Genomic DNA, 72,089 nt, shown 5'->3' on the forward strand with positions numbered 1-72,089 from the left:
CGTCAAGCGGATCGCAAGAGTAAACCGTATAGTGAGCCAATAATTTTGTCAGCGTGTTTCGAGGCCAAAGATGATGCAACACCAGCTGAATACTACAGACACATTTAACGTACTCTCTGAAGTCGTCTGGTACGAAACAGCTGAGTATCAGACAGTTACCACTGACAGTCACTAATTATTGCCGCGCGGGATTAGCCGAGCGGTCTAAGGCGCTGCAGTCATGGACTGTGCGGCTGATCCCGGCGGAGGTTCGAGTCCTCCATCGGGCATGGATTTGTGTGTTTGTTCTTAGGATATTAGGTTAAGTAGTGTGTAAGCTTATGGACTGACAACATTAGCAGTTAAGTCCCGTAAGATTTCACACACATTTGAACATTTTTTGAACTAATTATTCTGCTGCAAATGCAGAAGGTGTTTGTTCGATTTTCACACTTAAAACATTGAACCATTGTTCATGACTGTTTGCACACTTCTTATTCAGGCGGAATTACAGCTTCCCTCAGGATTCAGTTGAAATTGTAGTGTCAAATTGTCTACAGATACAGACGAAATACGTGTACAAATCTGTGTGAAATAGGGTAAATATGTGTGAAATACGTTGGTGAGTAAAAATTGAGGACGAAAGCAACTTTCGAATGATATGTTACTGCCAAAAAAAATATGTCGATGAAGCTTGGACCATACATAGAAAGGATTGTTACAGTATAGTACAGAAGAAATGAGAAGGTTCTGTGCAGAATCGGAGATGAAAGGAATATGTGGTAAACACTGATAAAGAGAAGGGACAGTATGATAGGACATCTGTTAAGACATGAGGGAATGACTTTCATGGTACTATAGGGTGACTGTAGAAGGCAAAAAATGTAGAGGAAAATAGAGATTGGAATATATCCAGCAAATAATACAGGATGTAGGTTGCAAGTGCTGCTCTGAGATGAAGAGGTTGTAAGATGGCAAGAACTATGCCCCTTACATGAAGTCATTAAAGATCACCGAATTCACATTGAGCGAACAGTAGGGCTGAACGAAAATGACTGACAAGGCACAATGCATCTTGTAGAGGGTATAGTATGGACGTATTGGAATAATTAATGTTGGGTGATGGTTTTAAAGTAATTCACGTGACATGAAAACTTTGTGGAAATGCATAGATTTACTGGGGGCTAGTTTATCCCAGGGAAGTATTCAGAGTTGACCGCAGCCTGTTCGCGGCGCGCGGCTGGGGAGCGGCGAAGGGAAGCGACAATAGGCAGCTTAGGGTGGCTCAAGCTCTGAGAAAGCGGTAACGGGGCACGGCCTCCAGCTGCCTTAGGATGAGTGACAGTGAGTGGATGGTTGACCCCACGCTGGTGTACCGGGAAGCAGACGGAGAACTTGTACGCCTGTTGATAAATGTCTGTCGCCCTGTTTTCAGTGAAACATGCGAGAAAGCCTCGCAAAGATACGGTGGAGTGGTCAACAGAGGCCGAAATATGCGTGTTCGTGACTATAGCAACTTCACGCTGAATTCGCGGTCTGCAGAGTCTGAAGTAAATCAGGTGAAGAGCGACAGAATGAAATACGCCAGCCTCTGATGGGAACGTAGGACCAAGGAATTGGAAGTACTCTCCTGGGAGTCAGAATTTCGGAAAAATTGGTGTTTTATGCAGATGCTAACCTTGATGGGTGGCCTGGGAGGAGCTAAATAGCAGAAGTTGAGAGGAAGGGAAATTTTGTGGGAATTTGTTCACCTCCCAGAGCAGGCATTGGTTGGCACTGGGAAGCGACACGTAATTAACGCGACTTGCGCTGCAATTGGCGTAAGTGATTTTGCTGGAGGGGAAACTGAGGTGATGAGCGGACTGGCAGAAGTCTCCATAGAGGTTTTACATTCCCAGCTTGCTTAGAATGCAGACGTGGTGTTCTTTACTCAGCTTGCCTGAGAGACAGTGAGCATGTCTGCAGTTTAGGACTTAGCAAACAGAACAATTGAGCTTGGAGATAGAAAGTTTTGGTTCAGTTATGTACTGAGCAAGATAGCTAGGAGTGAATAGACGAGCGCAGCCTTGCAGCACCACGAGGCCTGCCGACGTCCTCACAATGACTTTGCCCCGCCACACTGAGTTTGATGATATTGCGCCGAGTCCGGCTTGAGTTAGGCCACTGATTAATTTGTTGGATCACGACAGCAAAGTTTCCATGAGGGTTTCATGGGCCGTGTATTGTAGAATTCTTCTTGCACTTCGCATTATGCCTGGGTCAGTCGATAGGAAATAATTTTCATTTATCGCACTTTACTCCATGTAAATGCAATTTATTCCCACTGCCTGTTAGGAGAGTCACGTAATGTGATGATTGAAGGTCGTGAGTTGAAATAAATTTGTGGTAATCGACTGCATCTGTTTTCAATCAAGTAGTTGAAATCCCAAGTCACTATCTTAATTAATTTTATGTTCAATATTTGCATCTGGTGTTCAATAGCTGAATGTAACAGCAATGTGCACCCCTTTTTAATTAAAAGGGATCAATTCTGAATCAATTAGTGTCAACACTGTTCAATCAGGAGTCACAGGGCCTTATTACTTTCTTTGTGTTATCAGATATCACGACAGTTTTGCACTCTCTGTTGATCTGTTTGTCAATTAGCTGGGGTGAACACGCGCCAAAACCAGATAAATGACGGGTGGGGTGTTACAAGGTTAGCACAGGAGAGGATTTCGGATTTCGTGGCGGGCCGCATAAAAAAAAAAAGTTAAATTTTCCTACGGGTCCTGTAAAAGTTAAGAATTAAAATACTCCGATTTAACTGCTGTCAAGCGTTCAATAATTCTGACATCGGGCAGGGTACTGCCACCTCATTACCCTGCCCTACTGTTGTTAGTTCAACTTATACCATTCACCTATATTAGCTGCAGCTGGGTGCTAAGGTACGTCGTTTCTACATTACTTAAAAAAAGTACAGAAGGTAACTGAAGGATTACGCTAGTAGAGGAACAGAAATGACAATTCTATTCATGGGCATAATTGCAATGAAGTCACCGCGATTTATGTTGGTCCCCTGGACTTTAAGAACGGCGAAACATAGTTCTTAGTACATGATCACCACGTGCGGCAAAGCTCGCTCTACAACGTGCTCCCACGCTGGACACAAAGTCGGTAAGGAGTTCTCGTGGCAGGACGTTCCATTTGTCCACCAGCGCGATCGACAGTTGCTGTCTGTTCGTTGGTGTTTGTGGATGTGCTACAGTACGTGTCCACATTGCATCCCACAGGTGCTCCGTGGGATTTATGTCGGGGGAAATGTCTCCTCATTCCCAGCCTGGGCTGTTCGTTGCCGTCGTGTATCCTCATACATAAAAATGAAGTCATGGTCGAATACACCCCTGAAAAACTCACGTGCTGGAGGCGTGCAGTCACCTGATAACGTTGAGCGGTGAGTGTAACCTGTCAGAGATTTGGAGTTCAGTACGCCCATCGAATGTTATCGCATCCTACACCAAAACACCTGGAGCACCAAAACGATCGTAGTCGACAATGTTACTAGGTGCATAACATGTTAACATATCTCGCCATATGAGGGCACGTCCAGTATCTTTTTTTCTTTTTTTTCGATCCATGGATCCGTGCTGAGGCGATCCTCGTGGATGTGGAACAAGTCAAATTTTTTTTAAGCTGAAATAACAATACTAATAGTACGAATATATACAATACATAATTTGTTTCTATCACAAAATTCGTCAATGGAGTAGAAGAAGTTGGCCACTAGTATGTTTTTCAGGCTCCTTTTAAACTGATCTTTATTTGTAACTAAACTTTTTATGTTTGCTGGCAAATGATTGAAGATGAGTGGTATTCCTGAGTATTGGACCCCTTTTTGAACTAAAGTAAGTGCTTTTAAGTCCTTGTGCAGATCATTTTTGTTCCTGGTATTGTATGTATGAACTGAGCTGTTTGTTGGAAAAAGAGATATATTATTTAGGACAAATTTCATTAAGAAGTAAATATACTGAGAGGCAGTAGTTAGTATACCCAATTCTTTGAAGAGGTTTCTACAGCGCGTCCGTGAATTTACTCCACAAATAGCACGTATTACACGCTTTTGGACTCTGAAAACTTTTGATTGACTTGAAGAGTTACCCCAAAATATTATACCATATGACATTATGGAATGAAAGTAGTCATAGTATGCAAGATTTTTCACTTTTATGTCGCCTAATTCAGCTAACACTCGAATTGCACATACAGATTTGTTAAGGCGTTTCTGCAGTTCTGTGGTGTTCTCCTCCCAACTGAATTTATCATCAAGTTGTAATCCCACGAATTTAAGACTGTCAAATTCTTCTATATGCTCTTCTTCATACTTTATGCATATGCTGGGTGGAAACCTCTTACAGGTTCTGAATTGCTTATAGTGAGTCTTTTCGAAGTTTAATGTCAGTGACTTGGCTTTAAACCATTTATTAATATCCATGAAAATATCATTAACAGATCTTTCTAGAACTACACTCGACATACTATTTATTGCAATACCTGTGTCATCTGCAAAACAAAACGAACTCTGCTTCTGGCAATATAACTGATGAGAGATCATAAATGTACACAAGAAAAAGCAACAGCCCTAAGATGGATCCTTGTGGGACACCACATGTAATTTCTTCCCATTCTGATGATGACTGATGACTTAATTCACTAGTCCCTTGCACTGACACCCTTTGTTTCCTGTTAGCGAGGTATGACTTGAACCATTTTCCAGCACTGCCCGTGAATCCATAGAATCCTAATTTATTTAAAAGGATGTTGTGGTTCACACAATCAAATGCCTTTGACAAATCACAGAAAATACCTGCTGCTTGTAATTTGTTATTTAATGAATTAAGTACATTCTCACAGTAGGTGTAAATAGCCTTCTCGATATCAGAACCATTCAGAAATCCAAACTGTGTTCTTGATAATATGTTATTTGTGGTCAGATGGTTGAGGAGCTACCTGTACATTACTTTTTCTAAAAATTTTGAGAATTCTGGCAAAAGTGAAATCGGTCTGTAGTTTGATGGTATCTCCACCCAATGAAGAACCGTGTTACACTGCAGCAGTTCTTCCTATGTATGGTCCTAGATTCACCGAGGTATGTTACTTGGCAGTAACACATCATTCGAAAGCTGTTTTCGTCATTACGTTTTGCATACCAGTGTTGTGTCTGTTGCATATGCGTCCGCGGTCGAAACGCAAGTACTTTACCAAACACCCCATTTGTCCTTTCCGATTGTTATAGTTGCTACACCCGACTCGAGCAAGCGGAGTACGCGTTGTTTCGCTTCGTTTATCGCGGAGTTATGTCCAGGGCCTTCGTTGTGAAGCTTTACTCCTGCACTGGAAATGAAGCGCGGAAGGCTTATGAGAAATTTTCTGTAATGGGATGGCGGCAGCGGCAGCAGGCTGCGGTTAATTACGAGAAATGTGCCACCGAGGAATGAGCTTTCGGCGCCGGCCGCACCACTTTTCTGCAACTCCTCTCCGTTTCTGTGCCAGTACTTCCGTCGTATTTTGGATCTCATTCGTTTTTCCTTTCGTGGTTCTTTTTGTTCTTCTCTGTCACTTTTCTCATACCGGTAAAAAAAATGTTGTGCAGAGGTAACAGACTACCTTCGTGAACAAATTCACTAAATCTACGTGCCGCTATTGGACTCAAATTTGCTTTCAAACCCCGTAGTGGCATAAACGTTGAGTGCGAAAAGAGGCGGCAGTATGGAACATGTAAATTGTAGTAAGTACCTTGAGTAAGTTGGAAACCTCTGCGCACCGACCGACACGGTCACGTAATCCGCTGGCAAAAGCGTCCGTTTCCGTGAGATCCTTGCTGCTCTGTAGAGGAGTGAACTATTACGTTTTTCCCTCTTATTTCATCTCATTTTCTCCTCCACGTCGTCCAGTTAGGCAAGGGATAGTAGAGCTCCGGATGAAACGTGAGTCTATATGTTTCGAAACTTCCTGGCAGTTTAAAACTGTGTGTCAGACCGAGATTCGAACTCGGAACCTTTGCCTTTCGCGAGAAAGTGGTCTACCATCTGAGCTACCCAAGCACGACTCACGCCCCGTCCTCACAGCTTTACTTCTGCCAGTACCTCGTCTCCTACTTTCCAAACTTTACTGAAGCTCTCCTGCGAACCATGCAGAACTAGCACTCCTGAAAGGCAAAGGTCCCGAGTTCGAGTCTCGGTCCGGCATACAGTTTTAATCTACCAGGAAGTTTCATATCAGCGCACACTCCGCTACAGAGTGAAAATCTCGTTCTGGAAACATCCCCCAGGCTGTGGCTAAGCCATGTCTCCGCAATATCCTTTCTTTCAGGAGTGCTAGTTCTGCATGGTTTGCAGGAGAGCTTCTGTAAAGTTTGGGAAGTAGGAGACATGGTACAGGCAGAAGTAAAGTTGTGAGGACGGGGCGTGAGTCATGCATGGGTATCTCAGATGTTAGATCACTTGACCGCGAAAGGCAAAGGTCCCGGCTTCTAGTCTCGGTCCGGCTCACAATTTTAATCTGCCAGGAAGTTTAATATCAGCGCACACTCCGCTGCAGAGTGAAAATCTCATTCTGGTGGATTAACAGTGCATTTCTTGCAATTAATTACTGCATAGTCTGCCACGGTAGCTGAGTGGTCAGCGTGACTGCTTGCCATCCTACGGGCCCGTGTTCGATTCCCATCGGAAATTTTCTTCTCTCAGGGACTGGGTGTTGTGTTGTCTTCATCGTCATTTCATCCCCATCCGGCTCGCAGGTCGCCCAACGTGGCGTAAAATGTAATAAGACCTGCACCAAGGCGGCCGGAGCTGCCCCGTAAGCGGCTTCCCAGCCAATGATGCCAAACGCTCATTTCCAGTTACTGCATAAAATGGGGAAAACCGTCAAAGTTTCTCCATCTGTATCGTGTACAGAATGAAAGCTATCGGTTGCCTGGTTGCCTGAGAGGTCTTCATCAAAAAACAGAGGTGATAAAAATGAAAGTGGACCCCAAATTGTGCACCAAACACGTCTTAAGACTAGCAATGGCTGGTCAAAGTACTGATGTACAATGGAATTTATTTGGCCAGTTTACATACCTTCCACACTTCATCCGAAGATTATAGAAATTAAAAAAAGCGAAACAAAATTAAAATCAAGAAAAAGGTGACTCTAAATACCACTTCATTCACAAAGCGCCGGTAGAGCTGAACAGATGTTAGTTCTTCTGGAAACCGTGTCTCATTCCCAACAGAAAATTCGAAAGGATAAGGCTGCAGGACCTTTTCGGTTATGTGGTGCTACAGTGATTCGTTAATTTCCACTTGCAGTGGGACGTTTCTGCAGACTACCTTTCACTTGCTCGATTTTCTATGGTTTTCGTACAGTTTTACTGTTTTGATTACGTTGTCATCAAATACAGGGCTAATTTTATTTTTGCTGCTCTGTATGAAGGTGCAACAACTCACCTGAGTTAGTTATGCGTTGTGCAACGCACATATGCAGTTCATGCTTTGTCTGTAAGCTCGGCGGTAGGGTGGGAGCCACCACGAAAGCGTCGGGTCTTCCTTGCTCACTGCATCGTTAACTACTGTACCAGGTCTACGCATTGACCTTATTTCAAATTGCAGGCACCGAATTTATTTCTGTTTCTTGGTATTGTCTTTTTAATATTCATTATGTCAAAACCTGTTTTTATCGATTGGTCCCTTGTGCTCGCTTTCTCCTATATCTACATACTTACTTTGCAAAGCTTTGTGAAGTGCCTGATAGAGGGTACTTAGCATGACGTCACATGATAACGTTTCTTACCGTTCCAATCGCGTGTGAAGTGCTGGGAGAGTGAATGCTTAAATAATTCTGTGCCAGCCAGTAACTGAACACGGCTCGTACACGAGAGATATCGAGGGCGCTGAAAAATATCTCTAGATTCAATGCATAGAATAACGGCCAACCAGTTGCGAAGGAAGACGGTTTTAAAACAGTCGAAAGCATGGCCAAGGTTTAATAAATCAGTATTTTGCAACTGGTCTATTCATTGAAGCTCTTATACGCACAGTTGCTGAAGCACAGTCATGTTCAAAATCTCTAGATTCCCCACTTAATATGGTCGCTTAAAATTTTGTAAGTACGCTTTGGCAGGTTCGTCGAGAATCAGCCGATTCAGATATTCAGCATTTCTGTGACTCTCTCCTGTGAGTCAAACAAACCCGTTCGGCCGATCGTGCTTCGCTTGTTGCATAAGTTCAATATCCAGTCTTAGTCCTCTTTGGTACTGGTACTACATACTTATGCAATATTATGAGTACAAGTAATTTTGAGGATACAACATTTGTCTTTCTACGGAATGCATAATTTTGCAATTTTCCTGTAAATGTAAAGCAAGTTTCCAATCCTTGCATCACTTTGAAATCTTATGAAGATGCTACTGAGCAATTCTTTAGGTTTTTTTCAGATAACATTTCGTTATAGATAACTGCATCATTTACAAAAAATTTCGGAAGTTGCTGTTAGTATTGTTTACCAGGTAATTGATATACAACAAGGGTCTCAGCACACGATGCTTATATCCTTCACTCTTCATCCATAACATGGTGCGCTCTGCCTGCCAAGAAAGTCTCAAATTTATTTTGACACCCATATAATCATACTTTCTGAGTAACGGTGTGGCACATAGGCAAATGCTTTTCGGAAAGCAAGAAATACTCTACATACCTGATTTCCTCGATCCATGGCTGATAGGATGTCACCCAAATTATACTTGCCGAAAAGTTCTAGATTATTTTGGACTTGTCACAACTTGAATTAAAGGTTAGCTCCCATTCTGAAATAGTGTCTGTTAGTTTCGTGAGGTTAAACAGTTACTGTGAGAAGACAGCGCAAAGAATGTAACGTAGGAAAACGTCCGCTTTTGCTTTTGCTTTTCCGAGTTACGGCTGCAATTTGAAGGTAACACTGTTTCAACGCCAGCACCTTCTCTAGTGAAGAAACGTCAACACCTGCTTATTTACATCTGACAGACTGATGTTCTTCCTGAATTCTGACTACAGATATTGTTTTGTGGTGCTTGTTACAGTCTCTCAACCAGTCTCCAATGGTGGCCACATGGTGACCAAGTGCAACGCTTGTGCGTGTAGGAGAACAGTGTCGTAACCCTATGGGAGAGCACGGCAAGCATGCAGAAGTTTCTACTTCTTGGCCATATGGTCATGTCTGTAAACAATTGTTTTCAGCGTGTGTGGTGTATGTGTAGTGAATGAGTGAATGGGTGTTACTTCTGACCTTAACTGCAACGCTTCGTGGTCACTAAGTCCCACGTAGAGGTTACCCATCCTTCAGAAATTAATAAGACCCAGATTTAAAAAAATGCAGTCTTACTATTTCGGTTGTGGTTCTACAGACAACAATTCCTAGGTATAGCAGAAATACCACGACGATACTCTGGTTACCCAGACACATACACATAATGAAATGTGGTATCTAGAACTGGGTCAACAATTGCAGCGTAACATTTTGTTTAATATAATAATTTACTTTGCCTATTGTTTAATCATCCCACTGCCGAGTCCACTTTGAAGCCTCGTGATAATATTTAATACTTGTCCAATAAACAACACAGAAACCATGATTTACGTTTTCATGTAAGAAGTTGTTATATTTCGTTGAAGTGAACTTGCAAAAATGACAGTATCGCAGACCCAGTAAATAAAATATGGAGTAGCCGCTGTCTCGAAACTTTGGAGGTAACTTACCGTCTGTGATCTGAAACCAACTACCAACCCAAAGAGTGTTTTTTGTGAACATCTACTTCGAGCAGAAACGATTTTGACTGAAAAGATGATTTGTATTAGGCAGAAACTGTTTAGTTTAATTGTTTACACGTATGCATTGTGCTATGCTTCATGCGTGTTCGCTTAATCTATCTGATGAAATTGGTATTTAGTTAAATGTACGAAAAGTGCAAGTCTGAAGTAAAGATATGAGATTTGCATTAATTTTATAATTATAGCTATGTTTCAAAATTACGGAAGTCTTACATAGTTCAAACTGATTAAGGTTACTCAAAACATTTACTACCCTCAACGCAATCATGCGAAGATCTGTTCGTTAACAGACATTTGGAAAGACATAGAAAATGTAAAACATATGTAGTGAATGATATATCGGCTTGCCAAAAGCGATCACGAATTACAAACAACAGGTAAAAGAATGGGATCTGCCCACACTGATCGTAACTGCAAGCGCCACTCTTTCGATAACATTACCTAAGCAATTACAATTTTCCGATTTAGCTCGATTGGTTATAAAGTAAAGCAACACATTACCTTCCGTTGCAGAATAGGTGCATAGAGGAGAGCTGTACAGGCTTGTTATCATCATTAATAAAAGCCCACTGGCGCTTTCATGCATTGCTCGCTTTATTTCTCTCAGTATATGTTACTGTAACCACACTCGTTACTACACAATATCATTCACGAAAAAAAACACGACTTCCCTGTAGAACAGATCAAACGGAACAGACTGAAGCATAACGCATTGTTTTCCTTCAAGACAAGCAAGCAATGCGTGGCGACTAGAGTTGTGCTCTACCAAAACTATGGTTCAGTGGTTTTGGTACACTACATAAATGTCGATGTAAATGGTAAGATTACCGGTAGTATCGGTAGAATTGGTAGGGAAAGGAACACAAATGAATGTGTAGGAGAGAAAAATGGAGCCGACGAGTTCTCTTTGCTTTTTTGTTTAGTTGTTTGTTTTGTAAAAAATTAGAATCACACATCATTCAGTGTTAGTACACCATGTATTTTATATCCTTACAGAATATAAGTTGCATTTTATAAGTGGTAAAAATTAACTGATAGCGCAACTTCTGAGATTTCATGTAAATAAAGCAATTACTTTTGATGCGAGTATAGTTTACATGCACAAACATATATATATATATATATATATATATATATATATATATATATATATATATATATATATATATATATATATATATATATAGTACCAAAAACACACCAACAAGCGTTAGGGAGAGGTTCCTTGCACCAAGACAAGCAAAATAATTCTACTGAAAGTGGGCTCTAAAATGCATACCTTAAGAGCTATGATCAGAAGTTCAGTAGAAGAAATGTGTTTCACACTAGCAAAGGTGAACAAGTGCTTCTAACTCTCGAAGTACGATTACTGGACTTTTTTCCTTGTTTTTCTCAATACTCCCTCCTCCCAAAATATGGAAAGAAAAGACCTTGTAGTAGAAGAGATCTATTTCATAGTATCGAAGATGAAAAAGTGCTCATATATTTTAAGGTATGCATTTTAGAACCCATGTTTACTAGACACTGTTTGCTTATATTTATGTAAGGAACCTGTCCATAAGATTAGTCAGTGTTTTGTTGGGACACCCTGTGTATAAATATTGTTGTTATTTTGTACTCAACAGAATGTTCTTCATCATGATCAAAGGCAAGAGTTTTCTGACATTATTTATAAATGCGAAAGCAGTTTATGAATAACAGAAACATGTTGTGTATAAGTTTGACGTAGTATTGAAGTGATATTTGATATATTTTTATTTTTCGGTTATGTTTATTTTCCTTTATTGTTGAGGCTATTACATTTTCTACCGCTATTTGATAAATCTGTATTTTTTCTTTGTTTTTACTACAACATCCCTCCGTTTCATGTTACAAATCAATAATTTTCAAACAAAACATGAATTAAACACTGAAAAATTCCGTTTTTCTTTAAATACTATATGCTATTACGTAACAGACAGGAGGATAATTATGTTGAATAAAAATGATCCGTCGGTTACCCAGCTCTATATATATCCTCTCTCAGTTACTAGATGGTTTACCGCTTCCGCTTTTTGGGAGAATCTAGTAAGACACTAATCGCGTACGTAAAGAAAGCTATCGTCTTGATGTACGGCGCGATAAGTATGCAACACACCCAACGTACAGGTAACGCGGGTACGACCTTAACAGACCAAAGCTATTAATACACTCCTGGAAATTGAAATAAGAACACCGTGAATTCATTGTCCCAGGAAGGGGAAACTTTATTGACACATTCCTGGGGTCAGATACATCACATGATCACACTGACAGAACCACAGGCACATAGACACAGGCAACAGAGCATGCACAATGTCGGCACTAGTACAGTGTATATCCACCTTTCGCAGCAATGCAGGCTGCTATTCTCCCATGGAGACGATCGTAGAGATGCTGGATGTAGTCCTGTGGAACGGCTTGCCATGCCATTTCCACCTGGCGCCTCAGTTGGACCAGCGTTCGTGCTGGACGTGCAGACCGCGTGAGACGACGCTTCATCCAGTCCCAAACATGCTCAATGGGGGACAGATCCGGAGATCTTGCTGGCCAGGATAGTTGACTTACACCTTCTAGAGCACGTTGGGTGGCACGGGATACATGCGGACGTGCATTGTCCTGTTGGAACAGCAAGCTCCCTTGCCGGTCTAGGAATGGTAGAACGATGGGTTCGATGACGGTTTGGATGTACCGTGCACTATTCAGTGTCCCCTCGACGATCACCAGTGGTGTACGGCCAGTGTAGGAGATCGCTCCCCACACCATGATGCCGGGTGTTGGCCCTGTGTGCCTCGGTCGTATGCAGTCCTGATTGTGGCGCTCACCTGCACGGCGCCAAACACGCATACGACCATCATTGGCACCAAGGCAGAAGCGACTCTCATCGCTGAAGACGACACGTCTCCATTCGTCCCTCCATTCACGCCTGTCGCGACACCACTGGAGGCGGGCTGCACGATGTTGGGGCGTGAGCGGAAGACGGCCTAACGGTGTGCGGGACCGTATCCCAGCTTCATGGAGATGGTTGCGAATGGTCCTCGCCGATACCCCAGGAGCAACAGTGTCCCTAATTTGCTGGGAAGTGGCGGTGCGGTCCCCTACGGCACTGCGTAGGATCCTACGGTCTTGGCGTGCATCCGTGCGTCGCTGCGGTCCGGTCCCAGGTCGACGGGTACGTGCACCTTCCGCCGACCACTGGCGACAACATCGATGTACTGTGGAGACCTCACGCCCCACGTGTTGAGCAATTCGGCGGTACGTCCACCCGGCCTCCCGCATGCCCACTATACGCCCTCGCTCAAAGTCCGTCAACTGCACATACGGTTCACGTCCACGCTGTCGCGGCATGCTACCAGTGTTAAAGACTGCGATGGAGTTCCGTATGCCACGGCAAACTGGCTGACACTGACGGCGGCGGTGCACAAATGCTGCGCAGCTAGCGCCATTCGACGGCCAACACCGCGGTTCCTGGTGTGTCCGCTGTGCCGTGCGTGTGATCATTGCTTGTACAGCCCTCTCGCAGTGTCCGGAGCAAGTATGGTGGGTCTGACACACCGGTGTCAATGTGTTCTTTTTCCCATTTCCAGGAGTGTATAATGAAGCTCCAAAGAAACGAGTGTACGCATGGGTATTCAAATACAGAGATATGTAAACAGTCAGAAACGGCACGGCGGTCGGCACCTCCTGTATAAGGCAAGTGTCTGGTGCAGTTGTTAGAAGGGTTACTGCTGCTACAATTCGAGTGAGTTTGCACGTGGTGTTATAGTCGGTGCAAGAGCGATGGGACACAGTATTTCCGAGGTAGCGATGAAGTGGGGATTTTCCCGGATGACCATTTCACGAGTGTGCCGTGAATATCAGGAATCCGGTAAAACATCAGATCTCGCGGCTGGAAAAAGATCCTGCAAGAACGGGAACAACGACGATTGAAGAGAATCGTTAAAAGTGATAGAAGTGCAACCCTTCCGCTAGTTGTTGCAGATTTCAATGCTTGGCCATCAACAAGTGTCAGTGTGCGAACCATTCAACGAAACATCATCGATATGGGATTTTGGAGCTGAAGGCCCACTGTGTACCCTTGATGACTGCCGACACAAAGCTTTACGCCTTGCCTGGCCCCGTCAACAACGACGGTGGACTGTTAATGACTGAAAACATGTTGCCTGATTGGCGAATTTCAAATTTTGTCGAGCTGTTAGACGTGTACGTGTTTGGAGACAACCTCATGAATCCATGGACCCTGAATGTCAGTAGAGGACTTCCAAGCTGGTGGAGGCTCTGTAATGGTGTGGGGCATGTGTAGTTGGAGTGATATGGGAGCCCTGATACGTCTAGATTCGACTATGACAGGTGACACGTACGTAAGCATCCTGACTAATCACCTGCATCCATTCCTGTCCATTAGACATTCCGACGGACTTGGGCAATTCCAGAGGACAATGCGACACCCCACACGTTCAGAATTGCTACAGAGTGGTTCCAGGAATACTCTTCTGAGTTTAAACACTTCCACTGGCCACCAATTCCCTCCAGGCATGAACATTATTGAGCATATGTGAGATGCCTTGCAACGTTCTGTTAGAAGAGATCTCCACCCTACTCTTATGGATTTATGGACAACCCTGCAGGATTCATGGTGTCGAATTTCTTCAGCATATCTTCAGACATTAGTCGAGTCCATGCCACGTCGAGTTGCGGAACTTCTGACTGCTCTTGGAGGGGCCCTACACGATATTAGGCAGATATTAGTTTCTTTGGCCCTTCTGTAAAACCACCCTAGTATATTCTTACTTGCGATAGTCTACGATAGTTTTACAACTCTAATGGCGACCACGCCCTCGCTAGACTGTGGCCGAACCACAGCGCTTCAAACACCTTGGGTAGATATACTCTTTATCTGAAGCAGCCGTGAATATCGAGCAGTATGCCACAGATATGATAGCAATAATCGCTCGAGAGACGAACCTACATAAAGTAGGAGGGAGATAGCCGATTACCACGGACTCCTTTCTACTGTCTTCCCACTGGACGATTGACATCGTGTCTAAATATTACAACACTACTGCGTTGTGCATCTTTATCCAATTTATTGCTACCAAAGAATGTCTCATTTTGAGTTACTGTTCTAAGATTGTCTTGTAATCTTAAATCAGGTCCAGCACGCGAAAAAGAAGGAAAGCATTTTGTTGCCATCAAAAAAGACTATGTAAATGGCCTGGCGTGATTTATTTATGCCAAGGGAGGCATAAATCACGATAGCTGCTGCGCCTGTTAGCCCTTATCGCCCTCGTACGTGGCTGCCGCCTGTTACCGGAACAACAAATCCGCTCCTGCTGTTTACGAAGCTCGAGTTATTTGGGACGGAGGGTGTTCGTGTCGTTCACCCAAACAAGTGAGATGTAGTGCGTAAAACTGGCATTCACCACAGGCGTCTGAATTAGTACTGTATACTGTATGTCTGTGACTCATTGAGAATAGTTCAACTTCGAAATGCGATTGAAAAAAGGAAGCATAGTACGAGGGGCGAGCGATGAGTAATGCAACACGTTTTTTTCTCGGGCAATTTCGTTTGAAAAAATGCTGATCCTCTTGTGGGACATTGTGAAATATTCTCGCTTTAGTACCTGTAGTTTCATGAGGTTCCGACATGTAGAGGCGCTATACGTAGCCCTCAAAATAGTGTCTGTAAGAGAGGTGCGATCCAAGCAGAGAGCTGTAATTAAGTTTCTTTTTGTGGAAAACCAGAGTCCTGCAGGTATTCATAGGCGTGTGATGAATGTCTACGGAGACCTGGCAGTGAACAAAAGCAAGGTGAGTCGTTGGACTAGGCGTCTTTCATCATCTCAACAAGTTCGCCGGCCGGCCACTTGCAGCTGTGACCCCTCCAATCGGACACTCTCATTCGAGGTGATCGACACAGTCAAACATCTCGGTGCTCATCTGGACGTCTGGTGGTAGTTACAACACACTCAAAGGTATGCGCTCGCCTAACAAAATTCCAACACCAGCAACGAAGGACCATCTGAGCGGAATTTCTTGCACTTTACGATACCTATCGAGATATTTTTTTTTAACGTCGTCACAGGCGATGGAACATGGATTCATCACTACGAACCGGGCACAAAACTAGAATCCATGGAGTGGCGCAACACCACCCCTCCTCCGAAGAAAAAGTTCAAACCGCATCCTCAGCTGGTAAAATCATGGTGACGGTCTTTTGGGACTCCGAAGGGGCCTCTGTTTGATGTCCTCCCCAATAGTGCAATAATCAACTCGAAAGTGTACTGTGCTACCCTCAGGGAACTGAAGAAAAGGCTCCACCTTCTTCGTTGCCACATAAATACAAACATACTTCTTCTCCACGACAACGCAAGGCCACCCGTAAGTCTGCGCAACCAAGAGGAGTCAGAAAACTGCTTCGGACTCTTATTTCTCATACACCCTATAGTCCGGTTCACTCACCTTCCGACTTCCATCTGCTTGGCCCAGCACTCCGCAGGAAGCAACACGTGGAAGATGGAGAGGTTACTGATCCAGCATATCGTTGTCTCCAACGTCGACCAGTAGAATGGCACCAGGCGCGAATACAGGTCCTCTCAGTAAGGTGGAGTAAGACCACAGCACTGATCCGATATTATGTTGAAAACGGGGGTTCCGCAGATAAAAGAGTTGGTAATAATATGGCGTATTGGAATCCTGAATAAAACGAAACTGGTTTCAGAGAATAAAGTTTTTCATTACTTATTGAACAGCTTGTCTAGGGCCTCGTATCACAACCTAAAATTTTTATAAATGTAAGTCTGGCAGGTCTCCACTCGCCCTTTTTCTTCACCCCGATAGATTGAAGTGAATGGAAAAAAAGGAGAAGTCAGTGGTAACGTTGGTATATTTGTGTCCATTTTGAGATGAGTTCAAAACATGTATTCATTTCTGTCAATCAGGTTGCTCGTCGTTCCTCAGCCATCGCAAAAATTTTAAACGACAAAATTGTCCAGCAGCTGAATGAATGTGTATCGCCCCTTTGTTCCTCGTTGTTGCACAGTTTAGACCTTGAAGACATTTCCAATAATCATTAAACGTCTGTCCGTAAAGTAAATGACAGCGTTACCCTGCTACAGTGCAATCAGTTAATGAATCAGTAGCTTTCTACATGATTTGCACCAACAGTTTTCAGAATAATATACCCTGGTTAGAAGTTTACTATGTCCTACGCAAAAACCTTCAGTGCACAATTCACAGAATTACCTATGTCCACAGAAAACACACCCTGAGGCTATTTCTCTACTGTTACACTCTGGAATAGTACAAGGGAAGAACGAACAATTAAACCATTCCTTGCGAACTCTTGATTGTTTTTATTTTTATGTAGTTGGGAGCAACAAAATATTCCCACTTTTGGAGGAGAAAGTTGATGAATGAAATTTCTTGATAACATCTCTCCATAACAAGAAAAGTCTTTGTTTTAATGATTGTCACCCCACCTCGCATATCGTATCTGCGACATTCTCTTCCCCTTTTCGTAACGATACGAAACTGGCCTTCTTTGAACTTTTTCGATGTCCTTCGTAAATCCTATCTGGCTGGGGTGTCATAACGCACAGCAGTTCACGAGGAGAGGATGGACAAGCGTAGTGTAGGGACCCTCTTGAATAGATTTTATGCGTGTAACTGTTTTGCCAATAAAACAGTCTTTGGTTCGCATTTCCTACAACATTTCTATGTGATTATTCCAAATTAAGTCGTTCGTAATTGTTATCCAAAGTACTTTATAACATGGCCAGACACAGCCGTTGAAATTCGTGATAAATTGAACTTGAAGAAAACCGTAAACAGCTGTTAATTGATGATTTATTCACATCATGAAGTAAATCATGAACTCACAGCTACTTGCGGCTTTATTCAGGTTCAGTTTACCCATTTTTTGTAAACTGAAGGAGGAGGGGGAGAAAGGAATTATTGTTGTCAGCTGTGTCGGGACTTTACGCGGCGATGATTTGAAAATGTGTGCCGGACTGGGTCTCGAACCCGGGATCACCTGCTTTTTTTTTTTTTTGGCTGATCCCACTTTATTCGTAATTGTTCGTTGGATATGGTCGAGGCGGACGTCCCAAGACGCCTGTTGAAGTTCATCGCTGATCCGTTCACTCACTTTTTTTATTACAGAGGGCAACTAACCCTCTGACCGAACACGCTGAGCTACCGTGCTGGCAAGTTACTAGACAGTTGTGATAACCGTTGCCCCATCCGGACACAGCGTGTGTCGCACCTGTGCAGGCTATCTCGGCACGCATGCCGGCCGACCCACACTCCCACCGAGCGCCACCTATCCACAGTCCCCGTCTACGTCCTCCATGTTCGCTACTTTGAGATCCCTGCAGGACGTCGAAAGTAATTGTACATCAGCGCTGAAAGTTGTGAACATGTGGCGATAAACACTGTGCCCGTTGGCACAGTGGTTATCATAATCGCCAAGTAATCAGGAGATACCGGTTTCAAGTCCCGGTCCGGCACGCACTTTCACTCATCATCGCTGATCCCGCATAATGTTCCGATGCAGCTGACATCAAACATTCCTTTCATTTCCTTTCCTTTCCATAATATGTATTACAGCTACGATTTTCCACGTGGTGTCTATTTTTTCGGACATGTCCGAAAGGACAGACACCACGCATTCACATGCTCAATTTACCCTGTTATCCTTACGTATTTCGTTGGGACGGTAGCCTTTATATCTGAATTGTTTATCGTGTAACCGAAATTTAGAGCATTCCTTTTAGTACTCACGTAGATGAACGCACACTTTATGGTGTTTGGAGTCAATTGCCACTTTTCACACCAAACAGTTATCTGTTATCAAACATTCAGCATTTGGTCTTGATCTTGAGTTTACTGGATGGTAAACAACAGCATCATCTGCAAAAAATCCAAGACAGCTCATCAGACTGTTTCCTGAATCATTTGTATGCAGTAAGAACAGTAGAGTACATACAACACCTCCTTGGGGAACGCCAGATATTGCTTCTGTTTCACTCGATGACTTTCAGTCACTTACTACGAACTGTGACCTTGCTGACAGGAAATCACGAATCCAGTCGCACAAATGGGACGATAGTCCAAGACAACCAGATTTATTAGAAGCTGCTTGGGAGAAACAGTGACAGAAGCCTTCTGCAAATCTAGAAATGTGTAATCAATTTGAGAGACCATCTCGATCCTCTGTGTGAATAAAGAGCCAGCTGTGTTTTACAAGAATGAAATTTACTGAATCCAAGTGCTGATGATGTGTCAATAGAAAGTTTTCCACCAGATACTTCTTAAGGCTTGAACACAGCATATGTTCCAAAATCCTACACAGATGAGTGTCAGTGGCATGGATCTGTTATTCGGAGCATTACTTCTATTTCCTTTCTTCTATATTGGTGACCGGGCAACTTTGAGGTCCTTTGGTACGGATCATTTGTCGAGCGAACTATTGGCTGTGATCGTTATAAATGGAGTAACTACATCAGTATTTTCCAAAGAGAAAGTGATTCGTAGATAGTCTTGACCAGAAGACTACATGAGGCACTGTGGGAACGCTTGGAACTTAATTCAGGACTTAGGCGCGATGTGTGGTGATCGGAAACTTTATGCCTCCATCTCTCCTCCACTCGCCGGCCAGGTACTGGTGGTGAAAATTTTCCCCACCACCAAGATTCGAACTATCTACAACTGTGTCGAGTGCCTTCTTACAGGCGTGCATTAGCTCCCTCGGGTACGGAGATGGACTGAAGAAACGAGTACATGCTACTACTAAAGAAAGCAGCTGCACTTTTCACCACATAGTGAATAAGGAGGCAGCAGGACATTCAACCAACGCGTCATGGATGTCCCCCTGAAGTTTATCGGTCGACTGTAGGCCAGTCACGTCTACCGGCCACGGCTGAGAGCGAGAGGCGACTGACCAGCCCGGTGCTACACATGCGAGTTGCAGATTAAGTCCGTCGCGTGACGTCTCTGGGGCTCCGATATCGGCTACACTTTCACAGCGCTCCTCGAAAGCGTACTTTCCTTGGATTAGCGTGCATACCTTCCGCAAGTGTAAACCACAATTTGCCGTCGGTAATCTCCTCGAAGGCGCCCTGATTTATGGTCGAAGCGTGTCGGCGATTTAATTCGATTCGCGGAATTAAAATTATTTCTTCCTCACTCCGACACGATTCGCTCGCTCGCGGTCGCAGATGAGTGGCGCCAGATTACGTGGGTGAGAGGGCATTACAGAAATGGAGAAGGCTGCGACGTTTCCGAGTCGTAGTGACCGGAAGAAAAAGTTTTCGTGCAGCGTGATGAAGTAAAAGTGCGATGCACCAAATTTTCCTTTTCCTGATACGTCTATGTAATTTCGCCATATGGGGAAAGGCGTTTTATGAAACTTTCACAGGCGACTTTGCTTTTATTGGACGCGTACTCTAATGCTAGGCAGGCAAGGGGTATCTTAAACTGAACAGGAGGTGCTTAGGAATCAGAGATGTACAGAAAAAGTCTGCGTCAGCTTTCTCGTAATTTCTATGTTTTACGCTCTGAAGTAGCTATGTCTTCGGAACTAAAGGCAGTGCTTACATTTTCTGCCAGTTGCTGGATATCATTACTTACCCTAAAATAATTGCGATTTCTTCTTACAAAATAGGAATAACAAAAGTAAACAAAATATTGCTACTTCTAGTCATTTTCTGCGTGCACTCTATGTCCTCACACCCAACACTTACACACACACACACACACACACACACACACACACACACACACACACATACACATACACACACATTCACACACTAGCGCGCGCAACGTACATTCACAATATACATACACAGATTTTTAATTTTTGTCTGGGACAATGGAAAACGTTCTCCTGGAAATAAATTGAAATAGTTCCAATCCCCCCGTTCCGACCAAGGTTTTTGGAGGACTTCCTTGGTTACTAGGTAAATGCCGAAACTGATGGACCCCTCCCAGGTTTTCGCAAGTGGGAACACTTGTGCCCCAAGACCAGTTAGCCTGGTAATTGGCTAAGAAGAACCACGACATCATAATTGGCTTGATTTAAAACTACTCTGGCTACTACTTGGAGTAGTGAATGAAAAGTGAAGAAAAAGGACAAAACAAAAATACTTTCCAAGCGACTGTTTTCTTAACAACGGGGTCTCTGTCAAGCGATGCGTACACCTGATATATCTTCTTCCACCTCCGCTACGGTGTCATCCCAGACACCATTGCATCATCATAGACTCCACTATCGTTAACTCGTCCGTTTTCTTTGCAGGCTCCTTGCTTCTACGATGTGTCGTAGTGCTACACATAATTTTCCCTCCCCCTTTTTTTAAAATTTTAGTGATACTTGTACTTATAACACTCCCACTTTCGTTACGCATAATATTATTGTTATTTGAGACTTCTACTATCCGTCGAAGTTCATCTCGTACACTAAACAACATGGTTAGGTGATATGTCATACAAACAATAAACACATGACACGCTGCAGTTGTAGCATCACACGAGTACTTAAAATCTGCCTTCTAATTTCATGCTAAGGAAATAAATCAATCTAGAGGATACACTGATACTGAAAAGTCAATCAAATCAGTAACAGCTTGCTGGTCATAGGTTGCGTTTCAAAAATGAACAACATAGAGAGAGAAGTGATGACACTTTCTGCAGGACCTGACCATCATTTTGCGGGACAATGCTCAAGCACGTACAGTGCAAGCTGTTATTGATTTGTTTGACTGATGGGGTTACTAAGCGCTATACCATCTACTGCACTTCCCTGACTTAGGCCCTCGTGAGTTCAACTCGATTTCTAAACTGAAGGAAACTCTTCACGGCATTCGCTTCAGAACTGCTACAAATTCGTCGGGCAATAGACCGCGTCGCTCGAACTGTCAACACAACTGGCACTGTTAAAAGTATCCTACGACTTCCACATCGCCGGCAACGGGTTATACACAATGCTGGTGACTACTTTGAATGTCGGTAAAACTTTGAAACACGTATCTATTTTTTACGAGCTGTAGATAAATAGTCGCCACTATTAAAGTTTCAACCCTCGTAAATATGGGATACTTAAATACAATGGAGTAGCTTAGGTAGGGGTTTTTCATGTCATTCCTACGGACATACTTTGGAAATTCTCGTTTATTCCACGAATTATTCTTCTATTCATTTGTGTTTGTCCCGTCTTAGTATGGACTATACTGTACTCAAGTTTTGGCAACCTTATTTAATTTAACTACACGACCGGATGCCTTTTTCCCGCCACGGTCGTCAGGCACCGAAGCGAGGGACATGGTGTGAACTGGCTTTCAGCTGTTTGTGTGTCCTATTTTATGAGGTTGAATATGGGACCAATCCATTATTTGCCTAAACAAGCGTGGGAAACTGCTTAAACGCCACACTCAGGTTGGCTAGTGCACCAGCCAAGGTTGTTAATCTGATGGCCATGTTCGATGCAGCTCTAATTCACCTTCCTATCTTGCCTACTACCGCACTGCACGTTTGATATACGTGCAGGTCATTTATTTGACCAATAGCAGGCAGAAACCATGGATGAAAAACAAAATGGAACATAGGAACATGCAGAATTTTTTCTCTGTATTTTGTTTATTTGCTTCCTGTTTGCTAACACCTGACTGCAAATATTAATATTCCTCTCAAAATTTGTATTATATATAGTGTAAAATTTGTTCGAGGTGCTACTGGCTCTCAACTATTTGTGTGTCATGTTTTGTAATGCAGATTGGGAACCAGCTTAACATTTGCCTAAAGGAGCATGTAGAATCATAGGCACAACGTTTTAGTAAGGTAAAGACAGATGTAATGAGCTAGGTTTCAGTTTTGTCTTAAAATCATGTAGATGGGAAGATCTGTTTAAAAAGTTGTTTGTGGTCGAATCCTTCCGGTATCGTGGTTCTTATGCTATAGAGTTGCTACGTTGGAGATAGTCCTCACTGGAGTAACGGAATAAAAGAGAATTTGTTGATGATGATGATGTTACAGAAGGTACAGAAACTCTTGAAGTAGTGGAGCTGTTGAAGCTAACGAAAGCAGATGGAGGATATGAGTTACTGAAGACAACGGAGAGTTCTAATTTGTTAGAGAGAGAGAAGCACGTGGTTCAAATGGTTCAAATGGCTCTGAGCACTATGGGACTTAACATCTGAGGTCATTAGTCCCCTAGAACTTAGAACTACTTAAACCTAACTAACCTAAGGACATCACACACATCCATGCCCGAGGCAGGAATCGAACCTGCGACCGTAACAGTCACACAGTTCCGGACCGAAGCGCCTAGAACCTCTCGGCTGCGACGGCCGGCAATCACGTGGTAAGCTGATGTTACTGTTGAAGTTGGTGGATACGGTAAAGCTTATGACAGTGGCCAAGTTATTACAGTATTTTTACACTGCCACTGTCTAGCAACCTGAGCACTTTTCTTCAACCTTTAGAAGTGGTGAAACTGGTCTTAATATTGAAGCCTCCATTAGACTATGAAGCCCTGATAAAGTTGGCGGTAAATAATGGTGGTAGATGATGAGAGATATTACCATGGTCATCATTAATTGGAGATGGTTTTCTAGATAAAAGCTCTCTTAGACTGTTCAGCTCGTTTGCCTACCCTGGGCCAGACGAGTGAACACGGACACAGGTTGGTAGGGGTAGACAAATGGCTGATGTGCGGATATTCTTGCAAACAGGGCCTTGGCGTACGTGATCGTTCTCCGCTGGCCAAGCGCCAACGGCTCTGAGCACTATGGGACTTAACATCTGAAGTCAACAGTCCCCTAGACCTAGAACTACTTAAACCTATCTAACCTAAGGACATCACACACATCCATGTCCGAGGCAGGATTCGAACCTGCGACCGTATCAGTAGCGCGGTTCCAGACTGAAGCGCCTAGAACCACTCGGCCACAGCGGCCACCAAGTTCCAAAAGCCAGAGCTGACGGAGCTCGTGCGTGCGCAGATGATGGGCAATACGGCCGTCTGGCGGGTAGCCTACTCTACGTGCGCCGCTCGCGAGCGCAATGAGGGGTGGGCAAGGGCACCCCTGCTCTATGGGGCAGCGTTGGACAGTCAACTACAGACATTTCTGTGTATTACAGTATTCGACGAAACGCGCTCACGTTGATCTAGCACGTTTTCTAAAGTTACCTACTCACTTTCCTTGGAAGCCAGAAAAGTACACTATGCAGCTGAGTTTAATGATCACTTTTTCTAAACCGCATAATTCTCACCTATTGCGACGCTAATGTTTGAAATTTGGCTCCAAGATGCGTACAACCTTTCTCTGTAATAGTGCAAAATTGTAGCGTCCTGGCCGGCCGGAGTGGCCGTGCGGTTCTAGGCGCTACAGTCTGGAGCCGAGCGACCGCTACGGTCGCAGGTTCGAATCCTGCCTCGGGCATGGATGTGTGTGATGTCCTTAGGTTAGTTAGGTTTAATTAGTTCTAAGTTCTAGGCGACTGATGACCTGAGAAGTTAAGTCGCACGCTTCAAATAGCAAGATGTTGACACTTAGGAAAAAAAGGCTATAGCTCAAAAGTTCATGTGACGTGTGAGGTGGGTTAACGATGGCACATTGGCATAAAATTTCACCATAATTCTACCCAACGCTACCGTGCATGTGTCTCTCGACTGTAGGTCATCACACCCTCTCTTATCCAAATTTTACCCCTTCTTTTGACGCCTCTTCCATGGAGATCAGAACCGGAAAACCCTTTTACGCTCTCCGATTCCGGATGGTCCACTATCAGGCACAAGAGCTGTTTTATTCCCGCATCTGCCAATTCCACATTCCCCTGTGATTACCCCACAGGAGGGCGCGAAACAGGAGCGTAGAGAAAGCATAAGCTCCCTTAGCTGCCTTCGGATCACGATCAAATTTCGTCGCATGGTTTTGAACGGTCCCTAGTGGTTCCAACCTGTATACGAGAACAAAAATTGCGGTTGCGCTGTGCTACAATCGAGTGCGATCATGTTCGGTGTGGTGCAGCTCCATAATGTCCTTATATTAGGGTTGAAACGCTGGAGGATGTCTGCAGTGTGAACGGTTCTGAAGAACGTCTTCCTGTTGCTCACGGCACAGCTAACTGTCGTTTTCGTCCGCGAAATGTGTGGAAATCAAACCCCAGGTGAAGAGGTGATTTTATTGACCCTTTTATGCCATTCTCTACGGTCTCCCCGTGCCAGTTCTGAGTGGCAGTGTGTCTGGAACGTTTTACTTTGCTGCTTATAAGTAAAACGCGTGATTTCAACGCTCGGCGACGTGGTTCCGATCTCCATGGCAGAGGCGTCAAAAGAAAGGTTGAATGGGGTAACAGGGGCTCCGACGATCGTCTGATCCTTGTGTGGGCAGAGTTGTGGTGACATTCGGTGCCAAAGTGACATCATTAACCCACCTTACACGTAACATGAACATTTGAGCTGTGACCTGTTTTTCACAGGTGTCGACACCTTGCTGTTCGAAGCGTCACGTGAGTGACGTCACAGGGCGCCAACACTTTTGCACCGTTACAGATGAAGGCTTTACGCACCTTTGGGCCAAGTTTCAAACAAAAGCGTCGCAATGGGTGGGAATTATGGGCTTTAGAAAAAGTGATCCTTTAAGTCTGTTGCACAGTATACGTTCTATGTTCATTTATCAACAGTCTGCTTACATGTCTCGCCTAACTGCATTTCATTTTTATTATAGTTATATTTAGCTCTTCCAGTCTCTTGGGTCAGGTCTTTGATCCCTGTGTCTCCCACTAATTCCGATGATGCATGTCTCTACTGCTCGATGAGCAACACTCAGCTTTTAATACTTTCTCACTGGAAGTCTATGTCTCACCATCTTCTGCCGGTACGAATAGTATACACTGATTATGAAATTTCTGTTTGGCGCTAGCTTCATTTTGAAAACTGTGTCTAGCTTAACAAAACCAACCCTTGCTGTTTTTACTCTTTTTACTCTTCTGTTCATTACTTTATTTGTCCATTCAGTCCTTGTCTTCAACTACTCTGAATACCAAATGTGATTAACTTCTCCTGTATCATTGTTAATCAGCACAATTTTCCGATGAGTGAGATTTTCAGGTTCTTTTTTTCAAAAACTTGACCTGGTAAGTATGTGAATTCGTAATTGAGGTCTATCTATGCTAAAGATACTAAAGACGTAAAAAATACGTCACTAGCAGTACAACGAAGCACATTTAGATATTTAGTAGTTTAAGGGCCTGAAAACATCATTGAGTGCTACTGAGAATAGTTGAGTGATATAGACTATACTTGTCTGACTCCTCTTTCAATTCTGAATTTCTCGCTATATATTTTAAGGCAAATGTAAGCTTTAGCACTGACGTAACGTTTTTCATTATACAGAAGGTAGGATGAGAAAACTCAAACTGGCCCAGAAAATACGTCATCCACCCTTAAGCTTGGCAACCCAATTTACATCATCTACTTGTATGCAGTTAGGTTGCCTATCTGAAGGCTCATTAAGTATCTTCCTCGCCAGTTATATTTTGCATACCTTGTACGCAAGGTGTGTAGAACAGAATAGGCGGATGGTGGGACAGGAATCAAAATTACATCAGTATGGCTGTATGCAAAGGTGACCGAAGTTTCGACCAGAAGATGTGGAACGTGTGTATAGTGCTACATACGAAAATAAGAGACTATTTTAGAATGGATTTGGATCCTGGAAGAGAGAGTGTAACATGAGGTCTATATCTGCTCAGGGTTTGCTATGAAGGTGCAACGAAGAGCGATGTTTGGGTGAAGGTGCAGAGTAAGACCGCCAGTGGCGAGATAGAATAGGGGATACTAATGACTGTAGCAGGTACGAGAGGCGTTCAGTGAGTAATGCAACACTTTTTTATTGAAAAAATGTTGATTTGGATTCCAGTATATCGTACTATTTCCCACTCTCTTGGCTACGAAACCATATTTTTCATCATCTCAGTTCAATGCGACGACCTTACGCCACCTTATTGGGAGAGCCTGTATTTCCGAATAATACCACTCTGCTCGTCAACATCAGAGCCAACGTGTAGTTGCATCAATAATCTCCCATCTCCACCTATTGCTTTCTGCGGAGTGCATCCTTCGTTGGGCCAAACAGATGGAAGTCGGAAGAAACTGAAGGAAGAACAGCCCAGTAAAGTTTTGTGGGTTCCTCTCGGGTGCGCGGACTTGTGTGAGATCGTTTGCATTTTTGTGGCGACGAACACTCTGAAATTTTTTCTTCGGTCTCCTGTGAAGACCACAATACACTTCAGAGATCATCGTTGCACCATGACGGAGAATGTCAAACAGAAGAACCCCTTCAGAGTCCTAGAAGAGCGTCGTGAACACTTTAGGGCTGACGGTGCAGCTTTGAATTTTTCCTTCGGAGAAGACATGTTGCGGCCAGGTCCATGGATTACTGCTTTGTTTCCGATTCGAAATGATGAACCTGTGTTTCATCGTCTGTGACGACGTTCGAGAGAAAATTGCCACGACGAGCCTCGTAACATGCACGCAGTTCAGCACAGTTGGTCCATCGTTGCTGTTTATGGTCTTCTGTTAGGCTGCAACGAACGCAGCGGGCACACACCCTTCAGTGCCCCAAATGGTGGACGAGTGTGTCAGCACTATCAACAGTGACGTCCAGTTGTGCAGCAAGGTGTTTGAGTGTGACCTGTCGGGTACTTCCAATAAGAGTGTCCGCACGTTCCAATATTACGAGAGTGACAGCTGTGTGCGGCCGACAAGCATGTGAGAGATCGGACAAGTTTGCGCGACCTTGTTGCGATGGTGACAGACGTCTCGCCCAACGACTCATCGTGCTTTTGTTCACTGCCAGGTCTCCGTAGACATTCGGCAAACGCCTATGAACATCCGCAATGCTCTGGTTTTCCGACAAAAGACACTCAATGACAGCTTCCTGCCTGGAACTCACAACCATTAGAGACGCTGTAACCTCCCCCTCACTTTTTTTTTTTTTTTGGTCATCAGTCTACTGACTGGTTTGGTGCGGCCCGCCACGAATTACTTTCCTGTGCTAACCTCTTCATCTCAGAGTAGCACTTGCAACCTACGTCCTCAATTATTTGCTTGACGTATTCCAATCTCTGTCTTCCTCTACAGTTTTTGCCCTCTACAGCTCCCTCTAGTACCATGGAAGTCATTCCCTCATGTCTTAGCAGATGTCCTATCATCCTGTCCCTTCTCCTTATCAGTGTTTTCCACATATTCATATCCCCTCCGATTCTGCGTAGAACCTCCCCATTCCTTACCTTATCAGTCCACCTAATTTTCAACGTTCGTCTATAGCACCACATCTCAAATGCTTCGATTCTCATCTGTTCCGGTTTTCCCACAGTCCATGTTTCACTGCCATACAATGTTGTACTCCAGACGTACATCCTCAGAAATTTCTTCCTCAAATTAAGGCCGGTATTTGATATTAATAGACTTCTCTTGGCCAGAAATGCCGTTTTTGCCATAGCGAGTCTGCTTTTGATGTTCTCCTTGCTCCGTCCGTCATTGGTTATTTTACTGCCTAGGTAGCAGAATTCCTTAACTTCATTGACTTCGTGACCATCAATACTTATGTTAATTTTCTCGCTGTTCTCATTTCTACTACTTCTCATTACCTTCGCCTTTCTCCGATTTACTCTCAAACCATACTGTGTATTCATTAGACTGTTCATTCCGTTCAGCAGATCATTTAATTCTTCTTCACTTTCACTCAGGATAGCAATGTCATCAGCGATTCGTATCATTGATATCCTTTCACCTTGTATTTTAATTCCACTCCTGAACCTTTCTTTTATTTCCATCATTGCTTCCTCGATGTACGCCCTTCTTAATACGAGCACTTCGTTCTTGATCGTCCACTCTTATTATTCCCTCTTGGTTGTTGTACATATTGTATATGACCCGTCTCTCCCTATAGATTACCCCTACTTTTTTCAGAATCTCGAACAGCTTGTACCATTTTATATTGTCGAATGCTTTTTGCAGGTCGACAAATCCTATGAAAGTGTCTTGATTTTTCTTTAGCCTTGCTTCCATTATTAGCCGTAACGTCAGAATTGCCTCTCTCGTCCCTTTACTTTTCCTAAAGCCAAACTAATCGTCACCTAGCGCATTCTCAATTTTCTTTTCCATTCTTCTGTATATTATTCTTGAAAGCAGCTTCGATGCATGAGCTGTTAAGCTGATTGTGCGATAATTCTCGCACTTGTCAGCTCTTGCCGTCTTCGGAATTGTGTGGATGACGCTTTTCCGAAAGTCAGATGGTATATCGCCAGACTCATATATTCTACACACCAACGTGAATAGTCGTTTTGTTGCCACTTCCCCCAATGATTTTAGAAATTCTGATGGAATGTTATCTATCCCTTCTGCCTTATTTGACCGTAAGTCCTCCATAGCTCTTTTAAATTCCGATTCTAATACAGGATCCCCTATCTCTTCTAAATCAACTCCTGTTTCTTCTTCTATCACATCAGACAAATCTTCACCCTCACAGAGGCTTTCAATGTATTCTTTCCATCTATCTGCTCTCTCCTCTGCATTTAACAGTGAAATTCCCGTTGCACTCTTAATGTTACCACCGTTACTTTTAATATCACCAAAGGTTGTTTTGACTTTCCTGTATGCTGAGTCTGTCCTTCCGACAATCATATCTTTTTCGATGTCTTCACATTTTTCCTGCAGCCATTTCGTCTTAGCTTCTCTGCACTTCCTATTTATTTCATTCCTCAGCGACTTGTATTTCTGTATTCCTGATTTTCCCGGGACATGTTTCTACATCCTCCTTTCATCAATCAACTGAAGTATTTCTTCTGTTACCCATGGTTGCTTCGCAGCTACCTTCTTTGTACCTATTTTTTCCTTCCCAACTTCTGTGATGGCCCTTTTTAGAGATGTCCATTCCTCTTCAACTGTACTGCCTACTGCGCTATTCCTTATTGCTGTATCTATAGCGATAGAGAACTTCAAACGTATCTCGTCATTCCTTAGTACTTCCGTATCCCACTTCTTTGCGTATTGATTCTTCCTGACTAATGTCTTGAACTTCAGCCTACTCTTCATCACTACTGTATTGTGATCTGAGTCTATATCTGCTCCTGGGTACGCCTTACAATCCAGTATCTGATTTCGGAATCTCTGTCTGACCATGATGTAATCTAATTGAAATCTTCCCGTATCTCCCGGCCTTTTTCAAGTATACTTCCTCCTATTGTGATTCTTGAACAGGGTATTCGCTATTACTAGCTGAAACTTATTACAGAACTCAATTAGTCTTTCTCCTCTTTCATTCCTTGTCCCAAGCCCATATTCTCCTGTAACCTTTTCTTCTACTCATTCCCCTACAACTGCATTCCAGTTGCCCATGACTATTAGATTTTCGTCCCCCTTTACATACTGCATTACCCTTTCAATATCCTCATACACTTTCTCTATCTGTTCATCTTTCAGCTTGCGACGTCGGCATGTATACCTGAAGTATCGTTGTCGGTGTTGGTCTGCTGTCGATTCTAATTAGAACAACCCGGTCACTGAACTGTTCACAGTAACACACCCTCTGCCCTACCTTCTTATTCATAACGAATCCTACACCTGTTATACCATTTTCTGCTGCTGTTGATATTATCCGATACTCATCTGACCAGAAATCCTTGTCTTCCCTCCACTTCACTTCACTTCACTGACCCCTACTATATCTAGATTGAGCCTTTGCATTTCCCTTTTCAAATTTTCTAGTTTCCCTACCGCGTTCAAGCTTCTGACTTTCCACGCACCGACTCGTAGAACGTTATCCTTTCGTTGATTATTCAATCTTTTTCTCATGGTAACCTCCCGGAGATCCGAATGGGGGACTATTCCGGAATCTTTTGCCAATGGAGAGATCATCATGACACTTCTTCAATTACAGGCCACATGTTCTGTGGATACACGTTACGTGTCTTTAATGCAGTGGTTTCCATTGCCTTCTGCATCCTCATGTCGTTGATCATTGCTGATTCTTCCGCCTTTAGGGGCAATTTCTCACCCCTAGGACAAGAGAGTGCCCTGAACCTCTATCCGCTCCTCCGCCCTCTTTGACAAGGCCGTTGACAGAATGAGGCTGACTTCTTATGCCGGAAGTCTTCGGCCGCCAATGCTGATTATTTATCAAAATTTAAGCAGTGGCGGGGATCGAACCCGGGACCGAAGACGTTTTGATTATGAATCAAAGACGCTACCCCCTCACTTATCGACCTTAATGACAGTGAAAAATTAAACCGCATGTACCTAATGGAAATTTGGGAAAGGCAATCGTCACCGAAGTTAATCTGTCGGTAAAGAGGGAGGAAGGGTTACATCTAAATGAAAGGAAAAATGCAAATGAAATTGATGGAAATTAATCTTGAAAAAGGGTAAAGTTAATGAAAAAAAGTAAATGTGCGGTCGTTACGTTAACAATTAACTGGCGTTAATTACATATTTGAGATTTGGGGAAAATTGCGGTCGCCAGTCCTATGGACAACTACTATAATAACTGAAAAAGAAAGTTTAATGCACATATAATTAGCACTAAAAGCGTGGCAACTGAAGGTTGACACGTGTTGTGTGAAAACTAAATGTTTGTCAGAAGTAATAAATTTCGCTACATTCTGAGTTAATTTAGCAAAAGAATTAATAAAACCGGGAAACCGAAAGTTAATTTAGTGACTGAAATTAGTAGTGAACTTTGTTTCTGAAGCACTACGAAATTAAATAAAATAAGGTTAGTCTTGGGCTACCTCAACAATCATCTCAAAAGCAACTTGAATTTATCTATTTAGCAATAAGAGATTTATCTTTGAACTTGAATTAAATGGGTATCAACAATTAACAATAGTAAAATTTAGTACGTACCATGCTGACTGCAGGCACAGGTCAGCTAAAATATGGTAACAAAACTCGCACTCTTAATTTGTGCTTGTGTAATCTAAATATAGTTCTGTTTGGTTATTGTAGCCAGCTATGAATACTTTAACTGAGCTTTGAAATTAAAGGAGTGAAATGGAATGATATTACTTTAATGCTGGCGTTTGAATTTCAACGAGACTCGGGTTCATTTCGGAAAAGGAAGGGACCCTGCTTGGTAATGCAATTGGGACAATGAGCAACAAAGGTTCATGCTAAGTTGCTGTATTTTAGTGATGGAAATGGAACAGTTTAAAAATCTGAGGTCTGCCATACAGTTCTAAAACTTTACGTGCTTTCAGTCTTCCTTGTTGGTTGATTGAAGGTTTGAAGTCGACGATCGAGGAGGTGGCGACAATCACTTATTGCCGGCCGTCGCTGTTGCAGAAGCTGGATGTTGGCGCGCCTTCTTCTCGACACGGTCACCAGGCGAAACGGGCTCTTGATGTGCGCCAGCTAATGCTTCCCGTCCGCGACACCGTGCCAGAAACTATCACAGCAAGTCGAGCGCAATTACATGCTGCCAAACCCCGGAAGCGCGGCAACTCGCGGGAGCGTCACACAACGCACCTGCTCCACCGCCCTACTCCAACCAGACTCTACTCAGCCCGCGCTCCACGAGGCACAGTTAACACTACCCAAGATCCTAAACACTTTGATTCTCCACACGACCTATCGATGTAATCGTTCGATAGCATAGTTTTCCCTAGGCAAGACCCAGCGTAAAAATACAAATAATATTTAAAAAAACAAACCAATTGTACATCGACATATATATATATATATATATATATACTGTAAAACAATTACAATATATAAAAACACAGAAATGTCTTATCTTCAGGTAACAAAATAAGGAAAAAAATTATAGTACAATAGATGGAAATAGGAGGATATGCACTTCCGGCGTTACAACGCTATTTTGAAAGCTACACATAGCGGCGACTACGTATTGGAACTGCAAGCAACTATAGGGGCTGAAGCGGGAATATTCCACAATTATCCACAACAAAGTCTGATTTTCTCAACCGTAACGGGCCGAGAAAAAAATGTATTCATTAATTATTAAATGCCCCTTATATATAAGAGCAAGTCAGAGGAAACTGGAGCAGGTACTGTATTGGCGAGAAATGAGAAAATGTGCCAGCTGAGCCATTACCGTAGAAAATAAACGGAGATTCCGAATTAATTTGCGAAAACGGCGTCAAGCGTAAACAAAGAAAGTCAGCCGCTGAATCAATCTCAGTTCCTCCCTAATACAAATAGTAGTGCTTTAACTGGTTCTACCTGATCTGAGAACAAAGGTCGCAAATATTTTGGAGAGGTTACTGGTGTTTGCGACAGCTGGTAGCACAATTAATTGATACGGAACCCAGCTTTTGGGAGCGTGGCTGTAATTCTAGGGAACAGTACGAATGGGCCGTGCACTTTCCCTCGTCTGAAGAGGTGCCACTTGTTTGGTAATGGAAGCAAGCCCATTGGAGGGCGGAAACGGCGACGTTTTCCGCAGGCAGCAGTAGAGCTGTAGTCCGTGTGACCGCAGACAGGGCGGTGTGTGTCGTCACGCGGCCGCGGGCGCTCTGATGACAGGCGGGAGCGCGAATAAGAGTTAGTGCCGTGGGGAGGCGGGCCGCGGCTGCGGTGGCGTGCGCACACGGAGATGCCATCTGGCCGCACGCGACCGCCGCGCCGCGCCGCGCTCACAGTCCCACCGCCTCTCCTAATTGCCCGTTTCGGATCCCAGCAAACACACGGCTCTTGTCGCTGGAGCACTTTATTGTCTGCGATGAGCATCTCTTTACGTTTCTATTCCGCGCAGCCGTCTCGCGACTGCAACTGCCGCCTCGGAGGATGCGCAGGTGCAGGAGTAGCTGTCGGTGCTTGCTCGACGTCCTGCTTGCCTTCATCTCGTCACCGACTCCGTGATGGCGACTGCGCCAGTTGGCGTAACACCCTGCCGCTGATTGGCTTTTCATCTTGGTCTGAGGCAGAATTAAGATGTCCTGTAAAGAGGGATGTCTTTTCTCCGTGTCCACCACATCTGCTATCCCTGTTCTGTCACGGTCGGTAGTCCACCACTGTCCATAGCTTCTTGTTCACATTGTTTCCGGTGATTGGTTGAGACGTAGCAATTTGATTACTTTAATGTGGAGAGCGTGTAATCTAAAACTTGCAGCTCCCTCGCCCCCCTTCCTGTCATGAACAGTTAAAGATATCGAAACAAAGTTTCCGCTAATTATAGCAGGCGGATGGGCGCGTAAGTTTGTTTTGTGGGTGTGAATCTATTTTTTAGAAGTGGAGGTATTCAATCAAGAACTTTTTTTAAAATAGTGATACAGAGATAAACGCTAGTTTATTTTTCACTTACTATTGGCTGCATTTATTGCTATAGGTACACTTTTCTTCATAAGTAAGAGAGATACTTCGATGAATTTTGCACGGCATACAAACCATACTTACAGGTGTATGACGCTCTACAATTTATTTAATTTACGAAAAAATGAATGAGCTGTTACATTTTAAACTTCATGTCTAGAAAAAAACTCGTATTTTATAGTTAATTATCTCAATTTTTACCACAGTTTTTAATAGATTTGGAAAATTCTGGAGTTTATTACACCTGTAAGTACGGTTTGTATGCTGTGCAAAATTAATCGAAGAATCTCTCTTACTTATGAAGAAAAGTGTACCTATAGCAACAAATACAGCAAATAGTAAGTGAAAAAATGATGAAATTTCATATGTAAAAAAAATTATTTTTGCTATGTTTTTGAACTTCCACTGCTTTGGGTGCGAATCCTGAATCCTTCCTGGTCATGCTGACAAAGTGTTATGAATTTATTTGTAGAAGTATTAAAATTATAGACAGTGGAAATTAAAATGTCCGGTGGTACCCCTCCTCCTCCAAGTCGGTCCGTTTGCCGTCCTCCCCACTTAAGCTTTGAAACAGATGAAAATCGTGTGGAGAATGATCGATGACAGTGAAACAATGGCGTCTGATTGTTGTAGATGTCGCAGCGCTCATGTGAGGTCTGGAATTCTCACGTTGAAGGTGAGGGTGCTCCATGTGTGGGCGGTTAGTAACTCGATCACAGCACGCTGTTTCTCACGTTACACACCGCCATGTTACACACTAGAATTCAGAGCCCTCTAGCGGAAGAGGGTTGAAAATTGAGTGGACACCGTTCCAGACTTGTTACCGAAGAAAAATCCCAGGAAGTACCGGGGATTGGAAACAGGTCCTCAGCATGGCAGTCAGCCACACTGACCACTCAACTCCGTAGATGGAGATGTAGACGTAGCCCCCAAATATTTCCGAGTTGCCCCGTATTTTAAAGTCGTCTTCACAGGAGATGTCTAAGTTGCTCTTTGTCAAAGATGGAATGCGCGGGTATGGAGTTTGGTTTGAGCTGCTTCCTGTCAAAGGATGTAAAGAGGCTTCCTTAGGTTGCCCTAAACTTCTCCCCTATCGTCTCAAATCTCTTGGCTGAGCAATTATTGCACAGTCGTCGACATAGTATCCTTTCAGATGGAACTTGATCATTTGTATACCAGATGTCCCACGAAGGATTGTTAGTATTCAGGGATATGAGAGGAACGATCATTCAAAGCAAAAAAGTCAAGTATACTGGGCTCTAAAATGCAAAATATAATAGCTACGAACACCTCTTCATCTTCAATACTGTGAAACAAATCGCGTCTATTGCATGGTCTTTGATTCCCTTATTTTGAGATGTGATAGTATGGACCAAACAAGAAAAAATGCCTTGTAAGCACGGGCCCTAAAATCATATCTTAACAGCTATGAGCACCTTCTTCGTTATAAGACACGTGTTTCACAGTAGCGAAGGTGAGCAAGCGCTCGTAGGTCTTATGGCATGATGTACTTTACAGCCTCAATTTACCGACATCTTTTTCTTGTTTTGGGCCATACTACCACCTAGGAAAATATGGAAAGCAAAAAGCTTACAGTAGAAGAGATTTGTTTCACACTGTCAAGGATAAAGAGGTATGCTTCTTAGAGCCCATGTTTACTATACATTTTTGCTTCAATGTTCATTCTTGTCAGATCCCTGAATAATGACATTTCTCTTGGGAAACCCTGTTGATTTCAGTCAAGCATAGAGTCAGTACATTTCCTTGACGTAAATCATTTTTTGCTGAAGATAATAGCTGTTGTTTTGTTAGCAATTATATATGGAGAGATTATGCAAGTATATACTGCTACGACTATGTTACTTATGCAAAAGTTTCACCGCGTGACGTGCTAAGTGCTCCTGTATTCGGGCAAGAGTGAAGTTTAAGGTCCGCGCCTCGCCATACATATCTAGTTTTTTCGTGAATTTTGTAAGCCAGTTAACATGGATGTAGAAATGGTTCCTTTAAAAAGGACGTGGTCGATCTGCGTTCATCCTTCTACTATCTCAACTTGTGCTTCTACTTTAATGATCTCTAAGTCCACGGAACTTTAAATCCTGATCTTCCTTCTACTTTCCTTATGAAATTTTGAGCAGGAATAAGTGTTTCTTCGAGAAACTCAAGACGTTATCGTTTATGCCTTAGATTATAACAAACTATACGGTTTTGGTGCACAAACAAAGTAAGGCCATCAGAGTAGGGCACATAGGTGCCGAAATATGTCTGAGTAAACGAAAGAGAGAAAAACATTTGTCCTTTTTCAGAAGCTGGAAGTCTAAGTACCGAAACCTTCCGAAATACTTCAAAGTTTTTCGGTATAATTCTGAAACACCATGTGTAGTTAATTTACCCAATAAGTAGTGTGTATAACAGGCTATTCTTTAATTTCATATCTAGCAAAAAAGAAAAAAAATCTGAACGTATGTAATTATTTTAGAAGAAGAAGTGCTGAGACCATGGTGGACTACATCATGTAATAAACCGAAGCCACTTCAACTTCAGATCACTTTATCAGTGCTAATCGTGGATAAAGAACAAAATTCGGTGAATAATGTTACCTAAACTGCTGCAGTTTCTCTACAACATTAGTCGCTGTCAAAAAGGTTAAGGGAAAATTGTGTTTGCAGTTATGATCAATTGCTGACGAACAGAAGAAGAGTTAGATTGTTACTGCAGTAAATTTATAGTTTTCCTAAATATTATAGCAGTAGGAATTTATAGCTGAGCGTAAGTATTTGACAAAGCGTGGTGGTGTGTGAATGTGTAGCGTTAACCATTCCCTCATATTCGGTACTTACCGACTTCACTTAATTACGCAGTCTTTCGCTCATATATTTATCAACATATCTAACAACAAATGGCACAGTTTCGCTAAGAAAAATGGGACAGGCTGCTTTAGTTGAGTTCTGTGGCTGCTGGCGTTTGAAGCACTACTTCCAGTAGAGCATAAAACACCTCATGAATCCTAGCGGAAGTGACAAGCTAAGCCAGCAGTAGGAAAGTGCCTCTAGCTGTAATGATTACTCGTGCGAGGGGGCAGAACAGGGAAGAGGGTGTGATCTGCGTTAGACACGCAGTGCGAGGGGTGCAGCGATGATGTATGAAACACACTCGAATTCAAAAACTGGCAGCAAAAAGTCTCTCCCAAAGTGCAAAAAGCTGCCTATAAAACAGATTGGGCGGAGTCAATGTAAATGTCATTGTCGGTATTATCATTGCCCTCATCAATCCAAAGAGATCTGGGACTGATATTACCCTACACCGAACACGCTTACTACTGCGCCAGTTTCCACATCTGTGGTGCTCTGTAGTTCGCACAATCCTAGTTACTTCGCACGTTATGATGTCGAGTAAGTCCTTATTGTACAGCGGTGTAACTTTTCGCGAGCGTTGTCAATGACAGTAATATCTGCTGGGTAATGAGGCTACTTCTGTCTGGTCTTCTATTCTTTCAACAAATGGGTGTTTTATTCACTCTGTTGGGACCCTCTTCAGGAGACGCGTGGCTTTCGTATGTGTCTAAGCACAAAATGAGAACTTTTCCCTGACGTCCGTTTTTTACTGTGGCATCCCAAGGCCATTAAGCTTTATTTTGTGAAAAACATAAGATCATCGCCTTGAAGATAGGATTAGTTTGGGTTTTTTTATTATTTACGAGGCGTATCCGAGGGCCTTTTGCTTTTAGCTAAATGTTGGCAGTTCGGAACCTGTTTGTTTAAATTATTTATTCTTTACGAAGCCACAGAAGGCATTCTTTTGATTCATTTAACTGCGTGTGAAGCAAACAACAATGGCTTCGAAAAGTACTGCTGTCGCCGGATGCGTATTGCGTCCTGTAATTTTTATTTTTGTGTGTGGAGGTACCTACAGTAGTTCCAGTTCACAATGTGTTGTGTCTTATTTTCGGAGATGATGCGTTTATCTACAGTGAACTGCTGTCTGAAAGAACCTGCACAAATATTCAGTCATAAAATTTAAATGTGGTAAAAAAAAAAAAAATGGAAACTTGCCTCGTACATATTCCGAAATGCAATCACTGCGGACGTTACAAAATGTAAAAAACGTGGTATGCCACGACTACGGTATCATAGTTGTAATCGGTCAACTCAAACAAATACATGGATGTAACAATTTGTGGTGAAATGAAATGGAACAATCGTATGGGTTCACTACAGCAGACTGGGAAAAAAACTTAAGATCAGACTGGACGGATGTGCCACCAAAAGCATGAAACCCCTTCCGATTATATGGGAGTCAGATTGGATCACACTCTGTCTTTCAAACAATATTGCAATGTATTCCATAAAGTTTCGGGATTGCAGCCAGATGACGTCAACTTCTGCCACGATATTTCGGCTGGCAACCATTCAGATAAGTGTCCACATCGCCATCTTTGTACCAAAGATTTGCGCGGAGACGCATGCGCAAAGGCAGCAACTACATGAGCGACCTTTGTCGAGTTTCCCACCTGCTTCGAGAAATCCTCCGTCTATGACGCGCAAATCCATGCGTAATGGTGATACTACACGTGCGCTCTCTGTCGGCACGCGAGCTCGTGGTACTAGAATTTAGATGTCAGACTGATAAACAATCAACTGACACTATTTCAAGAATAACACTGCAGGGAAAGGTCGCTCAAGAAAGTGTCTACTGAGGAAACTAACAGGTACATCATGGGGAGCGCACCGCGAAGTATTAGCGACATGTGGTGTGGCTCTTTGTTTTGGAACGGGAGAGTACGCTACGCTTCGCCGGTGTGGGTAGCGTCAGTTCAATCAATGTTGCCGTCAATGAAGTAGCAAGAATTGTCACCGGGTGCTTGAGACATGCATCTTTGAGCGCTGTTGATACTCTCGCGGGCATAACTCCACCACAAATTAGAACAGCAGTCGCTGCAGAAAAAATGAGGAAGATGCAAGCAAAAGACCTAAGGTATGTGCTGTATAAATATGCTGTTGTCACACCATGCCTTAGATGGAGAAAGAATGTCTTTGCGAGAACTACCATAATTGTACCTGAGACCTGATGCCTAAATCTATGTGGCTGAGCGGTTCTAGGCGCTACAGTCCGGAACCGCGCGACCGCTACGGTCGCATGTTCGAATCCTGCCTCGGGCATGAATGTGTGTGATGTCCTTAGGTTAGTTAGGTTTAAGTAGTTCTAAGTTCTAGGGGACTGATGACCTCAGACGTCAAGTCCCATAGTGCTCAGAGCCATTTTGAACCTAAATCTATGGCTGAGGACACAAGACAGCTCTATTTACAATTTGAAAGAGGTACTTCCTGAGGCCACATACTCACACCGTTGGAGAATACTCAGATCAGGGGCCTCCAAATGCAAAAACACCCTACAGAAATGGGGATCTATAGAGGACAACTCATACGTATCTGGAGAAATCGGAACACAAAATCATTTACTCAACTATACTTAATGAATCTAGGATGCGGTAGCGTTCTCGCTTCCCACGCCCGTGTTCCGAGGTTCGATTCCCGGCGGGGTCAGGGATTTTCTCTGCCTTGTGATGACTGGGTGCTGTGTGATGTCCTTAGGTTAGTTAGGTTTAAGTAGTTCTAAGTTCTAGGGGACTGATGACCATAGATGTTAAGTCCCATAGTGCTCAGAACCATTTTTTGAATCTAGGAATGTACTACAACCCCCTAAGTAATGCGAAGACAAGGTTAGTCTAATTGCAACGAACACAGAGGCGCTGAAGCGATCATTTTTCCCGCCCTCCAAACTCGAATAGTATGTTATAATGACTTTATTTTACTAAAGCACAGCGCCATAAAAGCTGCTGAATACTGGAGAGGGAACACAATGGACACGGGAAGTAAAGTAAGTGGTAAGTCGTAAGTAGGTCGGATTACACTGGTAGAGTACTAGGGAAATGCAGTCTTCTATGAAGGGGATTGCACACAAAACACTCGTGCGACGCGCGAGAATATTGCTTCAAAGTGTGAGACACATACAAATTGGACTGACAGAGAGGATAATGAACGTATACAAGAAGGGTTGCACGAACGGTCACAGGTTTCTTTGACCTGTGGGAGAACTTCACAAAGAAGCTGGAAAAACTGAACCGGCAGACGCTTGAAGACGGATGGAAACTGTCTAGTGAAAGTCTACGTAGAAAGTTTCTAGAATCAACTGTATTTAATGAATCTAGGAATTTACTACAACCCCCTAAGTATCGCGAAGACAAGATTAGTCTAATTAAAGCGCACACAGAGGCGCTGAAGCGGCAATTTTTCCCGCCCTCCATACTTGAACAGTACAAATGTGCGTGATGAGGAAGCGGAGTGGGTGGACCGTTATCAGTAGCGATGAAACAGAGAGCAACACACGAGCCGAAAACTGCCATCTGATCGACGATTGGCGATTGGCACTCTGACTGATGAGTTTCCTACTATTTATGCTATTATCTGGGATAAGCTCAGATATCACACAGTGTGTGAAAAGTCCACATATTTCTGCCCGTGTTAAAGATAAGTTTTGGCATTTTCGTCTGGAATCTTTTAATTTCTGGTTACTGAAATATTTAAAATCTTGTGTTGTCCATACCCATTAACAACGTGGGTGTTTTATGTGACGGTGCATTCTGTATACAAGGAGTAACGGGCATAAGCGCAGATATTTTTGTGTGTGGTACCTTAATATGTACACACATCTGCGTGTTGGTTGATTTTCTATGCGCCTACTAGTCTTTCCACAAGGACGTCACGTAACTTACTACTTGATGTTCTCATCACGGTCGTAACTGTACCACTAAATGGACTACGCCTTTCAGTAGAAACTAACAATTGTGAGTCTACGCGTCCACAATTCAACACCTCACCTGCTGTCCAGGCTAATGGCTTCCTCTTGCTACATGTACTTGGAGGTACTAACCACTCTATAAACATGCGACTTGTAAAAGCTGTAGTTATTAGCCTGCAGATGATGTAAATACTGATGTAATGTTGTTCAGTACAGCGTCCTCAGTCATCAGCAGAAACATCTGCACTTACAGCGGTCGCACCCTGTATGTGGCCAAAGCCTGAGACAGTCAAATATTTTACTTCACGATTATTTTTTAAAATGAGGTTTTCTAGAACCATTTCGCTTCGTCGTTTCGTGTTTCTGAATTGCGTATTTGTTGCAAATACTTGGAATCTGCCTTGTACTGACAGGGTTCTGTCAGAACAGTAATATAAAACTACATATGCTCTGACCAGTTCACTGTTACAGATTTAAATACGAACTTAAATTTAAATACCAACCGAAATGTTATTGCTAGAGTTGATCCTGAGAGACTGTTAATCAGTTGTTGGGTCTCTTGGCGCGGGGTATAAAGTAGTGGACGAAATAGTCAATATCTACAATTTTTTTCTTGGTTAGATCCCGAAAAGTCGTCAACTGCTTACAGATTTCGCAAATAGAATGAACAGAGCCTTGCTGCTGACGAATGTATCTGTCATAAGACCAACGGCTCACAGAATTCGCGCGGCAGTGATTCGGTGTTTGCGGTAAGAGCTGGTGTATATTGCCGCATCCGCCTGCAGCCGCGTTGTCGAGTTCCGGGCCGTGCTGCTCTCTTTCTCGCCGGTATCGGCAGAAACGGAAGGAAACATGGCCCTCCGCACCAGAAGCCGCAGCTTATCGCAGGCCTCTGTAACGGAGCGAAACAAGACAAACACGCCGATGAATATTAAGTATCGCCCCAAAAGTACTCGATCGTGATGCGGAGTACCAGCCTGGCGCACTGTGCTATGTTTATTCATGCCGTGTTCGGCATTATCAGAAATCCGCAATGGGAAGCTGTTTCCCCTCCTCTACTACAGCTGTATCGACAATTACGATAGCATGGTTCTCTGAAGGATCAAACTTTTCTGTAGTTCATGAATAGCATTAAAAAAAAAAATAACTTAAAATGTAGCCTCGGGTTTCGGAGTGTATACGTACAGATTCTAGTCTTCGTTCTAATAGTATACGACATACGTGCTTTCCAGATTCGGAAGATTTTATCGTTCAGTGTAACATGTAGGTGGCGCAAAACGAATGATAGTAAAAACTTATCTTGTTACACATTTACGAGTGTCATACATTTCAAAGCACGTCAAAATTACAGAACTATCAGTTTAATAAGCCACAGCTGCAAAATACTGACACTAATTCTTTACAGACGAATGGAAAAACTGGTAGAAACCGACCTCGGGGAAGATCAGTTTGGATTCCGAAGAAATGTTGGAACACTTGAGGCAATACTGACCCTACGACTTATCTTAGAAAATAGGTTAAGGAAAGGCAAACCTACATTTCTAGCATTTGTAGACTTAGAGAAAGCTTTTGACATTGTTGACTGGAATACTCTCTTTCAAATTTTGAAGATGGCAGGGGTAAAATACAGGGAGCGAAAGGCTATTTACAATTTGTACAGAAACCAGATGGCAGTTATAAGAGTCGAGGGGTATGAAAGGGAAGCAGCGGTTGGGAAGGGAGTGAGACAGGGTTGTCGCCTCTCCCCGATGTTATTCAATCTCTATATTGAGCAAGCAGTAAAGGAAACAAAAGAAAAGTTCAGAGTAGGTATTAAAATCCATGGAGAAGAAATAAAAACTTTGAGGTTCGCCGATGACATTGTAATTCTGTCAGAGACAGCAAAGGACTTGGAAGAGCAGTTGAACGGAATGGACAGTGTCTTGAAAGGAGGATATAAGATGAACATCAACAAAAGCAATACGAGGATCACGGAATGTAGTCGAATTAAGTCGGGTGATGCTGAGGGAATTAGATTAGGAAATGAGACACTTCAAGTAGTAAAGGAGTTTTGCTATTTGGGGAGCATAATAACTGATGATGGTCGAAGTAGAGAGGATATAAAATGTGAACTGCCAATGGCAAGGAAAGCGGCTCTGAAGAAGAGAAATTTGTTAACATCGAGTATAGAATTAAGTGTCAAGAAGTCGTTTCTGAAAGTATTTGTATGAAGTGTAGCCATGCATGGAAATGAAACATGGACGATAAATAGTTTGGACAAGAAGAGAATAGAAGCTTTCGGAACGTGGTGCTACTGAAGAATGCTGAAGATTAGATGGGTAGATCACATAACTAATGAGGTGGTATTGAATGGAAATGGGGAGAAGAGGAGTTTGTGGCACAACTTGACTAGAAGAACGGATCTGTTGGTAGGACATGTTCTGAGGCATCAAGGGATCACCAATTTAGCATTGGAGGGCCGCGTGGAGGGTAAAAATCGTAGAGGAAGACCAAGAGATGAATACACTAAGCAGATTCAGAAGGATGTAGGTTGCAGTAAGTACTGGGAGATGAAGAAGATTGCACAGGATAGAGTCGCATGGAGAGCTGCATCAAACCAGTCTCAGGACTGAAGACCACAACAACAACAACAACAACAACATCATACATTTCAAAAGGATAAGGCAGGAATCATCTAGAGCAGCATGAAAACCTGCATTTACATTTATTGTATGACGTGCTGGTTCTCCTTAAAAACAATATTTTCAACATTTTTCTCACTTGTTTCGTACTAAGTTAGAACATCATTAATGGACGACAGCGTTGTGTTTCCGACTGTAAGCTGAAAATTGTTCCGTATGCTTGTGAATGACACCAAAGAGCTTCGTACTCCTTTTGAACTCTGGGTAAGAGATGTTTTACAGTTAGTATCTTCATTAAAAGAAAGCGAATGTTCTAATGCCTTTATAACACTGACCAAAGTTCTTGCTTTAATGACTTCATAGCAATATCCTTAAATTAAAATATTTCACGAAGGATCAAAAGTCGTGTGATATGTACGAGCAGCAGCCATAAGTTTTTAATTAACACTTCTTAAACAAAGTTGCGCAGTTCTTTGTTTGTTTAGCGGCGTAATACGGTACTGTGGCACGACGATACCCATGTGTTCAACGACTGCAGGCGCGTAACGGGGGACAAAGTATTACTTAAGCAGATTCATTTTTTGAGTTAATAATTAAAACTCTATGACTTCTAGTATTTAATCACCTTCGGAAGTGCAAACATCCTTCGAAGAATAGCAGCTGGACTTGCTATGTATTCTACCGAAGGTATGTTCAGCCAGCTGACCGGAATTGATTCCGAAACGGACGTCTCGGTTCCCCTTCGCTGTCACCGTATTTATCCGACAGAGGACGTATGATTCCTATTTTCACAGCGTACATATTGATTACCAGAAGCTATCAACAGTGCCATATCATTTGCTTCCCCATTTTACACAGTTTTAAGGCTCTCTACATGCAGTACGTATAAGTAAAAATGTTTGGATTTTTCGCGCTTTCATAGCATAAGTACAGTACAAGCAAAGTGGCAATTGTCAAGCATAAGTAATAAAATTATGTAAGTGAGAGGAGAAACTTATAGCAGATGTTTTGAAGATATTCACACCAGGTAATGGTTGAAATAGACAGTTTTTCCATTTGTTCCTTTATCTAGTTTTCGTTTGTCCCGCAGTTTTTTCAAGTAGTTTGCTTTTCGCTTCTCATTTTAACTTAAGTTTCAGTTTGAACACCCGTTAATGTCTCTAATATATGGAATATGTTGAGATGGGGAGAGTAAAATTGAGCGTTCAGTTTAGAGTGGAATGCTTCACAGTAATTAGTTGTCCGTTCAGAATTAATACTACAGTCGGTCCACATAACTGTCGCAAAGTCGCCGCCTGCAAGGTTATAATTATGAAGAAAATAATAAAAATGTCATCAGGAATTTCATTGTTAGGTTTGTAGGACAATCTTCAATTTGGTCAGGGGGCAGGAAAGGCAGTCCAAACAAGGTTTTTCGAAGTCTTCCGATTTCAAATCCCTTTGATTTTTCAATCATTAGATAATCCCAATGATTGAATCTGTCCCCACCATGTCTGCCCGGGATGAAATCTGCAGCCCTTTATATTCGTTTGAGGCCATACGTAAGCAACTGCCTTGTGAGCTGTCGTCTCAAGCCAACGTATATAATATCCGGGCTGTTGTTTGCAATTTAGGACAAACTTTCGTTGTATGTTTCATTTTTTGTAAGGGTGCAAAAAATACCAACGGTAAGCAGTGTTTTTCTTTTACTCCATGAATTATAAATATTTGGCGGACCAGCTTAGGGCAGCTCTTGAAAGTCCCATCTATAAATAAAGATCTCGACTCTTTCAGGAAATTCAGACTGCTGTGGCATGAGAAGCCCACATCTATTCTTTTCAGCGTCGTTCGCAAATAATTTTTTTCTCCAGTTTGTGTGGAAAACATTTCTTGACAGTGCTTCTGGTAAGTTAATGGGCGACTTCAGAAGTTTTTCTAATCGAGTGACATTAATATTTTTCCTTATCTGAATCAAATTCTGAGTTGTGAGAGTGTCAGTATCACCATTAACGCTAACATGAGGCGTATAAACTTGGAGAAGCGCTCACACAGATTTTCTTCAGACTTTCTCTTCACAATATTACTGAATATTGCCAGTTAAGTATACCAGAGCCATCCTTTTCATGATTATCACCTAACTACGAACCGCCGATACAATTTAAAAATTTAATTTCACGAAACATCTGTATCTTCTCGTCGTACATTTGTAGCTATCAGCGCCATCGACGAAACACTTATGGAATCAGAATTTATAGTCGTCATCATCAACAGTTTCTTGCCCTTTTCACTTGTCGTTACATAAATCTTCATCGCTCACATACAGTGCACTGACCAATTACAAGAATGGCTGTCTCGAGGCGGTGGGATAGAGCAGCGAAGCACCGCCAGCGATCTTTAGCGGAATAACACGTATGTTATTGTTCGGTGAACTTGTCGAAAGTGGGCATCAAGTCTTTCATTAATCGACCGCAGAGGGCCGCAAAACGGCAGTAGCCGTTCGGCCTTCGTAGCAGAAATTATTTATAGTGTTTGTGTACCGATACTCCCGGGTAGCCGCCAGTGTTAACGCGTCAACTTTCGGGACGGGAACGTATTCCAGCCCCTGACTGAATTCGACTGGCAGTTTAACGACGAGGAATCAGTGTGCCGGCCAACCTGGATGTGGTTTTTGGCGGTTTTCCACATCCGACTGAATGAATACCGGGTTGGTTCCCACCTTGTTCCTTAGACACACGCTACAGAAACATTTAGAACAGTTTCTCACACAAGCACACAGAATTTACTCCATACAGATTGGGTAAACTGCCACTGTGCTGGGACAGGGGAATTGGGGGGGGGGGGGGGGGGCGGGACGTTGTGAACAGAAGACTTTTGACCTTAGCTATTTGGTCTCCTTAAACACTTAATCAGTTGGGTTGTTTGGGGAAGGAGACCAGACTGCGAGGTCATCGGTCTCGGCATTTGCCTGGAGTGATTTAGGGAAATCACGGAAAACCTAAATCAGGATGGCCGGACGCGGGGTTGAACCGTCGTCCTCCCGAATGCGAGTCCAGTGGCTAACCACTGCGCCACCTCGCTCGGTCGCATAATCAGTGTCAGCGCTGTTTGTGTCTATTGATTCCGTTAGCTGGAACAATCACTGAACTTTACGCAGTGCTCACAGTCACTCAACAGCTGTCGAGTGCGTGTCCAAAAGTAACAATTTCTTTCCAGCGGGTGGTAAAGTCGAGTTCTTTCGCTAGGTGCCTATATTACAATCTGTTTTGAATGAGTTACCTAACTGTCGTGCGCGGGCAAGCGGCTGTTAAGTTACAGAATTAGTTCTACAAGTTCATTTCAGCTGTTTGGTGATTTTGCAATTGCGCACATGATCTTACACCTTCCTAACACCAGATTATGTTTCCTTCTACGGTGAACAGCAGTGGAAGACGAAGGGTGCCACTGACAAAAAAGGAATAACAGGCAGTGGTACACTTTTTTATCATCACAACTGAACAAGACGAAACAGGTAACACGTGAAAGTACAATTGGCTAATTTTTTAGTGCGAAGGAAATGGTGCATCATTAATGTCTTCTCAGAGGAGCAACAATTAATAGCACCTGCAAGTGGTAAAAGGATTGCATTCGAAACAGCTATCACAGGGATGGCCTTTCCACTACGACATACTGTGCCATCCTCAGATGTGTGATTGAAAATTAGTATGAAGTGACCTGTAATTGGTATACCGCACTTCCGGTAACTAATGTCGCCCTTTTCACAGCGGGTTCACTACCTTTTTCCAAGTATAGATTTTTACAAGAGTCTGAGTGTGTCCCGTTTTAGTTCTCACGCAAGGAAATCTTATTAGTACGGGGCAACAAATCGGATCGTCCACAGGTCTATAACACACACTGACATCTCACTCACATCGACAGACCCTCATTGGAAAAGTGATCTATAATGCCTGACAAAGAAAGAGAAACGCCTAAAAGGGGAGGAGTAAATGGAATGAAATATGAAGTCTTCTCGGGTTATCAGCCGAGTGGTTGCGTCGTCTTGTCGCAGCGTTTCAATCAGTTTCGTACCCATCATCTTCTGGCGATAATTCAAGAAGAATTCATCAGTGGAATACGCCGAGAAAGACTGCAATCGCATATACGAAGTTATTTTAGTAACTACAACATCGAGAGAAATTTACAAAGAAGCTGACAGATTGAGCCCACTTTTCAGTGTAGTGTTAGACCTTATCAGACTAAGGTGCGTGCACTGATTCGGTTAAGAAGGGTGTCATAAAGCTGTTGTATCCTCTCCTGAGGTAATATGGTCCACAGCAGATGTACCTGGTTCTTGATAGTGATATTGGGACGGAGTTGAGACGCTCCTGGGAACATCAAAAAACAAACACCTTCCAAACAGGCCTTGAACGCCTAACGGTACCGACCGGCAATCGTGTCATCCTCAACCCTTAAGCGTCATCGGTGATGATGATGATGATAATGATGATGTTTGGATTGTGGGGCGCTCAACTGCGCGGTTATCAGCGCCCGTACGAATTCCCAACCTTTGATCAGTCCAATCTCGCAACTTGCATGAATGATGATAAAATGATGAGGAAAAACACCCTGTCATCTCGAGGCAGGTGAAAATCCCTGGCCCCGCCGGAAATCAAACTCGGGACCCAGTGCTCGAGATGCGAGACGCGACCGCGAGACCACGAGCTGCGGACAAACGTCATCGGATGCACTGATCAGCTTACTGCACTCCCAGGCGTTGTGAGTTTTCGTGGCCAGCGGCTCTGATTCTCAATCGAGTAGCTCCCCAGTTAGCCTCACAATGGCCGAGTGCACCCCACTTGTCAACAGCACTCGACAGACCCAGACGGTGACCCATCCAAATGCTAGCCAAGGCCGACAGCGCTTAACTTCGGCGATCTGAAGGGAACCAGTATTACCCTGCGGCAAGTCCGTTGGCCCTGTGACCAGCAAGATCACCAGATATGCCTCCGGCAGAACATCTGTGCGATCAGCTCCATCGCAGCTCCATCCCAGTGCAACTCAGACAGTCCATAGGGACACATGCCATGCGTGAACGAGCAAGGTGCTGTTGAAAAATGGCACCACTAAACTGTCGGACGAGAGGTAACAGATGAGGACTGAGGATAACTGGGATGTACCTTTGTGCCGTCTGAGTGCCCTCACGCAGTAACACCCGTGACCAGAAGTCTTATCCGATGGCTCCCCACGCCATAAGGTCAGGAATAATACCTCTATGTCTCTCCAAAACATTGGAAGAACGGGACCTGTCGCCACGTCGTCGCCATATGCGTCGAAGATTGCCGTCTGGGTAGTGCAGGCCCACGATTCATCACTGAACACAATGTGACGCTATTCATCAGCAGTTCACGGTTCCCGGTAACCGCACCACTGCAAACGGATCAGTTTGTGTTGTGGTGTTAACGCCAGCCTACGCATGGGACGATAATTCCATAGTCTCGCTGGTGCTACTCTGCGACTAACGGTACGGGGTGATACAGAACTGGCAGGCAATCCACTACTTGTTCCCGGATGTCAAGGGATTACGACGTTCTTGGTGCACAATACGATGATCCTCCCTTGTGGTAGCCAGACGTGGTCGACTTGACTATTAACGACAAGTATGCTTCCCCTCACGTTCCCTGCATTCCGACATCGTGCTACTGGCCACATCCGAACGCTCCTAAAATCTTGTTACTGGACGATTCAACCAGGCGGCCGGCTGGAAGAAGGAAGGAAGAGAGATTAGAGTTGAACGTGCCGTCGACAACAAGGTCATTAGAGACGGAGCACAGACTCGAATTGAGGAAGGATGAGGAAGAAAACAGACCGTACCCTTTCACAGGAACCATCCCGGAATTTGTCTTGAGCGACTTATGGCTATCACGGGAAACCTAAATCTGGATGGCCGGACGGATGAACAAATCACTGCGCCACCTCGCTGGTGGCCGTATGGAGCCCCGTACTGATGCCCCTTTCAAAGATTGTCAGTCAGATAATGCTGTAGCACCCCTAGTCCTGCACAGTGATCACTCAACATCTGATGCTGTTCACGCCCGTTATGTGCCCTACCAAGTCTGGTAACAACACTAGACAAGAAAATTAACGTAGTGTTGTGGTCGTACTACCTACCAAAGAGAAATGCAACCTTAATCATCAACATATCTGCAGATATTGCGTACGAGTACGAAGTTACATAGACATGCGACTATGTCTTCTTTATTTTGTTGTCATCGTAGGCCGGACGGAGTGGCCGTGCGGTTCTAGGCGCTACAGTCTGGAATCGAGCGACCGCTCCGGTCGCAGGTTTGAATCCTGCCTCGGGCATGGGTGTGTGTGCTGACCTTAGGTTAGTTAGGTTTAATTAGTTCTAAGTTCTAGGCGACTGATGACCTCAGAAGTTAAGTCGCATAGTGCTCAGAGCCATTTGAACCATTTGTCATCGCAGTTGTCGCAGAATACTTAACCTGTTTTTAAACCAAAGCGCAATTAAAAATATTCAGGGTTTTTTTCCCCGTTTTCCGTTCTCATAATTAAGGTCGTTACTATACGTTTTCAACTGTGATAGAAAACTTATAACAAATTTCACGACTAATTATGCATGCTGCAAGCAGTAGTAAAAGAAAAAAAATAATTATACTCGTACTCAGGTGGATGGGCAGGGGCTAAAATGGGAAAACTGTAAATTATTTTAAAAATGCAGGAATTAGTTTGCTTTAACCATGTTACGAGGTGTATTCGAAAAATAATATCATAACAATATATTCGTTACAAAAAGCTGTTTCAAATGAACAAAAGAAAAAAATGAATCGGAAACCCGGGTTTCGATCTCCGCCTTGGTACAAAGTTTCATTCGTCGCTTCAGTCTGTATTGAAAATCTGAGCAGGGGGCTCGGGTTCGAATCCGAGCCTTGGTGCAAATTTTCATTCGTCGCTTCAGTCTGCATACATACATTAGAGATGTCTGAGACTTGAAGAGGTTCCTGGGACCATACAGTTTCGTTTGATTAAAGCTCCTATGTCTAGGCTAAGGGTAGGATCCCCCGTTTCGTTAGATGTTGCAGTGCTGTTCCAATACAGTTGGAGAGCCTTTGCTATGCTGTTCGAGTTTAGGGGGAACACTAAGTAGGCTGAGGCGTGAATGGGAATTTAGATTGAGGAGGGAGGTGTGCTAGGGTAGTTCGTGCAATTGGGAAAAGCTACGTGGCAGGGCGTCGTAGTGGTTAGCGTATCTGCGTTGTGAGTAGCAGACCCGAGTTCGAATCCCGGCCTTGGTATAAATTTTCATTCGTCGTTTCAGTCTCCATACATAAAAAAAGCTTTTTTTTTTGGCGGTTTTAATTTCCTGCCAAGCTGCTTCACTTCAAATGGTTCAAATGGCTCTGAGCACTATGGGACTCAACTGCTGAGGTCATAAGTCCCCTAGAACTTAGAACTACTTAAACCTAACTAACTTAAGGACAACACACACATCCATGCCCGAGGCAGGATTCGAACCTGCGACCGTAGCGGTCGCGCCGTTCCAGACTGTAGCGCCAGAACCGCTCGGCCACCAGCGGCCGGCTAAGCTGCTTCACTTGTCCTCGTAATCGCCATTCACTCTATACACCTTTCGTATCGTTGCAATGAATTCTTCCACCCTTGGGCAAAAAATAAAACCTGTTGATAAAGGCAATCTTGCACAGCGTGTCATCTGCAAACAGTTGTCTACTAAACCACTGTTATAAGCATGGTAGGAGGCACTAGGAGCTAGGTGCGGGGTCGGAACTGTAGCCCGGCTTGTTGCAGCTACCTATCTACTACTATCGCGAAAAATGAGCAAACTCAGTGACCTGTTGGGTGCATGATCCCACAGTTCCGTAGTTTCGCAACAAAATCCACAGTATCTGTCTGGACGAAGCGGAAGTACTGTGCGTATGTCACGGAGACGCGCTCTGTCCGCCAGGCGTCGAGCGCCGCTCCACTTTCTCACCGTCGCTAATTCGATGTTAAGCAATGCGAATAGCATTAGCGGAATCGCATTCCTGTCTGATGGGGCACCGGCGCCCTGCCCTGCTCACATTGTCTCGCAATGTGGGCCGCAGTTCGACGCCCGTTTACAATGGGCCTCTGTCACCCGCTCTTTCAGCCGGCTAATTAGAGGCGGGATTGCCCCGTGTTCGGGCCAAGTCGTTAGACAGGTACGCATACTGAGCGATGGGCCGTGGCTCCTAACTAGTATTGGCTGTTACTGCGGATTCTCGACCAAATGAAACTACCTCCGCGGTCTAACACTTGGACCCGAATGTTTTATTGCTCCCTTAGTTATCTGTCTTTTGGATTGTTCACTATTCGTTTTTTTGTCATGCACAGTTCCATATATGTACTGTTTTATGAAAGGCATCTCCAAAGAAAAGCTCATTATTCCGGGAGATATGTTATCTACACTGCCGAAAAGAAATAGGAAACTCTTTCAGAGATTTCCAGTTCACTAAAGATTTATTGTTCCAAGAGTACCTGAAATGATTACACTTACAGATCAATAGCACAAGCGGTTCTGCGGTACCAGGTGTCGATCCACGCTGAAACATCCATATTAGTACGTGGTGTAGCCTCCGCAGACGACAATGGAGGCGCTGACTCTGGGATCCAATCGATCATACAGATGGCGAATACTATCGTGGGATTCGATATGCCGCGCCTGCGCGGCCTGTTTATGTAGTTCTGTAACAGTAGTTGGTTGACAAGTTGCATGAGTCACTTCTCGTCCCATCGTGATCCATATGTGTCTAAAAAAATGGCTCTGAGCACTATGGGACTTAACATCTGAGATCATCAGTCCCCTAGAACTTAGAACTACTTAAACCTAGCTAACCTAAGGACATCACACGCATCACTGCACGAAGTAGGATTCGAACCTGTGACCGTAGCGGTCGCGTGGTTTAGACTGGAGCGCCTAGAAGCGCTCGGCCACTCCGGTCGGCATATGTTCTCTATTAGAGACAAGTCCGGATATCGTGCTGCCCATGGGAGTTGCTGCACCTCTTAAAAAGCAGTTTTTGGTGTTGCTGAGCGGCAGTCATGCAGTAAGTTTTAAATGAACACACCGCCATTTGACTGTATTGTTGTTTATTTAATTACGACCCAGGTTTCGGCCTTTTATGCCATTTTCAAGTATTGAGTTTATATCATTAACATATATTGCAGGACATCAAACTCAAAACTGGCCATAAATTAAGACAAATAATCCTGCAAGGCATGTCGATTATGAAGGGTAATGTGTGGTCAAACATTATCCTGTTGGAAGAACATATCACCTCCCTGTTGCAAAAATAAGAAAAGAATGGATATAACAACATTCTGCACATAACAAGCGCTATTAGCGTCTCCTCTAGAAACACCAGAGGCGAACGAGAATGGTAGATTATCACATCTCCGACCATAAGGCCTGAGACGGAGCCAGTGTGTCTTGGAAAACTGCTCTCTACGAGATAGCACTCACAGGTCTACGTCGTACGTGCAGACGGTATTTACTTCCTAAAAAAAATGGTTGGAATGGCTCTGAGCACTATGGGACTTAACTTTTATGGTCATCAGTCCCCTAGACTTAGAACTACTTAAGCCTAACTAACCTAAGGACATCACACACATCCATGCCCGAGGCAGGATTCGAACTTGCGACCGTACCAGTCACGCGGTTCCCGACTGAGCGCCTAGAACCGCTCGGCCACCGCGGCCGGCCGGCTATTTACTTCCTAGCACGGACAATCTGCTTTCATCGCTAAAGACCACGGCGCACCATTTGATCGCGGAAGAAGACAGGCTAGAGGTGTGCGTGCCCGTAGTCCCACTGCTGATAACCGGCTCTCTGCTGGTCGTGTTGACGTTTATAGCCGCACAATCCCTCTTATCTGCGCTGTGGCGGCTACACGATCTGCCACTGCTGCCCTTATAATACGACGATCCTGGCGGATGTCTGTGCCATGTAGACGTCCAGAACCCCATCTACCTGTGTGAGAATGTTCACACGACCACTGATACCGGCTTCGTTGCACAACTGATGCAGCATCTCCAACTTCTGTGGCAATTCTCCGAAAGGACCACCCGCCACTCGGAAGGCACAATTTGACTCCTTGCAAGTTTGCTAAGTTGGCTGTAGGAAGCACGAGAACGTCTCCGTGTCATTGCTGCTTGCTTGCTTCGTACTTTTTTGCACCAGATTAAGCCTTCCGGCTGTGAGCATTTCCTATCAAAGGGCAGACACGGATAGGGCTCTGGTAGCTGTGTCACTACGCTGTCTGTTGGCAGACGATGTTGAAACCATAATCAGTACAGCTGCTACCCCCAAGGTGGCATATGCCGTTATCGGATCAAAATCGACGTCGTCTTTACAGGTGAACTAATTTTTTTTCCGCCAGTGTATTAAAAACGGTTTCCGAGATGATTATTATTGTTCATTTATGTTATGAAATTGAAGGGAAACGTACATGAGGACAATAAGGTTAAAGAAGCTATTTAAATGTGACGCTACAGAGAAATTCTGAATGTTACATACGACAGTTCAGCCACCAAAGAAATGGTACTGAATCACGTTGGAGAGAAAACAGCTGTATGGTACGACTTGCCTAAAATAATAATAACAATAATACACTCTAAGCCAAAACAACAACGTACGACGAAATAATTGTCTCAAACCAGACCTCGGAATGAAGATCACAAAGCAGCAATAGTGACAAGGTGGCCACGGTGCATCAAATTACTCGGCATTTTGATGTTGGACAACAAATATTGATGACCTGAACCACTGGAGGCTCGAAGCACGGACGGATGCGTCCACATACATGAAGGTGGCTGGGTGTGAGTACACTGAAAGCCACCTGAGAAGATGATTCGCTTACTAGCAAGGAACCGCTTATTGTGGTGGTGCGCGTAAGGGAGATTTTCATCTGCGATGCAAATGGGGCCCTGATACGTCTTCCACCAACCGTCTAACAATATTGGAACCTAATGCCCGATCTGTGATGCCATCACCTTGTACAGATCCATCTACGAATAGTAAGTTCTGGGTTGCATTTGAACTGTCATAGATCAGGACGGATCCTCAACAATTTTGGTATCGCGTAGGATCCATGGCAGGATACATCACCGCCGTCAGCAGGGTGATGGGGATTCGTAAACATTGGTAGGCAAATGTCTCTAGTTCAGTTCCTCACGAGTTTTACATTTTCTGCAGTTCATAATAGATTCATTATATTTTACATTAATTTTAAACTGTTCGCAGGAAGTGTGCATAAAGTTCTCTGTCAGTTTCAATGTATTTGTTTGCTGTTAGGAGAAAACGTTTCGTCACATTTTGTAGTGTATCTCTACATTCCTTTGTGAGAACAGTAGTGTTCATAGCGTCGGAAAACAGTTTATGTCGCATATCTACCTTTCTACTTTGCACTTCTGTCTTCGTTCACATCCATAAAAAAAAATATCTGTTTTTTCAGGTGCGGATATCTTATGTAATGGTACTGTCGGTGCTATTTCACCGATCAGTTAAAGTGCGGATGAGGTGTTGTCCCAAACGTACTGTAGTATGTGGAAGGGCAGCATCATGCCAGAAGTACATCGTATTCCTTGGGCCAATGGAAGATCCTCTGATAAGTCAATAAAGGGATTTGAAATAAGCTGCCGACAGACTGTTCATCTCAGCAGCTGAGCAGGAGAGTGTCATGCAGAAGAGCAGGGTTCACTTCCCGGTACTGCTAAGAATTTTCCTTGGTGGACGTCTGGAACGGGGTGCACTCAGCCTTGTCAGGCCAACTGTGAAGTCACTTGAAAGAGAAGAAGTGATTCCAAGGTGTGGAAGGGTGAAAATAGCCAGGGCAGCAGAATGTTGACCATATTACTCTTCATTCCGCTTCCAAGTGAAGCCATACGGCAGAGGACGACGGGGCGGCAGTTCGGTATCGCACGGTCATCTGGATCTGATCATAGAGTTACTATCTAGTGAGCAAATTATCGCACGTGAAATATGTGCTATCTCGTAAACCATTCAGAATGCAGAAAGAGCCTATATGAACTGACCTCCTTTTAAAGAAACCTATCTTTGTCGCCCAATGAGTATAGTCCTTCCTTCCTCAGACAATATGTAGGAATGCTTCTTTCATCATCTACGTCTATTGTATTTCCTTGGTGTAAATAATTATCACAGGAAGCAGGCCTAGTTCTATACAACTGAGCCTTGATACAGCTGCGTACGGTGGCGCAGTGGTGTACGCAATGAACGAGCTTTCGGGAGGAGTGGGGTTCAAATCTTCGTGTGTACATCCAGATTTAGGTTTCCTATGGTTTTCTTAAATCACTTGCGGCGAACGATGGGATCGTACATTTACAAAGCACACGATCGATTTCATTCCCAAACCGCGACCAATCCGCATTCCAATCCTAATGACCTCATCGCTGGCGAGACATTAAAATGCCGTATTTCTTTTCTTTACGAAGCAACAGAAAACCGTATTTTTAATTGGAGACGGGAGTAAAGACACATAAAGTAAATGAAGAGTAAAAGTCTTAGAAATGAAAAAAATTGTAACTACAAAATACGTTTACAGTAATGCGTTTGGAAAACACTTGAACATAGTGCTATGGTTGCATAAAAATGAGTGCAACACTGCCATAACATGAAGACCATGCGTCCAATGGCATGGAGCTGTTTGTAGGTGATAGCAGAAGGTCAGTTAAAGAAGTGCATTGGGCGCCGACGGCTGTGATTGAGTCACTTGCTGTGTGTATTTGAAGGTTAGGCAGGCCAGTTCGGTCGCCCTAATAGCATGTTTCGGAAACAAGAACGTGATGCGTAGATTGAGACTGAAGTGGCACGTAGTCTGAGTGCACAACGATGTTTTCAAGCACTGCGTGAGGTGTGTGGTGATGCAGCATTGCGTATCGTACATTGGCAAGATAGACGAAACTGTTTCGGGACGTCAGGGATGTCATTCAGGACTGCCAAATGAGTGAAAACGCCCTGGCTCTCCTCGCCCACAGAATGTGCGCCGTGAACCCGCTGGTTTCAAATTGATGGTTATTGCGACTTACGATATCCTTGCGTTAATTTTGCCTGACGTACCGGAGGGGCAGACTGTCACTGCACCCCACTGCTGCTAGTTCATGTAACAACACTTTCGTCCCACATTGAGAAGAAAGCGACGGCACCTTCTGGCACTGCACCACATCGTCCTTACTGATAGTACGCGATGCCACACGGTGGACCCCGTTCAGGAGCTCCTGCAACCGGCGGCTGTGGCCGATCTGTTCTATGCGCTTCAGTCCGGAACCGCGCTGCTGCTACGCTCGCAGGTTTGAATCCTGCCTCGGGGATGGATGTGTGTGGTGTCCTTAGGTTAGTTAGGTTTAAGTAGTTCTAAGTCTAAAGGACTGATGACCTCAGATGTTAAGTCCCATAGTGCTTAGAGCCATTTGAGCCATTTTTTTAGCTCCTGAATACCTGGGGTCGGAAGACATTGGAACGTCACCGTATTCACCCGATGTGAGTCCATGCAGTTACGACCTGTTCGCCAAAATGAAAGAACCTCGTCATGGTACGTTTTACAAGAGAACCCGTCATCGGTGGCATGGGACGGTCCTTGTGAGACGTCGACAGAAACGGATACAGTGACGGTGTTCTGCGCCTTCTATGTGTATGGAGTAAGACGATCGAGATGCTGGGCTTCTGTGTTGAGGGCTTGTAATAAAGTGAACGTCTGCAAATAAAGTCTACATGAATTGTAATAGTGTTGTCGCTGCTTCTTATCCAACCCATGTACACACTTGCTGAGGTAGAAAAAGCAGAAGAGAGTGATGTCTTCCACATTTTCCTCCTCAAAGTAGAACGTTTGTTGCTGGGCGGTCAGGTAACTGTCGATCAGTTTCTTGTTTCACGCGCTACGCATATGGACTTACCTATCTTTCTTACCATTTGTTTCAATACCATTAGGCGACTGATTCCTACCTTTATGTTCTCTGCACTGAAACATTCGGACATGTTTGCTGGTAGCAGATCTAAGATGGAAATAGGGAAGGTGAGTGTCCAAATAATATGCGTAATACCGACAGCATGATCTCTGATAATATACCGGTATTTAAAAATCACAGGTACATCGAGGAAATGGTAAAGAGAAAGATAACCTCAGACACCTGTCCTTTCAGTTTTTGTTCTTATCTAACTATCTGTCATCAGTGAGACCTCCAAGAACGGTTTGGCTTCGATGGAGCTCACGAGATTATTGAGCCGTACCTTAAAGACAAAAAATGCACGAGTGCGCTATCCTAAGCTAAGGCACTTGAGGTAGGAGGTGGTACATGTTTTATTTTGTTGCTTGGTTCTATGAGAGTAAAATTATTCGCTTGAAATAAGAACAGCGGTAGACGAAATGTCGCAATATGGAGGAGAACGAATTACTTCCCGGAGCGGAGCTTTACATTCACCCAGATGCTGTCATGGCAATTACACAGTTTTTTAATTAAGGAAGCCACGGTCTGAGCAATTATTGTAATTGAGTTTCACATTGAATCAGATGGAGCGGGTGGAGGGGAGCTTAACTACTCGTTATTGCTGTATAGGACTGCGAACTTATTTGCGTTTGCGGTTTGCTTCTACAACTTGGACGCATTTTAACAGTACGAACATGAAGAAGCAATAATCATTCCTTCATCAACATTCTTTCAACCACCAGAGAAATACCTCGTGGTCACAATTAACTCAGAGCTGTCGTAGGGCGAGATATTCTTATAGGCTGTGTACACAGGTGTGGTGGTAACACATAAGAGATTTTTCCACTAGATGGTATACTGTGTCAGCTATGTCTTACGTTCCCGTGATGACTTCTTGCTAGACTGGGCTCGCAGTACAGTATATTACCTGTCCGTTAAATAAAATGCTTCCTGCTACGATGTGTTCACTACCAGAACTATAGCTGCTTGTAAAAATGAGAAAAAAACTATAAACCTATTTATGGAAATATAGATCCCATTACCTTAGAGGAATTAGAAGCAACATTAAAAGAAATCAAGAGTAGGAAGGTCACAGGAGAAGATGGAATAAATGCAGAATTATGAAGATATGAGGGCCCAATACTGAATCAGAGATTTCTGAATGTAATTAATATATATTAGAATGGATGTGATATTCCAAGATCTTGGTCACATGCTCAAGTTATGGCTGTATTTTTTTAAAAACAGGTGCTAGGAACAGATGTGAATATTGTAGGAGAGTAAGTGGTTTGAATACAGGATATAAAATATGTACAAGAATATTAAGCAAAAGAGTACGAGCCGTCACAGGCACTTCATTCCTGGAAGAACAAAACGGTTTTAGAAATACACGATCCTTTACAGTTGCCATTTTCACAGTTACGCAGACAATAGAAAAGAGAATGGGATATAATCTTTAGACTTATACAATTTTTATTGATTATGAAAAAGCGTTCGACCAATAAAGTAGGAAAAAATTATGGAAAATCATGACTCACGATGATATCCGAATCACTAAGTTAAAATATTAAAATGTACACACTATATAAAGACACAACCATCAGCGTATATGTCGGAAATGGAAGGTATAGCAAAAAGATACATACAAGCCAAGGTGTAACGCAGGGTTGTAGCTTGCCTCCTGTTTTGTTTACAATTTATACAAACGATCTTATTGGAAAACGGATGTATAAAAAATGGAGGCATATTTATTGCGCCAAATATCGCATTTAAGATGTTTTATTTGCTGATGATTAGATTATTGTAAATAAAGCTGAAGACGAACTGCAAAGAGCAGTATACATGGTGTTTATTTAAAACGAATACATTCAAATATTTCGAAAACTACACATCGTGGGTGGCGGCGGCAACTTTGAAATCTTAAGTGCGAACTCCAGTTTTCTTAACGCAGATTACGATTCTACGGCAAAATCTAAATACTTTTTAACTGAAGCATTTCCTTCGTTTCGCCACAGATGGCGCTGTAATCGGACGAATATAAATCGCTACACAGTCGTAATTTACGACATGCTACTCAATGTCCCCTCGATGTCCAATGGCACGTGGGACTTCACCTCCATGCTGCGAGGGTAGAACAGACCAGTATTTCATAACTTGTAATTGGAAAACCCATCACAATGTTGCATTCCTCCGACGTATCGAACAGAGGATTAGTCGACGCGCTACCGTGGCCGTGTAGCGAACTACGACGCCTCATAACAGGCAGTGGACTGTGACCGGACCTCACTTATCGTGCAGACGCAGAACAGATAGCGACTTCAAGTATTAGAATACTTGCGCAGCGTTTATGCCAATCAAGTGGAGAACAGGTGTGCATGTTACAACCGTAGAAGAAAAAGCTGATATGATCCTATTTACGGAGAATGTAGGAGAAATGTTGAGGCTGCTGTTGCCTTGTATGCCGAGCGTTTTCCAGAGAAAGCTCGCTCTCGTTCGTTCTTTTACAAGGTCGTGAACGCCTTTGTGTCTGATGGCAATGTACAGAACAGCAAGAGGAAACGAAGCAAACGTGTTACAGAAGAAGCTAATGAAGCAGCTGCACTAGCAGAAGTCCACCATAGCCCTCGGATAAGCGCCGACAATTACACCGTGATTCCGGTATGTCCATAGATATTATTGTCAAAGTACTGCGTCAGCATAAGTATTATCAGTACCACGTGTCACTGCATCAAGAACTCCATGGCGCCGATTTCCATAACCGGGTAGAGTTTTGTGAATGGGCACCTCAACAAATGCAAACGACACCATGCTCTTAACCGAGGCACTATTTTCTGATGAATCTACATTCACAAACCATGGTACCGTTAACCGGCATAACATGCAGTAGTGGAGTATAGTCAGTCCCACTGGTTACGGCAAGTTGACCAAGTCGGTTAAAGTATGATGTGGATCATGGGGAACAAACTCATTGGTCTGTGTTTTATCGATGGCACACTGAATGGACTGAAATATCGGACGTTTTTGGAACAAGAACTACCGGTAATACTGCAGGACGTTGCCCTGGACATTTGACAACGTACGTGGTTTCAGCATGACGCTTGCCCGGCGCATTACGCAACTGAAGCGCTGGATGTATTAGACTGTGATTACACTGTTTACGCTGGTCGTGTATCTATAGAGGCGACCCTACTAATTGGGTAGCTAGGTCGCCGGATTCGTCGTCGCCGGATTTCTTTCTGTGGAGATATTTAAAAGATAAGGTGTAGCCCGTCGCTGGTGGCCGAGCGGTTCTGGCGCCACTGTCGTAGGTTCGAATCCTGCCTCGGGCATGGATGTGTGTGTTGTCCTTAGGTTAGTTAGGTTTAAGTAGTTGTAAGTTCTAGGGGACTTATGACCTCAGCAGTTGAGTCCCATAGTGCTCAGAGCCATTTGAACCATTTGATAAGGTGTACCACCAAGTGCCAACAGTCTGTGAAGGCATGGTCGACCGCGTCAGTAACACCTGTGCTAACATTTCCGCTTATATGCATTTGTCCTGCGTACGATCGTTTGAAAAGTGGATCACTAAGTGCAATGGAGATGGCGGTACTACAAATCAAATGTCTGTGGAATCTTATGGGACTTAACTGCTAAGGTCATCAGTCCCTAAGCTTACACACTACTTAACCTACATTATCCTAAGGACAAACACACACACCCATGCCAGAGGGAGGACTCGAACCTCCGCCGGGACCAGCCGCACAGTCCATGACTGCAGCGTCTAACACAGCTCGGCTAATCCTGCGCGGCGGCGGTACTACGTTTGAACAGTTAGTCTAATTCGTAAAGTAGAGTAGCATTCTCACCGAGCCAAGGCCACATTGGCTACTATTCGGTATGTCGGAGGAATACAACGTTGCGAATGGAGTTCCCAATTAGAAACTATGAAATACTGGCGTGTCATACCATGCCCGGATGGAGGTGGCGTTCAAAAATGGCTCTGAGCACTATGGGACTTAACTTCTGAGGTCATCAGTCCCCTAGAACTTATAACTACTTAAACCTAACTAACCTAAGGACATCACACACATCCATGCCCGAGGTAGGATTCGAACCTGCGGCCGTAGCGGTCGCGCGGTTCCAGACTGTAGCGCCTAGAACCGCTCGGTCACTCCAGCCGGCGGAGGTGGCGTTCCGCGTGCCATTGGATATTCAAGGGCCATTGAAAAGCATGTTGTAAATTAAAATTTTGTAAGTATTTCTATTCCACCGATTACAGTGCGATCTGTGGCGAAACGAAAAAGATGCTTCAGACGAAACGTATGTAGATTTTTGCCGGAGAATCGTAATCTGCAGTAAAAACGGGGTTGCCATTGAAGATTTCAAGTTGTCCACACCACCCACGCACAGGGTGGGGTGGGGGGGGGGGTGCGAGGGTCGATTGTGGTATCATTATATGTCCCCCTCCGAGACAAACAAATTGGAACAGTAACTTTTTTTATCCCATGTGTAGTTTTCGAGGTAGCTTCAGTTAAAATGAACACCCTGTATATGCTACAGAAGTTGCGTGAGAATTACGGTTTTAAAATTTCCTAAATAGAACAGAAACAGTGGCCCTCGAAGGTAAAAATACTAGAGTTGTGACACGATATTAGAATAAGTTGCGGGTTTTAATTACTTAGGAACATATGTCAGTTACGAATATGAAACTGATTTTAAAAACAAATTAGCCATTTAGCAGCAAACGTGCGGGGCAGTAACCAGAAGCCGAAAAACTCGAACTAGAAAATAAATAGGAATGATACTTTACAAGGTAATGGAGGTGCTTGTTTTTCTCTATGGATCTGAAACATGGACGTCGATAAAAGCTGATAAAAACAAGATGCAGGCCACCGAATGAGATTCTTAAGAACAGTAAAAGGATGCTCCCTATTAGACAACATTTCAAATGAAAGACTATGAATAACATGTAGAACTAGGAATAAATCAGAAACTACAGAAATGATTGAAAAAAGCTTTTGACAGAATGCCGAAAGAGAGGATCTCAAGAAAAGTGTTGTACTATAGGCCTACGGGAAAAAGTACACCCGGGAAGATCAAGGAAACGATGGTCAGATATGGTTCGAATGGCTCTGAGCACTATGGGACTTAACATCTTAGGTCATCAGTCCCCTAGAGCTTAGAACTACTTAAACCTAACTAACCTAAGGACATCACACACATCCATGCCCGAGGTAGGATTCGAACCTGCGACCGTAGCAGTCCCGCGGTTCCGGACTGTAGCGCCTAGAACCGCATGGCCACCGAGGCCGGCGATGGTCAGATATGTTTTGAAGCCAGAATCTATGGAGAGCAGAAGAAGAAGTAGATTTTCTGACTTAATCTACATCCATGAGGACCATTTCACTTGGTCTCTGGAAAGTAGGTTGGCATTATTTGTTTTTCTTTGTAAGCATTTATTGTGCATTCTTGTATTCTGACATTTTACGTACTCTCAATAATTTCCCACTAGTGGTCCATTGGAACGGAAAGTGCATCTAATCTAGCTGTACATATACCCTTTCACTGCTGTGGATGTGTATACACACCATGCTAAGCCGTTCCCCAGGTCCTGTGGACGTGTGTATACGTGTGCCGCTCGGGTTGCCGTGCAGTGCTATGGGCGCCTGTATGCGTCCTGAGCTGTCGGCCTCTCACTCCTGCGGACGTCTTACTTCCGTACCTCAGTGGATATACTGTACAGTTTCGTGTATTTATCATACAACATATGTGCCTCACTGTGTGCTATCCTTTGCAAAAAAAAGCCTCATTTCGGTACCTTGTAGCGTTTATAATTTATGACAATCGTTGTGACCGCGTGGTTCGCGATGCACAGAGCCGTGAATAGGCAGGTCGCGCGCGACCGTCTGTCGGGTATAAAACCCAATCACTCGAGAACGAAATGAGATACCGCACTGCTCTTAAATTAAATTTTGATATCTTATCTACATTTCATTCAGTTTACACAATGCGTTTCTGTCTCTGCAAACTCTCTAAAATTGCGTGCAATGTTTTATCTAATTTGACGCAGGGCAATAACAATGACGGATAACGAAAAGAGATTCAGTTCTTTAGCAAATGAAGATAACAGACTGTACGTCGTTGTGGTCTTCAGTCCAAAGACTGATTTGAAGCAGCTCTCCATGCTACTCTATTCTGTACAAGCCTTCTCATCTCCGAGTAACTTCTGCAACCTATACCCTCTGAATCTGTTTATTGTATTCATCTTTTGGTCTCCCTCTACGATTGTTAGCCCCCCCCCCCCCCCCCGCACACACACACACACACACACACACACACACACACACACACACACACACACACACACACACACTTCCCTCAAGTACTAAACTGATGATCCCTTGATAGAATGTGTCCTACCAATCGATCCCTTCTTTTAGTCAGGCTGTACCATAAATTTCTCTTCTCCCCAATTCTATTCAGTGCCCCTTCATTAATTACATGAGCTACCCACCTAATGTTCAGCATTCTTCTGTAGCACCACATTTCAAAAGCTTCCATTCTCTTCTTATGTAAACCGTTTATCGTACGTGTTTCACTTTCATGCATGGCTATACTCCATGGCTTTCAGAAAGAACTTCCTGACTGATATACACTCGATGTTAACAAATTTCTCTTCTTCAGAAATGCTTTTCTTCCCATTGCCAATCTGTATTTTATATCTTCCCTACTTCGACCACCATCAGTTATTTTGCTTCCCCAATACCAAAACTCATTTACTACCTTAAGTGTCTCATTTCCTAATCTAATTCCCTCAGCATCACCTGATTTAATTCCACTACATTCCAGATTGCAAGTCGTGCAAAAATTAATTTTTTTCACATAACAGTCAAAAATTAATTTTTTTCACATAACAGTTTTCGAGAACTCGAACGGTAAGTATTTCATATTACCCGAACGCTGTCTCTGAGCACACGCACCAGCATTTGGCGAGCAATACGGCCATAACAAAAGATGCCCTCATCACGGAACGCAGAGAGCACGTCTGTAGCAGTAAACAGGTTAAAATTTCGTGTCACAATCTGTCGGAAGTGTCATATTCTTTGACCTGAGCCAGTAAATTGAATCGTCACGTGTGGACACTGTGTGTAGTGTGAGCTAGGGTGACGAGGAAGGCAGGACCGCCGCGGTGCCTCCGATTCTCTGCCTCAGATGGCACGCCGTGGCGCGCCCGTGTATTTTCGGGCGGCAAGTGGTTGGCGTGGTTGCGCGCGCGAGGGCACGAGCCCCAAGGTGCGTTCTCACGGTGCCGCACCAGTCACGTCCCGCGCTTAATGACCGCACCGATCAGGGCCTAGCTGTCCCCAGTCCCCTGGCGGTGAGGCGCTGGTCAAAGCCTGAGGCTGCGATGACAGCTAGTCAACCTTGCCGGAACATTCAACGCCAAGAGTATCTCGCTAAATACAGTATTTTTGCTGTTTGAATGCTTACTCTGCACTGACATTCCTAATGTGTTCTAGGAATCACAAATATTACGGAGACTTTATTGCATCACGTTCCTGAATGCTACTGTCTAGAAAAGATGTTTCAGTACAATGCTAGTGCTGTCTGCAAGGCCTTGATAAACAGGAATTTCTCGGCTATTTTTCAAGCCAACGTTGGAGCCTTAAATGCCATCTATGTAAGGATATGGATCGTCAGTGCACATTTATCTGTGTGTGATTCTCGAAACATGTTGAGGAAGGAAAATGACGATGAAGACTACGCATTGGTAACATAGTCTGCCTTGAGGAAACACAATTCTTCTTGTTTTAACAAGCAGTCACCTCGTGGAGCAAGACAGTTGGAAAATCAGTTTAAGTCACCAAGCAAATAGAATTAAAATGCAGACCCCATTGGAACCGCAAAGGAGATTGGAACAGAAACAATTCATTGTTTGGTATAACCTTGCTTTTTCTCCCTTTTTTTTGCAACTATTATTATTATTATTTATTGTTATTATTATTTTACGTCTATTAAAAGGGAATCAGTTTCTTCCGTTGCTTCACAGTCGAGGTTTGGCTTAGGCACCCTTTTTCCTGTTACGGGCATTTCCAGCATTGGTGACAGGTTCGCCCTACTATTTCCAGCTTTTGGACCTCACTTCGCGTCGTTTTGGCGCTGACAGGTTTCACGAGTGCGAGATTCAATTTTGCAATGACCTTTTTTGCTCTCGTCCTCCTATTTTTTGTCACAATCCTCTGCAATGACCGTCTAACACGACCATTCAACACACAGTTTCGTTCGAGTGGTGACTTAGTAGGTGACGTCCTTCCGCTTTCCTTGTACGCGGTACAAATCTTCGATACAGTGCCTCTTGAAGCACCAAACCTTTCGGGTCCCTTGGTTACGGAAGTAGCCACCACCAACAATTTGCCCAAGTTCGAGTTGACTTAGCTCCGATATGATGCACCCAGAGCTACACAGAACACTGTGATGACCGCGACTGACACTTGCAACGTACACACAGTTCCACGGGCGCCATGCGCGGTCAAATACGGCAACGCAACCTGCAGGCTTGGCTAAAATCGGCATTTACGTTAAAGCACGCATCTCTCGGGGTGTTTCCATATTTTTATCCAACCCCTGTGTATAACACAGTCTAAAGTAATTGATCAGTAAGAAAAACTAAAAACAGTTTATGTTGTATAAAAAACATATTGCTGTGGATGCAAACTGATCACTGCTCTATTCGACCTTTGTATCAATATCATCATACTTTTAAAATAACTCTTTGTTTAATGTAAATATTTTTAAGAATATGCTGGCAATGGTCAAGTTATGTATCAACATTTGTAAAACCTTGTACTTCTCGCATTTCATTTCAATAAAAAGATCAGTTTAAAAAACCGAAGGCAGGTTGCGATCACCACATGAAGGTCCGGCCCATTGTTCGGACTGAGTGGCAGGTGGCATATTGGCTTTAACTAGACGAATTAGGGACGACCTTGGAAAGAAGTCCGAGAACTGTTGCACGTTTTAGCACTTCAGACGATGTTTTAGTAGCACCTGCTGAATGAGCTGAGCACGAACTTAGAGTGAAGTCTTACAACGGTAGTGCATCGATTGATTAATTCTGACACCGTAGCTCTACGTCAGTAGCAACCGTACACGTTGCGGATCCGGAAGTGCTCTTATTTTCTGAAGGACGAGAGGGGATTTATCTGAGTTTCTGAACTCGCATAACAATGGACATTGTAATTTTGAAAATCTTGATCTGAGTCTCTACGTGAGGTGGAACGTGGCGCTTCATGATCGCTGCTCTAAGCAGGTGCATCCGTTAACGTGATCGGAGTACCACCTCAATTTGCCCCTATGGTTTTTGCGCTCTCGGACGACCATAAATCATGTATTTCTCGCAAGATTTCCGAACTGTATCTACTGATTTTAAGCTCACTGCCATCGCTGCGACATATATAGCGGCTTTATGCCATGAACATCACGCGGTAATTTCAGCAGATTTATTATGTTTACTATGTGTTCAGGACTCCGCCACCTCTCTGTACATGTTTATTTCTTTCACCATATTTTTCTATGAAAACTTTACTAAAGTGCTTATTTATGTTGTGATTTATTTACTTAGCGTCATTCACATGGATTACAATAGATGTTTCCACTAATGGTTCAGCAATGTAGCAGTGAAGATACTGCCTACAGATGAAACTATATTAAAATTTGATACAACGAAAAGAAAAATTAGCTGTGATAGTTGAAGGTAGTATGAAAAATGAAAGCACAGTTGACGTAGGGAATCAGTATTTCCAGGTAATGCACAGACCCAGCATGTCACCTGGGATATGCCTTACGCGAATCCATTGCTAAATCATAAAATAAACGCTACCATACACATTTTGTTGATGTTTACATTTTTTTATTAACGACATGTGAAAAACTTCATAATCAATTATGGCAGTATAAAAAATGTATACCTGAAGTACATAACGATGTTTCTGCTGCATCACTGCCCTGGGCTTGGGGCAAAGAGTCCAACATGTAGTAGAGTTCTCCAACGTCCACTGACCTGTCTTTCACTATTTGAGAAGTCACAGTGTCAGATTTTACTCCCTTTCTTCCCTCTGTGTGACTGTTTCAGTAGTCCCATAGATATGAAATATTGTCTGGAACAACGAATGTTCTAACAGGAACAGTTACTTGGTTTTTTTTTTTGAAATAGGATTTATTTATTACTACTCGTACTATGTTTAGATGCAGTGTCCGCGATGATTCACAGTAAATCGTAGGCATCTTTCAATGATTATTACAGGAGTTCCAGGTTGACTGCTTCCCCAGATGGTCTCCTGTCCAGAGCTAACTAATACTTGCGGCTTGTTGTCCAGTGGTAGCTTTGTTATTGAGAGTCGAACTGCAGAACGTTGGTTGCCTATTGTCAGGGGCGTGAGTGACGCTCGCCGTTTCCACACACTGCTCTCATTACTTTACCCACACACAGTACATCCTCACCGCACAAATCCCCGTCAGCAACCGCAGCCGTTGCCTCCTTCCTAACATCACGAGATGAATTTAGTGACACATACGGCCCCTTTTCCTACACTTCGGTAAATATTAATCCAACCAACTGCACTTACTGTTTTAGCGTCTGCTACTGAAGTTTCTTAACGTTGAGTGAAAATAATTATGGGGAGCGAAAAAAGTGCAGCCTGTAATCTCATGTTCAGGAGACTCAGCCAACAATGGAAGTTACATTCTTATTTGATTTTCATTCTGTGTAGGCGGGTAGGGGTGAGCATCGCGCCCTGTTACGAAGGGCACCGTGCACCGACCTATAGTCACGTGACAAATTTTTAACATTTACAGAACGTCCGAGAAGAAAATGTTCGCTAAGTAGTCCTTTTAGTACTATCTTATGACTTCTGCCATGCAGGATTGTTCATGATATAACAGCTTAGTATCTGTGTATGCATTTTCTAATCCCATAAGTGTTGCCAAATATCGCCAACACCACAGTGGACATGGCTATCAACGAGGTGTGGCGCATCATTACAGGAAAAGCTAAAGTATCTCGATGGGATCGCACATCCTGACGTTCGACGAGGAGCTGGAGCCAGAAAAGAGTAAACCAACTCAACAGTATTAGAAACTCATCCTGTGTTTAGCTACTAGCAACACGTCCAACAGTGAAGGTGAGAAAGAGTTTCCTTAAGACAATCAACTCATGGCAGTACGGCAGCAAATAAGCGTGGACATGTTAGAATCCGGCATCTGGGAAGATGGATAGCACCTGAAGACAGTCTATCTTGTGGGATCACAGAAGTAAGTACTGCCAGGGAATCACTCAGCCGACTCCGGTCTGTTGTCACAGGAACAAACCTGATCTCCAGAGTGGAGGTCTCAGTATGGAGTCTGTGTTCTGTGAGAGTGGGGCTGACCAGACGTCAGTCCAGTTCTTCGAACATCGCTAATGTCCAGACTCGTGCACCACGCAGGACTAGGTAGAAGCTATAATCAGTGCATTTGACGTTACCAAGGTGTGGTCTGCAATTATTTGATATTTATAATGTTTGTATTCTGTTAGCCAACGACGTTGCCGCAGTGATAACCGAAATTAAGCTCTGTCGGGCCTGACTAGCATTTGGATAGGTGACTGAGAGGCTGCCGAGTGCTGTCGGCTAGTGGGGTGCACTCATCCCTTATGAGGCAGCTGAGGACTAACTTGGTAGAAAAGTAGCAGCTCCAGTCACCAAAACTGACAACGGCTGGCAGACTGGCGTGCTGACCATATGCTCCTCCATATCCACATCCAGCGAAGCCTACCGGCTTGGACGAATCTGCGGTCGGTCGGTACGGTGGATCTTCAGAGGCCTGTTCGGACGGAGTTACACTACTAGCCATTAAAATTGCTACACCACGAAGATGACGTGCTACAGACACGAAATTTAACCAACAGGAAGAGGATGCTGTGATATGCAAATGATTAGCTTTTCAGAGCATTCACACAAGGTTGGCGCCGGTGGCGACACCTATAACGTGCTGACATGAGGAAAGTTTCCAACCGACTTCTCATACACAAACAGCAGTTGACCGGCGTTGCCTGGTGAAACGTTGTTGTGATGCCTCGTATAAGGAGGAGAAATTCGTACCATCACGTTTCCGACTTTGATAAAGATCGGATTGTAGCCTTTCGCGAGTGCGGTTCATCGAATCGCGACATTGCTGTTCGCGTGGGTCGAGATCCAATGACTGTCAGCAGAATATGGAATCGGTGGGTTCAGGAGGGTAATACGGAACGCCGTGCTGAATCCCAACGGCCTCGTATCACTAGCAGTCGAGATGAAAGGCATCTTATCCGCATGCTTGTAACGGATCGTGCAGCCACATCTCGATCCCTGAGTCAATAGATGGGGACGTTTGCAAAACAACCATCTGCACGAACAGTTCGACGACGTTTGCGGACGATCAGCTCGGAGACTATGGCTGTGGTTACCCTTGACGCTGCATCACAGACAGGAGCGCCGGCGATGGTGTACTCATCGACGAACTTGGGTGCACGAATAGCAAAACGTAATTTTTTCGGATGAATCCAGGTTCTGTTTACAGCATCATGATGGTCGCATCCGTGTTTGGCGACATCGCGGTGAACGCACATTGGAAGCGTGTATTCGTCATCGCCATACTGGTGTGTCACCCGGCGTGATGGTATGGGGTGCCGTTGGTTACACGTCTCGGTCACCTCTTGTTCTCATTGACGGCACTTTGAACAGTGGACGTTACATTTCAGATGTGTTACGACCTGTGGCTCTACCCTTCATCCGATCCCTGCGAAACCTTACATTTCAGCAGGATAATGCACGACCGCATGTTGCAGGTCCTGTACGGGCCTTCCTGGATACAGAAAATGTTCGACCGCTGCCCTGACCAGCACATTCTCCAGATCTCTCACCAATTGAAAACGTCTGGTCAATGGTGGCCGAGCAACTGGCTCGTCACAATACGCCAGTCACTACTCTTGATGAACTGTGGTATCGTGTTGAAGCTGCATGGGCAGCTGTACCTGTACACGCCATCCAAGCTCTGTTTGACTCAATGCCCAGGCGTATCAAGGCCGTTATCACGGCCAGAGGTAGTTTTTCTGGGTACTGATTTCTCAGGATCTATGCACCCAAATTCCGTGAAAATGTACTCACATGTCAGTTATAGCATACTATATTTGTCCAATGAATACCCATTTATCATCTGCATTTCTTCTTGGTGTAGCAATTGTAATGGCCAGTAGTGCATATTCTGTTCTTCGTTATGCTGCATATGTACGGGTTATACAAGGTGAGTTAGGAGGAGAGGTACATGCTTTGATCGTTGATAGAATTTGTGGTTCTGTAAAAGCAGTTCATATGAACTTATGTTCTGTTCTCAACAGTTTCCGAGGAAACTAATGGAAACAACGGGTTTCAAGACAAATGGATCTGGTAGTAAATGAAACATTGTGATCAAATGTTTGTTTAATTGTGCACATTTCCTCAAAAAAGACATTCAAAAAGTCCACTGTCAACTGCAATGCGTTTTGCAGCTCTTGCAGACACCTCTTCTGTTGCTGGTCTGAGATCATCCGTACAGTCCTTTACTTGAGCACAAGTTCTAGGGGACTTATGACCTAAGATGTTGAGTCCCATAGTGCTCAGAGCCATTTTTTTACTTGAGCGCACACGTGTAAAATACGGTAGGGAAGTCTCACGTAATAAGGAATGCCATGGCTGTTGTTTCTGTCGAAATATTCGTAATTAGAGTGACATCAGCCCAACTGGAGTACAAGTCAGTTGCTGTGAATACATATCGAAACACTACTGCGGGGCCGCGCTGGATTAGCCGAGCGGTCTAGGGTGCTGCAGCCATGGACTGTGAAGCTGGTCCCGGCGGAGGTTCGAGTACTCCCTCGGGCATGGGTGTATGTGTTTGTTTTAGGATAATTTAGGTTAAGTAGTGTGTAAGCTTAGGGACTAATGACCTTAGCAGTTAAGTCCCATAAGATTTCACACACATTTGAACATTTTGAATTACTGCGGGAAGGAGCAGGCCCTCTAAGTAAATGTGTTTGTGGGAAAAATGTGTGGGTTCAGAAAAATAAGCTATGGTCCGTAAAGACAACACTAACTACACAAATATCGCTTTGGTTGAATTCGCGTGTTAATGGTGGTGAAGGACATGCGACTGACGCCGGTGATTTTCAAACAGTTTATGTCGAATAAGGCTGAGAAAAGGACCTATGTTCGTTTGAAGCTTTTTGTTCAGAATCACCGGTACTATCGACCCTCAAATCACTTACCTTCCCTCCTGACTCATCTTCTATGTTTGTTTTCTTCCTACACGATAAATAAAAAATAGTTCACAGTAGAAGGCAACCCAACCTAACTAGATTTCTCCCAGACATCCGGGAACCGCACGGAATGCTTGGTCAGCTCTTTGCAAGGGCTGCGTGTGTGGCGGCGCGCATTAAACACCTGGATGAAGACATGGCGGCAGCTAATACCGCCGTAAGCATACATTAGGGGCAGCCGCCACTCCCGTAATGCTCCCATTATGTGCGGAACAATGTTG

The sequence above is a fragment of the Schistocerca americana genome, chromosome 1, assembly GCF_021461395.2.
Source record: "Schistocerca americana isolate TAMUIC-IGC-003095 chromosome 1, iqSchAmer2.1, whole genome shotgun sequence".
NCBI lineage: Eukaryota > Metazoa > Arthropoda > Insecta > Orthoptera > Acrididae > Schistocerca > Schistocerca americana.